Raw genomic sequence first — 72,089 nt, 5'->3', positions numbered from 1 at the left:
CTCTTAACTAAACTAAAAGACCTGCCTGTAGTAAATGACATTTGAAACAAAAAGCAAACATGAGGAACTGCACCTGTGTATTGTTAAAAATAAACCCAATAAGGCACATTAGGTGGAAAATATATTAAATCTATGGTAAAGGGCCTGTCCAACTTGGGCAACCTAAGCCGCGAGTTTAGAAGAGTGTCTTCGACCTTCAAACTAGCAGAATGGTCGACACATGGTCGTAGGAGGTCCTATGAGGTCACTGGAATTCTCCTTCATGCTCGAGTGAAGTTTTTCAGCATGTTGAAAAACTTTCCACAGGTAAAATCTGGTCGGCATCTTTTTAACTTGTAGTGCAGTGGAGTGGGGTCGCTATTTACTTACAGGCAGTTGAGGGCAGCTGTAGGCAATCTCCTTCGCTGACCAGGCATTTTGATTGGCTCATTGGAGTTTTCAGGACCTAGGAAGCCCGATCGGTAGGTAAAATGCCCGCTAAACTTTATTAGACTTCTTAAAAGTGTCTCCACCTCATTCTCCCCCTCCCCCTCTTTCCCCTCCCCCTCTCTCTCCCCCTCCCTCTCCCTCTCTCTCTCTCCCCACCTCTCTCTCTCTCTCCCCCCTCTCTCACCCCCCTCTCTCACTCTCTCCCTCCCCATAGCTCTCTCTCTCTCCCCCTCTCTCTCTCACCACTCTCTATCCCCCCCTCTCTCTCTCCCCCCCTCTCCATCCCTCTCTCTCTCTCCCCCTCTCTCTCTCCCCCCCCCCTCCCTCTCTCCCCCCTCTCTCTCTCTATCCTCTCTCTCTCTCCCTCCCCGTCTCTCTCCCTCTCCCCTCTCTATCTCTCTCTCCACCCTCTCTCTCCCCTCTCTCTCTCTCTCTCTCTCTCCCCTCTCTCTCTCTCCCCTCTATCACATCTCTCTCTCTCCCCACCTCTCTCTCTCCCCCCCCCCCCCCCCGCGCTCTCTAAAGGACTTACCGTTACTGTGCAGCAATTCAAACAGCACTCCTACACGTTCCCTGGCCTACACCTTCGCTGTGTGTGTGTGTGTGTGTGTGTGTGTGCGTGTGTGTGTGCGTGTGTGTGTGTGTGTGTGTGCGTGTGTGTGTGCGTGTGTGTGTGCGTGTGTGCGTGTGTGCGTGTGTGTGTGTGTGTGTGCGTGTGTGTGTGCGTGTGTGTGTGTGTGTGTGTGTGTGTGTGTGTGCGTGTGTGCGCGTGTGCGCGTGTGTGTGTGTGCGTGTGTGCGTGTGCGTGTGCGTGTGTGCGTGCGCGCGTGTGTGTGTGTCTTTCCAGCCGAGTGCCGTGAAGGTGCAAGCTTGAAGACACTCTTTTGAACCCGCGGATTAGGTCGCCCAAGTGGGATAGGCCCTTAAGTTGCTTCTGTTCTATGCACATTTCATCACTATAAACTATATGGCATGACCTTACTCCAGAATGAGTGGAAAAAAAAGTACAGTCTGCGTAATTAATGTGTGTATTCGCAAAATTTTAAGTTATTTTTCTTTCATGGCATTTAATAGTATTCAGTGGATATAAGATTAAAAGCATTAAATATTTAAATATTTAATTTTACTTATCAGGAATGCTCTGCCAGAGAATAATCCTGGTTCAATAAAAGCTTAAAGGTTGATTTTTATAATTTCCTGGAGGAATGGTATGCGGCAAGTTGTATAAGTAAAAATCAAAACGTTGTAAGTGATGAAAATCAGAAGTAGAGGAAAAAATATTGTAAGAAGAGCAATTGCAAAAAGAATAAACGTTAATACCTGTACTTCATGTACTCCCACGCTCCAAAGACATAGAGGTTTGTAGGTTAATTGGCTTCGGTAAAAATTGTAAATTGCCTTTAATGCATCAAATAGTGTTCATGTGCGGGATGGGTGATCAGCGCGGACTCGGTGGGCCAAAGGGCCTGTTTCCACAGTGCATCTCTAAACTAAACTTAAACCAAAGTTACAAACGTTCATCTGGACTGTTATAAATCCTCCATAAAGACTGACCCTTTCCAACATTTTTTTATTCCCTTTATCATTAGGAGTTGCCATTGGCTTCACATTTAAGAAAGGGAACAGATTGTTCCATTGCATCTTACCTTTGCCAACCAAACAATGAAAGGCAATGTGGTTGCAAAGAAAGCAGAGATTTCCATGTAGATGGCTTCTCTTACATTCCTTTCAAAACATCCTGAAGCACTTTGCAAACAAAGAAATACTTTAGAAATCTGATCATTACCATGTTATAGCAAATGCAGCCAATTTCCACTGAATCAAATTATGTCCCATTTGTCAATAAGTTCTCTCAATTGAGATTTTGTTGCATTTACACATGATTATAAGGCTGCAGATATCAGGCAAGTTCCTTCTTTAAAAACAAAATTGTCTTCAATGATTTGTTTTGGAAAGAAAAATTATAACGTGACTTTTTAAAATTATTTCCTTTATTTTAATATTTTTTAAATCTTTGAATGTCAGATTTTTTTTTTTAAACTCCAAGGGTGGCACAGCGGTAGAGTTGCTGCCTTGCAGCGCCAGAGGCCCAGGTTTGATCCTGACTGCGGGTGCTGTCTGTACAGATTTTGTAGGTTCTCCCTGCGACCGCCTTTGTTTTCTCCAAGTGATCCGGTTTCCTTCCACATTCCAAAGATGTGTAGATTTGTAGTTTCATTGGCTTAGATAAGGTGTAAACTTGTCAATAGTATGTGTGGGTTAGTCTACAGGGTGATCGCTGGTGAACGCGGACTCGGTGAGCCGAAGGGCTTGCACGCTCCAACACGGTTGCGCAGCGCTCACCAGGATCACTGCGTGCTCCCTCATACCCTGATGATACTTTATTGGGTGGTGAATCTGTGGCATCCATTACCACAGACCGCCGTTGAGACCAAGTCAATGGATATGTTTAAGGCAAAGAATGGCAGATTCTCGATTAGTAAGACTGTCAGGGGTTATGGGGATGGAGAAGGCAGGAGAATGAGGTTGAGAAGGAGAGATAGATCAGCCATGATTGAATGGCAGAGTAGACTTGATGGGCTGAATGGCCTAATTCTGCTCCTATCATTTATGAATCCTCCGGTTCTTCTTACTGGGCCCAAGTGTTTAATTAGAGTTGCCACCTTACCAGAGTTTGCCTGCTCTACACATCTCACACTGAATTTCCCACACACACTCTCAACAAGATATTATCCAGCAGGTCCCTGAGCCCACAGTCTACAACACACATTGAATGAAATTTTAAATAAAACATTTCAGGGTCAAAGTTTAATGGAGATGTGCGGGACAAGTTATTTACACAGAGGGTAGTAGTGTCCTATATCACGCTGCCAGGGGTAGTGGTGGAGGCAGATGTGAAAGTGGCGTTTAAGAGGCCTTAAGTTGAACTCGTAGAGATGCATGAAATAGATAGATATGGATAGCATGCAGCCACAGACATTGTGGGCCAAAAGGCTGTACTTTTATAGATTCTATGTTCTACATGAATGAGCAACAGCATTACAGAAAAAAAACCATGCATCATCAGATCAAATTTCAACCCTTTCTCAACAAATATGCACATTCTATTGATATAGAAATGATTTTGAGGACAGGCGTTGTGATTTGTCAGCCAAATACAAATTAACCTGAATTTTACATTGCGCTGTGTGAAGGTTTATGTTCAGAATTCAAAACCCATCTCCATCAACACTCCAGTAGGGCCAGGATAATACTTTAGATTAAATTGTTTTAGAGTGTATTTCTTCCAAAAGGAAATTAAAATCCGTTAAAAGACTTTTCTATCTTGGCAGAAGGATTGTATTGGGATTAGTTACTGTACAGAAGTACATAAAACCTCAGCACAAAATGATCTTTAATCTACTTTAAATGTGTTGGCTTCAGATTCTGTTTAATTATTGATGTGTTATTAGGACAAATGATTTCAAGCTCTTACACCCTGGAAGTTTTTTAAATGTATGTTAAGATTCAGAAAAATCAAAAGTGCCCAGCTTTTAATCAAATTCTATGGTGGAAGAATTGCTTCTGGGTATTATTTTAGTCTAGTTTAGTTTCTGAGATACAGCATGGTCCTTTGGCCCACCGAGTCTGCACCGCCCAACGATCCCCAGACACTAACACTATCCTACACACACCAGGGACAATTTACAATTATACCAAGACAATTAACCTACAAACGTTTTTGGAGTGTGTGGAGGAAAACCCACGCAGGTCACGGGGAGAACGTGGAAACTCCGTAGAGCCAAGCACCCGTAGTCAGGATTGAACCCGGGGCTCTGATGTTGTAAGGCAGCAACTCTACCGCTGCACCACCATACCGCCCTATTGTAGGGATTGTAAATGATTTCATAAAAAATAGATTTGCTATTTCTGACAAATAGTGAACAAGAATATCTACCCATTGTTGAAAAGGTAAAAGTGTGTTTAGAAAATATTTTATTTTCACATTCATTGACACAGCATTCTTCATTTACTGTGTATACATATAAATATAATATATAACCATCCATATATATATTATAAACATATAATATATATATATATAAAATCTATAAATATTAATATAAATGAACAATAATAGTGCAGCTTCGACCACCCCGGGCCGCGGAGTTGAACCGGCCCGTTCGCGGAGCTCAGATTCAGCCTGACATTACTTACCATCGCCTGGCGGGGTCACAACATCTGAAGCCTGGATCGCCTCGGCGCAGAGGGAGAATAAGAAGGGAAGAGACAAAGACTTTAAACTTTTGCCTTCCATCACAGTGAGGAGGTGTCTGGTGAACTCACTGTGGTGGATGTTAATTTGTGTTTATTGTGTGTTTTTTTAATCATTTTTACTATATGTAGGACTGCAAGGCAACAAAATTTCGTTCAGACCGCAAGGTCTGAATGACAATAAAGGCTACTTTGACTTTGATTTCGACTTTGATAATGCCCCCCAAATCAATTTATTTGGAGCCTATTTGGAGGTTGCAGTGTTTAATAGCCTGATGGTTGTAGAGAACCATGTTTGTAAGGATCTGCTTCTGAACCTGGACGATACAGTTTTAAGCCTCCTACACTTTCTTCTCAATGGTCAGGGTGGTGTGGATCAGCATTACAAGTGTTCGGCAAACACCCTTGCAATCAGTCTGAAGAAGGGACCCGACCCGAAACGTGACCTATCCATGTTATCCGTGTTCTCCAGGGATGCTGAATGGCCCGCTGAGTCACTCCAGCATTTTGTATCCATCCTCAGTAAACCAGCAAGTGCAGCTCCTTGTTTCTACACAGATTCTTTACCAGTATTGTCAATTAAAGAGATTAGATATAACATTCAGAATTATTATGTAGCTGATATTGGGTTTATTCTTGATCTTTATTGCTGGAAAATTGAGGTTATTCTTGATCCTTTATTGCTAGAAAATTGCCGGCAATTGGTTTAAGCAAACAATAAATTGGTTGAGTGTACATTGTGGCAAACTGCATACGTCTAGCAGCGCCAAGAATATGAGTTTCACGAAAAAACGAACTGAAGGAAAATTCAATGTTGCAAAAGAAAATGTGCCAACTAGTGATTAATTTGCAACATTGGCTCCGAATGTACAATCCATTGTTTTTGTGGGAAATTTCCAAATAATGTGCTGCAGAAATACATCAGGAAAATGGAGGCATTTACATTCCTGCAGTTAATCTCCCATACGTTGTCATTTTTCTTGAGGAATGAGCCACCCACTATAAAAATGCAAAAAGGCTACGTTTGAGCAATCTAATCGCAAAAGCATATGTAAGTGCCTAACCTGACTCCTGAAAATAGCAGGATGCCTACTCCTTGTTTTAGGCCACATAGGTGTGTTCAGTCATAGAGTCATAGAGTGATGCACTGCAGAAACTGACCCTTCGGCCCAACATGCCCACACTGGCCAACACATCCCATCTACACTACTCCCACCTGCCTCCATATCCCTCCAACCCTGTCTTATCCATGTACCTGTCTAACTGTTTCTTAAAAGTTGTAATAGTCCCTGCCTCAACTACCTCTTTTGGCTGCTTGTTCCATACATCCACCACCCTTTGTGTGAAAAAGTTACCCCTCAGATTCCTATAAGAATCTTTTCCCCTTCGTCTTAAACATATGTCCTCTGGTCCTCGATTCACCCCAATCTATTCCTCTGATTTTATACACATCTACAAGATCACCCCTCATCCTCCTGCACTCCAAGGAATAGAGGAATAGAGATTGGGTATTGTACCTGACTCCAACTCACGTAGTTTTAATGTTAAAGTTTGATGTCACAGTTCTCTAAATCTTGTGTGTGTGGAAAATGAGAAGAATAAAGCAACATTTGTAGACTGCATATTTAAATAACCATTTTTTTGGAGATATAGTGTGGAAACAGGCCCTTCGGCCCAACAAGTCTATGTCAATCATTGATCACCTGTACACTGGTTCTATGTTATCCCACTTTCACATCCTACACACTGTACAATTGGCAGAAGCCAATTAACCTACAAACCTGTACTTCTTTAGAAAGTGGGAGGAAAGCAGAGCATCTAGAGAAAACCCATGCAGTCATGGGGAGAATGTATAAACTCCACACAGGCGGCACACATGGTCAGGATCGAACCCGGGTCTCGATTGCGGCGATGACGCAGCGTGATGACGTATGACGCGCGGTTTTTATTCAAGTGTCGCAACATTTTATTTTGTCGCCACTGGATTTTGAAATTTTCAAAATCTTTTGGCGACACTGATATGACGCCGGCAGTCGCATAAAAAAATTGCCAAGTGGGACAGGTCCTTTCTTATTGATTCTGTACCACTGCATAATTTTTCCACCATTATTCTGCTTTGCACTTGTTGTTGTATTTGTTGTATTTATCAATACCGTGTGTATGCTGTTTGTTCTGTGAGCTTTATGTGAACAAGGAATTTCATTGCACCCTGGTGTATGCAGTGTGACAAAAAACTAATTTGAATCTGAAAAGGAGTCAAATGGATTTTGTGTTCTGCAGACATCTGGGTTGTATGATGATGACTTCTGAAATGATGATTTAGTTGAACGTTTAAATTCTGTGAGGATATTGCTATAAATTTTCATTCCTCTCAAACATACTGAGTTCCCATTGGTAGTGGAATGTTCACAGTTTAAAACATATTACTGATTCCAGAATGGTATTTATTCCTGAAGATAAGTTGCTCGCTGCATAGAAGGGATGTCTAAGACTTGTGAATTATTTTAATATGAACCAGAGGACATAGGTTTATCGAGAACCTGAGGACATACGTTTAAGGGGGAAAGATTTAATAGGGATCTGAGGGGTAACTTTTTCGCACAAAGGGTGGTGAGTGTATGGAACGAGCTGCCAAAGGAGGTAGTTGAGGCAGGGACTGTCGCAATGCTTAAGAAACAATTAGACAGGTACATGAATAGGATAGGTTTAGAGGAATATGGGCCAAATGCAGCCAGGTTCGACTAGTGTGGGTGGGACATGTTGGTCAGCCTGGGCAAGTTGGGCTGAAGAGCCTGTTTCCACGCGATATGACTCTATGAAGGAGTTGAGGCCTGGCAGATATTTTGGAAGAATATCTGTGACACCAATCTTTGAAGAATAGTTGCACATTTCCCTTCACATTTCGAACGTGAGTGAATTGGAATACACTGCCCCAGTGACCTCCGTGATGTTTGTGAATTGAATAGAATCACCTACTGGTATATCGAGGTGGTGCTGAAATTCAACGATCCAATGACCTTCACTGTTACAAGTTATACGTCAGGAAACAAAAACAAAATGGAGACAATTGTTCACCAAGTCAAATTACATTGACTGTTAAGACGGCAGAACATAAGAACTGATAGACCCTCGGGAACAATTAGAGTTCTGTACTCATTTTCTTAGTTTAGTTTAGAGATACAGTGCGGAAACAGGCCCTTCGGCCCACCGGGTCCGCGTCGACCGCATTAACACTATCCTACGCACACCAGGGACAATTTTTTTTTAAACATTTACCAAGCCAATTAACCTACAAACCTGTACGTTTTTGGAGTGTGGGAGGAAACCGAAGATCTCAGAGTAAACCCACGCAGGTCACGGGGAGAATGTACAAACTCCGTACAGAGATCACCCATAGTCGGGATCGAACCAGGGTCTCCAGCGCTGCATTCGCTGTAAGGCAGCAACTCTACCACTGTGCCACCGTGCCTCCCGGTGTCAGCAAATTCTTATGGCACAACAATAACTTTGACTTCATGGAACATAGAACAGTGCAGCACAAGAACTTGCCTTTCGGCCCACAATGTCTGTGCCAGATATGATTCTCCGTCTAGCTCTCATCTACCTGTACATAATCCACATCCCTCTATTCCCTGCAGATCCGTATATCCATCCTCAAGTCTCTTAAATGCCACTGTCCTATCTGCCTCAACTATCAACTGCTCCAGGCACTCGTAAGTTCATATGTTCCTAAGGCATAGAGCAGAATTAGGCCATTCTGCCCATCGAGTCTACTCTGCTAATCAATCATGGCTGATCTATCTTTGCTTCTCAACCACATTCTCCTGCTTTCTCCCAATAACCTTTGACACCCTTACTAATCAAGAACCTGTCAATCTCCGCCTTAAAAATAAATGGCATCCACAGCCAACTGTGGCAATGAGTTGCATAGGTTCACCACCCTCTGATTAAAGAAATTCCTCCTCATCTCCTTTATAAGGGTGCGTTCTTTTATACTGAGGCTGTGCCCTCTGGTCCTAGACTCTCCCCCACTAGTGGAAGCATCCACTCTATCCAGGCCTGTCACTACTTCACTCACCAGCCTCTATGCAAACACGTTATCTCACACAGCTCCTTTAAACATTGCCCCTCCCATCTTAAAGCTATGCCCCCTAGCATTTGATTTTTTAATCCTTGAAAAAAAAATTCTGTCTACCCTATCTATGCCTCTCAATTTTATATACAAATCTTTCATCTTTCATTTTCCCCTCTAAAAAGTAACATTACACTCCAAGGATTCAAAGTGCACAATAGTATTTATCTTGAAGATAGACACAAAAAGCTGGTATTTATCCTTATGTGATTATATGACCTTGCATCGACAGTATCTAACACCTGTTATTTCCACGCTGTATCACTCTATGACTATGTCAAAAATCTTGTTCATGTCACTGGAAAGGTGCAGAGCTAAGCTTTCAGGGTGAGATCAGTCAATTTCTTATATTCCTTTTTTTGTGAAAGATTACAAAGGTAACCACTTCTTGTAGAGCCAGGCAAAAAGCCCTCTTTCGAAAGGATTGAAGGTGGATTTATACACACACTTTCAGAGTGAAGGCAGCATTTTCAGTGTGTAAAGTTGTAAATTAAACTAGTACTCTGGCTGAAAGCTGCCCCTTTTGATGCGAGTATGAAAAAGCCAAATGTCAATTTTCGGAGAAAGCCCACGCAGGTCACGGGGAGAACGTACAAACTCTGTAAAGATAGCACCCGTAGTCAGGATCGAACCCGGGTCTCCAGTGCAGCATTCGCTGTAAGGCAGCAACACTACCGCTGCGCCACCGTGCCGCCCTTTGTCAAAAGAAAATCAAATGTGGTTATCAACTAACCCAACTTCCATTATTTGAAGTAACTCAGCGGGTCAGGCTACATCTCTGGAGAAAAGGAATAGGTAATTTTTCGGGTCGAGACCTTTCTTCAGACTGAAGGGCACAAAATGTCACCTATTCCTTTTCTCCAAAAATGCTGCCTGTCCTATTGAGTTAGTTCAGTTTTTTGTGTCTATCTTCGGAGTAAACCAGCATCTGCAGTTCCTTCATATAGCTTTCCATTATTTTGTTCCCAGTTAAACACAGTAGAAACAACTCTGCTAAAAATTGCTTGTATAATTTTGTATGGGGATATTCTTTCCCACCCGAGTACCACACATTCTCACTTGGATATTTCTGAGCTCTGTGTGCAACCATATTCCGTTATCTGTTACAAAATTCATAATTCAATGTAGATGGCCACGTATATTCCAGGAAATAAATGTAATGAAGGAGCACAAATTTGCATCTTGATTGATACATGGTAGCATCTATTATCTGGGTAAATTTGCTGGAGTTAGTGGGTACATAGAAACATAGAAACATAGAAATTAGGTGCAGGAGTAGGCCATTCGGCCCTTCGAGCCTGCACCGCCATTCAATATGATCATGGCTGATCATCCAACTCAGTATCCCGTACCTGCCTTCTCTCCATACCCTCTGATCCCCTTAGCCACAAGGGCCACATCTAACTCCCTCTTAAATATAGCCAATGAACTGGCCTCGACTACCCTCTGTGGCAGGGAGTTCCAGAGATTCACCACTCTCTGTGTGAAAAAAAGTTCTTCTCATCTCGGTTTTAAAGGATTTCCCCCTTATCCTTAAGCTGTGACCCCTTGTCCTGGACTTCCCCAACATCGGGAGCAATCTTCCTGCATCTAGCCTGTCCAACCCCTTAAGAATTTTATAAGTTTCTATAAGATCCCCTCTCAATCTCCTAAATTCTAGAGAGTATAAACCAAGTCTATCCAGTCTTTCTTCATAAGACAGTCCTGACATCCCAGGAATCAGTCTGGTGAACCTTCTCTGCACTCCCTCTAGGGCAATAATGTCCTTCCTCAGATTTGGAGACCAAAACTGTACGCAATACTCCAGGTGTGGTCTCACCAAGACCCTGTACAACTGCAGTAGAACCTCCCTGCTCCTATACTCAAATCCTTTTGCTATGAAAGCTAACATACCATTCGCTTTCTTCACTGCCTGCTGCACCTGCATGCCTACTTTCAATGACTGGTGTACCATGACACCCAGGTCTCGCTGCATCTCCCCTTTTCCTAGTCGGCCACCATTTAGATAATAGTCTGCTTTCCTGTTTTTGCCACCAAAATGGATAACCTCACATTTATCCACATTATACTGCATCTGCCAAACATTTGCCCACTCACCCAGCCTATCCAAGTCACCTTGCAGTCTCCTAGCATCCTCCTCACAGCTAACACTGCCCCCAGCTTAGTGTCATTTGCAAACTTGGAGATATTGCCTTCAATTCCCTCATCCAGATCATTAATATATATTATAAATAGCTGGGGTCCCAGCACTGAGCCTTGCGGTACCCCACTAGTCACTGCCTGCCATTGTGAAAAGGACCCGTTTACTCCTACTCTTTGCTTCCTGTCTGCCAGCCAGTTCTCTATCTACATCAATACTGAACCCCCAATGCCGTGTGCTTTAAGTTTGTATACTAATCTCTTATGTGGGACCTTGTCGAACGCCTTCTGGAAGTCCAGATACACCACATCCACTGGTTCTCCCCTATCCACGCTACTAGTTACATCCTCGAAAAATTCTATAAGATTCGTCAGACATGATTTACCTTTTGTAAATCCATGCTGACTTTGTCCAATGATTTCACCACTTTCCAAATGTGCTGCTATCCCATCTTTAATAACTGACTCTAGCAGTTTCCCCACTACCGATGTTAGACTAACTGGTCTGTAATTCCCCGTTTTCTCTCTCCCTCCCTTCTTAAAAAGTGGGGTTACGTTTGCTACCCGCCAATCCTCAGGAACTACTCCAGAATCTAAAGAGTTTTGAAAGATTATTACTAATGCATCCACTATTTCTGGAGCTACTTCCTTAAGTACTCTGGGATGCAGCCTATCTGGCCCTGGGGATTTATCGGCCTTTAATCCATTCAATTTACCCAACACCACTTCCCGGCTAACCTGGATTTCACTCAATTCCTCCAACTCCTTTGACCCGCGGTCCCCTGCTATTTCCGGCAGATTATTTATGTCTTCCTTAGTGAAGACGGAACCAAAGTAGTTATTCAATTGGTCCGCCATATCCTTGTTCCCCATGATCAACTCACCTGTTTCTGACTGCAAGGGACCTACATTTGTTTTAACTAATCTCTTTCTACATCTACTAGCCATGAAATTCGGCCATTTAGCATTCATTTTTAAAACTAAATTGTGCATTGCGGGGGAGAGAGGAGAGGGGGGAGCGGAGTGGGGAGGGAAAGGGCGAGGGGAGAGGGGGAGAGAGGGGGAGGGGAGAGTGAAGAGGGGAGAGGGGGGATGGGGAGGGGGAGGGAGAGTGGGAGGGAGAGGGGGGAGGGATGAGTGGAGAGGGGAGAGGGGAGAGGGGAGAGGGAGAGTGGAGAAGGTGAGAGGGTCAAGAGATGGTAACAGGTCACAGGTCACATCCACTGCTGGCAGGTCGACAATGAGAAACTCCATAAATGCCTGTGTGTCTCTAGCAATGCCCTTGTTGAAAATTTGCTGGCCTCTTCAGCAGAACATTGGTGCAGAACGAACACTGTACAGCCAGTAGCTGCTGATGTGACTGCAGTAATTGATTTTTAAGCATCGTACACAGTTGCATGAAAGACCATTAATCCAACCTATTCAAAGACTGTTGCTTTCCTTCTCAACTATCCAAGTAATCCAGCGCTGAATTTGAAAACATGAAACCCCCTCCTCCTGTCATGTTATGCTAGTAGTGTGGCTTAGTTTAATTTGGAGATACAACACGGAAAGAAGGCCCACTGAGTCCATGCCGACCAGCGATCCCCGCACACTAACACTATCCTATGCACACAAGGGACAATTTAAAAAAATATTTACCAAGCCAATTAGCCTACCAACTTGTACTTCTTTAGAGTGTAGATGGAAGTCGGAGCTCCCGGAGAAAACCCACGCGGGTCACGGGGAGAACGTTCAAACTCCATACGGACAGCACCCGTGGTCTGGATCGAACCCAGGTCTCTGGCGCTGTAAAGGGGCTGTCCCACTGCGGCGACCTAATTGGCGAGTTTAGAAGAGTTTAGGAGAGTTTGAAAATATGTCATGTCAAAGACCTCCTCCGACTATGTTGAAGACTAGCTTCGACTAGCTTTGGGAAAATTGGACACCGAATAGTGGAGAGTGCAGACGACCTCCTTTGATCTCCGACCTCCCTTCGACCTTCGACTATCTATGACTACCTTCGACTACCTTCGATTACCTTCGCCTACCCTCGATTACCTACGACTAACATGCCGACCTACTACGACCTACTTCGACTAAACCTACGAGTAAAAAAAGTATTGATTATTTCCATGGCGACCTTTTTTTACTCGCGGGCATTTTTCAACATGTTGAAAAATACGCCGTGATCTAGCTGAGGCCTGGAGTACGCGGGGACTACTCTCGAACATGAAGGAGAGTTACAAAGACCACCTAGGACCTCGTGTCGACCATGCTGCGAGTATGAGTCAAGGGCAAACTCGTCTGAACTCATGGATTAGGTCACCGCAGTGGGACAGCCCCTTAAGGCAGCAACTCTACCACTGTGCCACCGTGCCACCCCTAGTTTCAGCTGACTAGATAAGCTTTAGTTATAGAAAGCCTCCCGGTATCGGGTGCCAGTCATAATCAATCGCCCTTGTGAATGTTTAGCTTTAAGCGAAGCAGGATAGTTTTAACTGGTGCTAACTACTCAATGCATTGGACTCTGCTGAAGTATTTTTTCAATGATCTGTGCAATACTTTTGGTTAAAACTTACGTGCAGATAACACAGCAGTGGCTTGTTGCCTGCCTTATCCTAAATGTGTCTAAACTAAACATACTTTGCAACCCCCAATTCAGTTTCCGGGATCTCTCAACTTTACTTCCAAACATCAGTTGTTTCACTTACAAGTGATGATGGCACCAATTTCCGTTCAAATTATTTAATTTTGCTTCTTCTTCCATCTGTTAAAATGTTGATGCCATACCATCTACGGTCCCTGGTGCTGAGATTTTTAAATTTAGTTTCGAGATACAGCACGGAAACAGGCCCTTCGGCCCACCAAATCCCCACCAACCAGCAACCCCTGGATAGTAACACTATCCTACACACACTAGTGACAATTTACATTTATACAAAGCCAATTAACCTACAAACATGTATGTCTTTGGAGTGTGGGAGGAAATCGAAGATCTCAGAGAAGACCCACACGGTCATGGGGAGAACATACAAACTCCGTACAGACAGCACCCAAAGTCGGGATCGAGCCCGGGTCTCTGGCGCTAAAAGCGCTGTAAGGCAGCAACTCCACCGCTGCGCCCCTTGATGGTTAAGTATGATGGATTAAACCATTTAAGATTAAATTGGTGGAACTTTAAGTGGACTTAAATATACCCAGGTCAATATAATTCATTGTATTCATTATTTCCTATCTGTGACATCTAGTTAGAATCCTATCACGAAGTAGAATTTTTTTCCATATTTTATATTCAGTCTCTTCCATCCTTTGAGCGTTGGAGAATAATAAAGTAGTACATTTGTACTGACAAGCACACTGTTTCAAACACAAAGGTCATTTATCAAACACAATCTTCTCTCACTGCACTGTTCAAATTGGTTGTACTTGCCTATTTTTGAATCATTCTCTCCCTGATATGATTATTACATTAGTTAAAGCTGAGAATTCTAAGTTAATTACCATGTTCTGCACCAAAATATTACTGATGACTATCAGTCAATGTGTTTTTTACGATTGACTGATTTCTCCGCAGTACTACTGGTTTACGATTTCAGTCATATTGCTTGATTTTTTTAATATTAGTAATAAATAATTTAAAAATTGCATTTCTGAACAATATCTTCATACTGAAGGAAAAACATATTGTTTGTATGTAAAATAACTGAACGGAGATTCAACTAAATTACATTTAGTTGAATATCTATTGCATGCACCAGGGCTTAAACTAAAATAATCTCATTGCACATAAATTATACATTTATAGTATTGTTTTATATGGCTAGATTCTTTTGTGTTGGACACTTTTTCATCAGCTCTGGAGCTACCAGAATATCCAGGTGTTTCCAGTAGTGGGAAACTCTAGGACTAGAGGGCACAGCCTCAGAATAAAAGGATGCACCTACAGGGCGGTGATGAGGAGGAATTTCTTTAGCCAGAGGGTGGTGAATCTGTGGAATTCATTGCCACAGACGGCAGTGGAGGCCAAGTCATTGGGTATTTTTAAAGCGGTGATTGAGAGGTTATCGAGTAGGAAGGGCGGTAAAAGTTACGGGGAGATGTCAGGTGAATGTGGAGGAGAGGGAAAAATAGATCAGCCTTGGTCGAATGGCAGAGCAGACTCCATGGGCTGAATGGCTTCATTCTGCTCTAATGTCTTGTGGGCCTTATGGGTTTATGGTGCACAAAAGGGCAATTTTTGTACAAAATGAGGCTGGATCTTATAGTCCAGTAAAGTACCAAGAAGCCTCCATGGTGGAGTGATAATCGGTGTGTTGGGATGGAATCCGTGATCCAGGGTCGTGAGAAAACCTGATGAACAGCTTCTTGTGTGGATCTTTTGGGACATGGCAGTAGGAGTCTCATAAAACTCCAACGAATAGAGTCCGAATGCCTGGAATCATCATGAGGAATGTTCACACATGGCCAGCCACTTGGTCCATTGTAAAAACATTATAATAATTACCACAGACCCTGTGATCAAATTGGATTACAACATATGTATGTAAGCCAAATAAATTGCAGTCAATATTCCTGAGCACACAGTTGCTGAAAAAACAACCCGAAAAGGATCTGGTCTGATAAATAACAAAATTTAAATGTTATACTCCCACAGGGTAGGTCATAAGGTCATAAGTAATAGGTGCAGAATTAGGCCATTCGGCCCATCAAGTCTACTCTGCCATTCAATTATGGCTGATCTATCTCTCTCTCCTAACCCCATTCTCCTGCCTTCTCCCCATAACCCCTGGCACCCGGACTAATCAAGAATCTATCTATAAATATCGATTGACGGCCTCCACAGCCTTCTGTTGCCAAGAATTCCACAGATCACCACCCTCTGACTAAATAAATTCCTCCTCATCTCCTTCCTAAAGGAATGTCCTTTAATTCTGAGGCTATGACCTCTGGTCTTAGACCCTCCCACTAGTGGAAACATCCTCTCCACATCCACTCTATCCAGGCCTTTCACTATTTGGTAAGTTTCAATGAGATCCCCCCCCCCCCCTTCCCCTCATCCTTCTAAACTCCAGAGACTACAGGCCCAGTGCCGTCAAATCCTCATTCCAGTAGGAAGACACTTGGGTCACTATGGACTGAAGGTCCTGTTTTTGTGCTGCACAATTGTACGGCTCAATGCAGGGCAACAAATGTTGCCTGAAATGTAGGGTGTAACAAGGAGAATCAGCAAGAACTCCTTGATGCACAGATTAAAGCATTGTAGAAAATGATTAAGGCCACTATTTCAAATGGATTCAAAGAACAACTCAACACGTTTCTAAAGAAAGACAAAGAAAGTTGACTGAAGTGGATGTGATCCATCAACATGAGACAAGCTGTTAGGCTTAGTGCTCTCACAGATGCTAAGACTAATATTTCTTGCAGGTACACAAAATTGCTGGGGGAACTCAGCGGGTGCAGCAGCATCTATGGAGCGAAGGAAATAGGCGACGTTTCGGGCCGAAACCCTTCTTCAGACTGATAGGGGGTGGGGAAAGAAAGAAGGACAAAGGGAGGAGGAGGAGGAGCCCGAGGGCGGGCGGATGGGAGGAGACAGCTAGAGGGTGAAGGAAGGGGAGGGGGGGAGGGGACAGCACGGGCTAGCCAAATTGGGAGAATTCAATGTTGATGCCAAGGGGACGCAAGGACCCCAGACGGAATATGAGGTGCTGTTCCTCCAATTTCCGCTGGTGCTCACTCTGGCAATGGAGGAGACCCAGGACAGAGAGGTCGGATTGGGAATGGGAGGGGGAGTTGAAGTGCTGAGCCACCGGGAGATCAGGTAGGTTATTGCGGACTGAGCGGAGGTGTTCGGCGAAACGGTCGCCCAACCTACGCTTGGTCTCACCGATGTAAATCAGCTGACATCTAGAGCAGCGGATGCAGTAGATGAGGTTGGAGGAGATACAGGTGAACCTTTGTCGCACCTGGAACGACTGCTTGGGACCTTGAATGGAGTCGAGGGGGGAGGTGAAGGGACAGGTGTTGCATTTCTTGCGGTTGCAACGGAAAGTGCCCGGGGAGGGGGTGGTGCGGGAGGGAAGTGAAGAATTGACGAGGGAGTTGCGGAGGGAGCGGTCTTTGCGGAAGGCAGACATGGGGGGAGATGGGAAGATGTGGCGAGTGGTGGGGTCACGTTGGAGGTGGCGGAAATGGCGGAGGATTATGTGTTGTTCAGTCGTTCCAGGTGCGACAAAGGTTCACCTGTATCTCCTCCAACCTCATCTACTGCATCCGCTGCTCTAGATGTCAGCTGATTTACATCGGTGAGACCAAGCGTAGGTTGGGCGACCGTTTCGCCGAACACCTCCGCTCAGTCCGCAATAACCTACCTGATCTCCCGGTGGCTCAGCACTTCAACTCCCCCTCCCATTCCCAATCCGACCTCTCTGTCCTGGGTCTCCTCCATTGCCAGAGTGAGCACCAGCGGAAATTGGAGGAACAGCACCTCATATTCCGTCTGGGGTCCTTGCGTCCCCTTGGCATCAACATTGAATTCTCCCAATTTGGCTAGCCCGTGCTGTCCCCTCCCCCCCTCCCCTTCCTTCACCCTCTAGCTGTCTCCTCCCATCCGCCCGCCCTCGGGCTCCTCCTCCTCCTCCCTTTGTCCTTCTTTCTTTCCCCACCCCCTATCAGTCTGAAGAAGGGTTTCGGCCCGAAACGTCGCCTATTTCCTTCGCTCCATAGATGCTGCTGCACCCGCTGAGTTCCCCCAGCAATTTTGTGTACCTTCGATATTCCAGCATCTGCAGTTCCCTTTTGAACAATATTTCTTGCAGTCAGGTAAGCATTTGGAATAATACATAAAAGCACTATAAATGCTGGAAATATGAAGTAAAATCATTTAAATGCTGGGGGCATTTGGCACACCAGGATCTGTAGATTAAAAACCAGAATTAGTGTTCCAGTTTGATGATGTTGCATCAGACCAGAAGATCAATGACTGGTTTGAAGAATTCACTTAGTGTCGAACTCCCCAGACCTAATCTGCTGCATATTTTTCTAACATTTTCTATTTTCTCATGCATCTGGAACAAATTCTTATGTTTTTGGATAAAGTGCAAGGCCAAACCGTTGAAATCAATAACATTTTTCACTTTCATGTGGTTTCTTCACAGTTTTGATTAGTGAGCTTCAATTAAAACATATAGAGCAGTGCGTTCAGCCGAACACACTTGGGGAACTACACTCGCCCCCCTGCAGGACCAGGAGGTACAGATCCAGAGCCAGCAACATAAGACCACCAGGGGCGCCGGGAGAAGGCCAGCCCTGTTCAGTCCGTTCAGTCCGTCCGGATCGCTCCCATCGCGGCCTGCGGACTTACCATCAAGGGCTCGCAGTCTCGGGAGAGGCCGAGTCGGGAGCTCCAATGCCGCAGAAGGTTCAACCAGCCCCGACGCGAAGTTCGATCGCCCGGCGCGGGGGAAGCTGATAACCCCCGATGCAGACGCTGAACGCCTCGACGCGGAGGGCCCGAACGCTGCCGGCTACGGGAGTCAAGACCGTCCCGTCAACGGAGGGCTCGAGGCCCCTGACCGAGGAAGAACAAAAGGAAGGCCTTGAACTTTATTTCGCCTTCCATCACAGTGAGGAATGTGTAGGAGTCACTGTGGTGGATGTTCATGTTAAAATTTGTTTTTGAGTGTTGCTTTTAATTGTACGACTGACCTGGCCAGTGAAATTCCTCGTATGTTGCAAAACATACTTGGCGAATAAAATCTGATTCTGATTATGGGGAACCCCTACCATCCCAGCACCGGACTGTTCCAGCTGCTATGGTCAGGAAAACACCTCCACTGTCTTGCTGTGAAAACAGAGAGGATGAGACAGAATTTCTTCCCACAGGACATCAGGACTGTAAACTCTTATCTCACCAGGGACTAATTTACTGTACTAATTTACTGTTGTGTTGTGTCTTTTGAAAAAATTATTTTCTAACATGTAAATACTGATTCTGTTCTATCCTGTTCTGTAGTTTTTGCACAATCCGCAGGCATTGCCACTTTCATTTCACTGCACATCTTGTATGTGTATTGACAAATAAAGTTGGCTTGACTTGACTTCTACATCTATGATAGACACAAAATGCTGGAGTAACTCAGCGGGTCGGGCAGCCTCTCTGGAGAAAAGGAAGAGGCGACGTTTCGGGTCGAGACCCTTCTCCAGACCAGAAAGCAACCCGACCCGATACATCACCCATTCCTTCTCTCCAGAGATGCTGCCTGCCCCACTGAGTTACTCCAGCTTTTTGTGCCTATCTTTGGTGTAAACTGGTCCTGCAGTTCCTTCCTATTTATCTTCTACATCTTTTTGATATCTTGGGCAGAGTAAAATTTACACTAGCTTTAGAGACAAAAACAAAATATATCAATGTATTTTGGTAACAACATTGAGGAGGCATAAGGAACAGCAGATACTGGAATCTGTGGTGAAGATTGAGAATGCAGAATGCAGAATCTACTGAGATTTACTTATTTGGCACCTACCTTCAACGGTATTTAGAATATAATTAGGCTAAATAAGGATGGTGTCCAGAAAATTAAAAATAGTAGATTTATAACTAGAATGGTAATCTCGTTAACCTCAAACAGTCGTATATAGGTTATTGATTAGATAAATTAGATTGTTAACTGCTTTATCCTAGATAAATTGATGTCTTTGTGCACAAGATTACTCCAACAAAAAGTGTTCTTTTTGTTCCCATTGTGACATATTCAATATATTGTTAAATCCCTTGTCTGGTTAATTAATTGTCTTGTTAAAATTCCGCTAAGGGTAGAATAAATTTGAGGTGTGTTTTTGGAGCACCATCATGCTAAAAATAGAATATATAAATAAGTAAATAAATCGATTCACTTTAATGATGGAGATGTATACTGACATATTTTCTGGCTGCTCCTTTCAAATGATGATGTCATGCCAAAAAATAATAAAATTCTGATCTTTCTCAGTTATCCAGAAAACATTTTAGTGATTTTTAGACGTGCGTTTGTTTGCGGTTGATAAGAGCCTCTTGAAAAATTCATAATTGTAATTATATTGGCACACAATTTAAGCTCCATACAGAACCTATTGCATTTCTATATTTCGTTGTCATGTGGATTGTAAAAATTGTTTTATGTTAAGACGCGTGCAGTTCAGGGCCTCCAGCAATGAAGCCATTGCTAGCAAAATAGAATAAAGACTTTCTGATGGGCTTTCTGCTTCACTGGCCTTGGCAGGCTGCCACAAAACAATGTCAGCTCCATATAATGGAATGCTGTTCAAACATCGAACACGGGAGCCCTTCAGTAAACTCTCCCCACATTGTCCTTTGCTTTCATTAGGGTGAACAAAAAAACATTGCCAGAAGCAATACAGTGCATTTATTTAAGAAAGAACCCCTCCCCCCCCCTTACGAAATGAACCTGAGAAGAATGGGTTTGAAAAACATTATCACGTCTAGAATCCCTTTCACTCTTTTTTCCCCAAAAATACGGTTCATTCAGGACATTTCTCAGGAACTATGACAACGAAAGTCTCACGGTTCACAAGGTACAATGCAGATCATTTTTTTTTACAAATGAGAGTCTGGAACGAGGTGAAGATCAAGTGCTCCATTAGCGCTAGGCCTTGCACTACGGGATGTGGATGAGATTGACGTTTTCTTTATTATTCTGTTTCACTTTCCATGGGGCAAGATGCAGGAAGATCCAGGAGTAACATAGGGAACTGTCCTACCCACATTCTATTTCTCCACAGCTTCGTCTTGGGGCAAGACAATGAGAATTGTGATCTCCTTAAACCAGCATATCAAACTCCACTCTGTGTGAAAGCTGGTATGCACAGTGACTCACGGCCTCCCCCTACAATACTGAATGGTGAACTAAGATGTGGCATAGATGGTTAATCACACATGCTGCTTAGCTATGCCTTTTCCATCCTTTTTACGCTCATCTCCCATTCCTGAGTCCGCCATTTCCTTTTTACCACCCTCTTTCCCTCTTCCATCTATATCCCTCCCTCCAACTCTGCATTTCACACTTCTTCTCTCCTCCTCTTCTCTCCTTTTGTCTCCTTTTCACCTCCAGCCTTTGTCATCCATTCTACCCACCTCCCAATCAAAACCCATCCTCACCTGTATCCACTTATCACATGCCAGTCTTTGTCCGGCCCCTCCTCTATTTGTCAGCTTTCTCCCCCCCCCCCCCCCCCCTCCCTCTAGTACCATCAGTCCGAAGAAGGGGACCCAACACAAAACGACGACTGTCTATTTTCTCCACAGGTGTTGCCTGACCCGCTGAGTTCCTCCAGTACTTTGTGTTTTGACCAAGCTTTCCAATATCTGCAGTTCCTTGGGTTGCCTATGCTTTGATGTTTGTTTGAAAGTTCTACAAGAAGGAATTCCACTAAATATATTTGACAGCCTGCTTCGGGGGAACCCTCTTTCTTTTCATTGGATATTGAGAACCTTACATGCAGACTGTTGTTTGATTAATATGTTCAAATCTGTTTTTCTATGAAAAAGGTACGAGGTTACCCTTACACCCAGAGTTCTGATGCCATGCCCATTGGTTTCCAACACTGAGAGCAGACGGAACCTCTGTATGTGATGATGTTATAAGTTTGTACATAAAGTACTGATGATACAGATCTACGGAATGAAGGTAGCATCATTCACATTTGCCACCCTCCCCGCTCTTTCATTTGAGATCCCAACAAAAAAATCTCTGTGAATGTGAACCATTTTGGGCCTCATAATAAAATGAAAGATACCTTGTGCAAGGGGTGAGGTGGACTAGTGAAGCGTGAGTCAGATTAATCAGATGTTTAGCGCAATCAAGAAGACCACCACTCCCATGTTTCCAATTTCTACTTTATTGACTCTTAGTTTAGTTTTAGTTTTGAGATACAGCGCAGAAACAGGCCCTTCGGCCCAACGAGTCCAGGCCGACATGCCATTCCCTGCCTACGAACACTAACCTACAAACACAAGGGACAATTTTACAATTTTACCAAGCCAATTACCCTGCAAACCTGTACGTCTTTGGAGTGTACGAGGAAATCAGAGCTCCCGAAGAAAATCCGCGCAGGTCACGGGGAGAACGTACAAACTCCATATGAACAGTACCAGTGGTCGGAATCGAACCCGGGTCTCTGGCGCTGTAAGGCAGCAACTCTTCTGCTGCGCCACCATGCCGCCCATATATCATATCTCTAAATCATATTGCCACCAATTATTGGTAGGAGGGTGTGGGGTGGTCAGCCTGTGGTGGTGCCATTGTATGAGATCTTTGTCCGATTTAAGATAATTGTTTCGTATTAAGCATGGATAAGTGAGAGACATCTGATTTGTCATGGTGCTCATGAAATTAAACAAAGTTCACCTTTATTCAGGGTGCTCACTGGCACTTGATAAGAAAATTGTATTTGCTCCAAGCTTAAAATTGTGCAGTATTGTAGATTGTGCTAATATATGTGGAAAAGCAGCTGTCTTTCATTGGAGAGACATTTATTCAGTGTTCCTTTATGTGCATAATTTATTCATGGCTGTGTGCTAACACTTTGTTCCTCTGTTCAATCTGCAAAATTCCCCTACTTAATACTCTAAAACACTGCATCTTAATAACTTCCCCCAATTCTAAACGTATTTGCACACCCTTGACCGATTGGTTCTAAACGATGTTTAGAACTCGTGGAAATACATTTGGAAATACACTGAGGTACCAAAATGAATTCTATTACTGATCATTAACTGCAAGGCTGCTTAGAATACTGATTAAATGTGCTTATCTATTTGCAACATGTAAAAGTAGAATCTAAATTACAATCATTGCATTTTCTTCTAATTTCATTCGACGGGGACTGTTCCTAACCATAAATTTTATATCTCATCCCTTTTTAGTAGAATTTTTTAAATGGAGTCCAAAATCTGTTGGATATCAAGATATTTGACATTACCTGTGAAAATAAATGATTAATATAAAATTAGGCCAAACAACATTTTCTTTCTTGGTTAGACACAAAATGCTGGAGTATCTCAGCGGGACAGGCAGCATCTCTGGGGAGAAGGAATCGGTGGCGTTTTGCGTCGAGACCCTTCTTCAGACTGAGAGTCAGGGGAGAGGGAGACAGAGGCATGGAAGGGTTAGGTGTGAAAACAAGAAATCTTGGTAATGTTTTATGCCACATTTGTGTCATTGTGTCATTTAAGTTGAATGCCATTGATAAATGAAGTAAATTTCCCATCTGGTCAGGTTCCTGCCTGTGTATAACTTCATGATTTTCAATTAAATTGATAATTTGAGAGGATCTCCCAACTTTGGAATTCATCCCATACTCAGTTAGGGATGAATATGTACAAGTGTCAAGAATTGATTGAACAGATATGGGTCACATTTGATGCATGCAAGAATATCAACAGCCTATTGTAGTCAACCCCACCCCATCAACATTCATTACCATTGAAGCAATTAGAAGCAAGTGTCAGCATGTGATCACCACTGGTGCGTGATATTCTTACATCCTTTTATTGTAGCAACCAAAATCGTGATTTCCATCCCAGGTTTGATCATCACTACGAGTGCTGTTTGTTCGGACTTTGTTCGTTCTCCCTGTGACCACGTGGGTTTTCCCCGGGTGCTCCACATTCCAAAGGCGTACAGGTTTGTAGGTTAATTGGCTTTGGTAAAATTATAAATTGTCCCTAGTGTGCAGGATTGTGCTAGTGGAACCATGGACTCGATGGGCCAAAGGGCCTGTTTCCACGCTGTATATCACTAACCTAATCTAATCTAATCCCCAGGAAACTGAACTGAATTGCATCCATTTTTTTGGACTGCGTCTAGTCGAGTTTACCTTAAATTAGGCTCCACTCACCTGGGAGTGTGTGATGGAACGTTGCAGTGGTACCACTCAGTATCTGACCCTTTTTTTTTTTTTAATGTTTATTTATATGTGCTTTTATTCAAGCAAAAAAACAAACATACATAGTATCACAATCAAAGACTGCCTATACCGGCAATTTACAAACCAATAGTCATCAAAATACAATATCATCAACTTCATCAACAATACAGCTGACCCCCCCCCCATGGCGACCAGCGTTCACCGAAGGCTTCCAGAGTCCCCGTTAGTTCCCGTGCCTGCGTGTCCCGCTCCAGGGACACGCGGGCACGGACGTAAGTCCGGAAAAGGGGCAGGCAACGTCGACTACCCGCTGCCTGGACCCGCGAATGGCCAACTTGGCCAGGCGCAGAAGCAAACCCACAGGGAGGACCCGCCCCTCCCATCCCCTCCCAACCCCCCCCCCCCCCCCTCCCCCTCCATACCGGGTGACCAAATATCAGGAGCATGCGGCTGAAATGCAGCCAAAACTTGAGGAGTAGCTCCTTCAGATAGTTGAATAGGGACTGCAATCTCTCATACTGCGTGTACACATGGAACACGGTCCCATCCTCGTCACAGAAGTGACAGGCGGCTGGCGGGTCCGTGAACCAACTTAAATGTCTGATACAGGCCACAGCTTTGTGCAACACTCGCCACCCCAGGTCCCCGATGTAAAGGGGGATGACTCCCTTATAGAGAAACCTCCAATGTATCTGACACTTTCTTTTTTACAAATACTTCTATTCATAAATCAAAAACAAACATACAGAGTATTAACATGATCAAAGGGTGCCTATTTTGACAATTTACAAACAAACAGTCATCAAATTAATATATCACCAACTTTATCAATAATACACTCAAACCTCCACTGTATCTGACCATGGGAGCACACGATGGGCCAATAGAGAGGAACCTTCAATCCGTGGCTGGCCCAGGCTATGCCTTTGTGTTAGATTTCCTTTTGGTAATTCCCGCATTTCATTTTCATTCCACAATGCAGAGCTAATGGCAGTGTCATCAGATCGCAAGGATTTTCCTGAATATCCGATAAGTTGTGTTGATGCATTACAGCGATCTCATAGCTCACGGACTAGTCTGCACACTCACATGGATATGATATGGACAGATGGACTTGGACAGATACTCCACTTACCTGTGTAGTGAAATGGGATTTTAAAATTAAGGTCATAAGTGATAGGAGTAGAATTAGGCCATTCGGCCCATCAAGTCTACTCCGCCATTCAACCATGGCTGATCTATCTCTCATCTCCTAACCCCACTCTCCCGCCTTCACCCCATAAATTCTGACACCTGTACACATCAAGAATCTATCTACTGTATCTCTGCCTTACAAATATATCCTCTGACTTGTCTCCACAGCCTTCTGTGGCAAAGAATTCCACAGATTCACTATCCTCTGACTAAAGAAATTTCACATCATCTCCTTCCTAAAAGAACGTCCTTTAATTCTGAGGCTATGACCTCCAATCCTAGACTCTCCCACTAGTGGAAACATTCTTATTTCTCCTTCAGTATTAAGTACCACCGAATCACTTAAATGGTCAAGAATGGTGGAAGGGAAACAGATAGCAGAGCAAGCATTACCCTCACTTTTGATGCTTGGAATCTAATCATTTCCACCCAACAAGCCCCACATTGGCAAACCTTCCTTTTTCAGGAAATATGAAATACATTTTCACTCTCTACAAGTGGATGGCCTTCATTCAATATGAACGTAATCAAAGCAACACCATTTTTTTCAGAACAATATTTAATTCAGCAAATATTTTCACTGGCTTATTTTCTTTTGAATGTTAAATAAATATTAGGTTATAATGGAAAATATGGCCTTCTGTAGTATACCAGAAGGCGAAGTTGAAATATTTTATTTGATGGAAAGCACGGAAATGCTATTGTTTTACTGAGTGTTAAAATGTATCATTTATGTGAAATACCATTTGCTAAACCCTGTTAATCCTGGCCAAAGTAGACCAGCCATGACATTAAAATTGAGTAAAGGCTTCTGTGCTGCTTGGCCATTTTGGTCAAGTTAAATGTGCTTTTGCGGAACTGGGACAAGCTGCTGAATGGTGCCAGTTTGTCTGTGGCCTAGATAAGAGCTGCAGGGAAAAAATGGGACATCTGCAGATTCTTACAATAAGGTGTAAATTGCATGGAACTGATTGGGTGAATGCTAATCAGATATACATAGTGTAAATAATGTTGTAAAGGCTTATTTGGACAGTTGTTGATTAGTTAAGATGTTGAGCTTTGTCTGGGTTGTCTGAATCCCTGGGCACATGTTGCTATGTTTGCTTCTTTCTAGAAGCTCCTTTCGAATACATTGTATTAGTTACTGTGTTATTGGGTTAGGGAACTGTCTATCATGTATGGTATTAATCGATATTTGTTATTGGACTGTATAGAGGCCACCCCCATGTGGTTCGGCCCCTCAAGGTTCGGGGACCTATAAAAGGTAGCTCCCACGAGGTCCGATGTCGATCTTCTGGAAGAACGCATGAGACTGTGTGACCTTTTGGAGTGTCTCCGCTTGCATGAGGCTAGAAAGGCTTAGCCAAGCAGATACAAGGATCGAACCCGCAGTTTGTTAGGTATTGTATAGGGGAATTTGTGTTGTGTTATCTAAAATAAAGTTTAGTTGCTCAAGTGCTTGATTCGGTATTTTATTGACTGAAACTAGATTGGGGGGAGCTTAGAATGAGCTATTTACAACTCCTCGGATGTAATTCAGAGCGACACAGCAGAGCAGCAGTAGAGTTGCAGCACCAGACACCGGATTCGTTCCTACTGCAGGTGCTGTCTGTACAGAGTTTGTACAGTATGTTCTCCCTATGAATGCGTGGGTTTTCTCCGGATGCTTCGATTTCCTCCCACATCCCAAAGACGTGCAGGTTTGTAGGTTACTTAGCTTCTGCAAATTGTCCCCTAGGGTGTAAGTTAGAACTAGCGTACAAAGTGATCACTGGTTGGCGCGGACCTGGTGGCCTCATGGACCTGTTTCCACGCTGCATCTCTAAAACTAAAAACTAAAACTAAAGCTCAGCATTATAAGAATTCCCAAATGGATGGATCTCCCCACAATTAATGTAATTATCCTTGGAAGGAATTAGAAATTACTTAAAATTGAAGACTCCCCTTACTTGAATAAAACAATTGAGGAAAGAGGTGCGATGGCGTAGCGGTAGAGTTGCTGCTTTAGAGCGCTTACAGCGCCAAAGACGCAGGTTCGATCCCAACTCTACAGAGTTTGTACGGTCACCCCATGACCTGCGTGGGTTTTTTCCGAGATCTTCGGTTTCCTCCCACGCTCCAAAGGCATACAGGTTTGAAGGTCAATTGGCTTGGTATAAATGTAAATTGTCCCTCGTGTGTGTAGGATCAAGTTAATGTGTAGAACTCATAATGTGGGCAGTCGGGCCTGTTTCCGCGCTGTGTCTCTAATATTGAATAAACTAAAATTTAAAGATTTACTTACGGAACAAATAATATTTTGAAGAAACTTTAAAAGACACATGGACAGATATATGAATCAGAATGCTTAGTATGGGCCAAATGCAGGCAAATGGAACTGGCTTAGATGGGGATCTAGGTCGGCATGGATGAGTTGGGCTGAAGGGCCTGTTTCCATATTCTATGAATGTAGCTCGAAGAAACTACTTCAAAGTTGATCTAGGGAACTTTAACATTTGTCCAAAAACAAAGAAGTAAAATGTGGAAACTGTAGGGGCTGGTGCTGGATTGGTGCATCGCTCCCATGTGCCTGCTTAGATGAAAATTTACAGAGATGGTGAAGAAAGCTGCTAAAAGTTCTAAGAAATGTAACTGTTATGTGTTTTGTGACTTACAACCGCAATGGAAATACACTTGTTCGAACCTCACTTGTACAATATTTATTCTCCTATGCACTGGCATAAAACATCCACAAAGATACTTAAAAAGAAACTGTTCCAAAATTCAAATATTATTCCAACTTTGTAGCAGTAAGTGAAAAATCTATGCATTATGCAGGACACAACTCTCCCAATGAGTGGTTCAAGATTATCTTGAATTCTTCATTCATCTCCTTAATAGATTCTTATGGTGTTCTAGTTATATGTCTACCTTTTAATTTTAGTTATACAGGTGCACAACCTTTTATCCAGAGTTCCGGAAACCGAAAAGCTCCGAAAACCGGACATTTTTTCCAGGATGTCGTCTGCACACCAAAGCTCGCGTTTGGCGCCAAACTTGACCCGAAACGACCCACGGTCAACCCAGGTCTGTACTACTGTAGCGGCTGCCTCCTCCCCGGAGACCGGGGAGACACTTAAACATCTGTAAATCATTGCTTAAATGTTAGTCAGTTAGTTTGGAGGGCTTTTATGTGAAGGGGGGGGGGGGGGGGTGAAGGGGGAAACTTTAATTCTTAGTCCCCTACCTGGTCGGAGAGGCGGGGAGCGGGCAATGCCTTACCGGGTCGCCGTGCAGTAAGCTCCGGAGCGCTGTGGCCGCCGACTCCCAACATCGATGAGCTGGGGCTGCGGGCGTCCGGCCGCGGGCGGCGCCGGTTGTAGCTCCGACCCCGGCAACTCTACCCCTGGCTGCGCGGTGCTCCAAATCCAGCGCGGCCCGCGGCTGGACGCCCGCAGCCCCAGCTCCGCGATGTTGTGTGTCGGCGGCCACAGCGCTCCGGATGTGAAGGGGAAGTCCTGTTTAACGAATCTGCTCGAATTCTTTGAGGAAGTAACAACCCGGGTGGATAAAGGGGAACCGGTGGATGTGGTATACTTGGACTTCCAAAAGGCTTTTGACAAGGTGCCACATAAGAGACTATTGCTAAAAATAAAAAATTATGGGATTGGGGGTAATATATTAGCATGGGTAGAGGATTGGCTAACAAATAGGAAGCAGAGAGTGGGGATAAATGGTTCATACTCGGGATGGCAACCGGTAACTAGCGGGGTTCCGCAAGGGTCGGTGCTGGGACCCCAGTTGTTCACAATTTATATAAATGATTTGGAGGAGGGAACCAAGTGTAATATATCAAAATTTGCGGACGATACAAAAATGGGAGGAAAAGTAGGGGATGAGGAGGATAGGAAGAGTCTGCAAAAGGATATAGATAAGCTAGGTGAGTGGGCAACAACTTGGCAGATGAAATTTAATACTAATAAATGTGAAGTCATTCACTTTGGGAAAAAAAATGATAGGGCAAGTTATTTTCTAAATGAGGAGGAGCTGCGTTGTAATGCAACGCAAAGGGATCTAGGGGTATTAGTACATGAATCACTAAAAGTTAGTATGCAGGTGCAGCAAGCAATCAGGAAGGCCAATGGAGTTTTGGCCTTTATTGCTAGGGGGATTGAGTATAAAAACACGGAGGTCTTGCTGCAGCTGTACACAGTATTAGTGAGACCACATTTGGAATACTGTGTACAGTTCTGGGGTCCATACTTAAGAAAGGATGTACTAGCCCTGGAGGCAGTGCAGCGAAGGTTTACAAGATTAATTCCTGCAATGAGGGGATTGACATATGAGGAAAGGTTAAGTAGGCTGGAACTCTACTCTTTGGAGTTTAGAAGAATGAGAGGCGATCTCATTGAAACATATAAGATCGTGAGGGGCCTTGATCGGGTGGATGCACCGAGGATGTTCCCAATGATCGGGGAAACTAGAACTAGAGGACATAGTTGCCTTACCGCACGGCGACCCGGTAAGGCATTGCCCGCTCCCCGCTGGTATCCCAGCACTGCGACGCCGCCGACTCCCAACATCGCGGAGCTGGGGCTGCGGGCTTCCGGCCGCGGGCGGCGCTGGATTAGGAGCGCCGCGCAGCCAGGGGTAGAATTCGCCGGGGTCGGCGCTACAACCGGCGCCGCCCGCAGCCCCCAGCTCCGCGATGTTGGGAGTCAGCGGCCACAGCGCTCCGGAGCTTACTGCACGGCGACCCGGTAAGGCATTGCCCGCTCCCCGCCTCTCCGACCAGGTAGGGGACTAAGAATTAAAGTTTCCCCCTTGACATAAAATCCCTCCAAAATAACTGACTAACATTTAAGCAATGATTTACAATGATTCTCCGGGGAGGAGGCAGCCGCTCCAGACTTTTCAAGCCGCCCGCGCTACCTACCTAATCTACGCTAAAAATCTTCCATTCGAAAATCCGAAAAATTCCGAAATCCGAGAAGTGTCTGGTCCCAAGGCTTTCGGATAAAAGGTTGTGCACCTGTAATTGCAAAGAAAATCTTTAAAACTAAATCTATGCTGAACTGTTCTTGACTTCTTGTTGCACACAGGTTTGCTATTTAATGGCCTATTGCAGTTGCACGATGCATAGATTTTTTATATACAATGGGACTTAGTTGCAGAGTATTATCATTCGCTATGCACAGTGAAGCCTCCAGTTGATGGCATGCCTACCATGATGGATATGAGACAAATGGCAGTAGCATCAATGTGCAATACAATCTGTATGGTGAATGCTATTTTGTTCCACAGCCTTGGCTTCCCTTCCATTAATTAACCTGTAAACATATCTCATGTTTCGCTCGGGCAGTTTACAATCCAGCGGAATTAATATTGATTTCTCTCACTTCAAGTAACCCTTGCTTTCCCTCTCTCTCCATTCCTCTCCCACCCTAGCTCTCCAACTAGTTTCACTGTCCTGATTAAATTTTACTGATTGTATACCTCGTTGTCACCTTCCCCTCAGATGACAATGAACCATTCTGCATTTTCCTTAACCATCATTCCCTTTTTTCATACCTTACCCTTCTTTATCCCTATCTCTCCCTCTCCCCAGACCCTCAGTCTGAAGAAGAGTCTTGTCCCAAAACATCACCCATTCCTTCTCTCCAGAGATGCTGCCTGTCCCGCTGAGTTACTCCAGCATTCTGTTTCGAACTTCGGTGTAAACCAGCATCTTGCGTTCCTTCCTACACACAACATCTCCATCAAAGACATTCTAACCTATGTGTGAGCCCATCAGCTTGATCTATTTCTGTGTATCTCGCTAAGTTTCCTCAGGGGAATTTTATTATTGAAGGTTTTGTTGCTAAACTGGCCAATCTAACCCAAATGAAAAATCATGTTAGCATCATTTTCACAGATGACTCAAACTGCTTACAAAAACACCTTTATCCTCGAAAACCAGGTAGCATTGTGGAATTATTTCCAAACTGTACTTCTGAGTGGCTAACAATGACATCCATTATTTCAGAACTGCCAGATCCAAAAATTGACATTGAAAATCTATTTTCTTTAAGAAAAGCTAGAAAAGTGACAGAAATGTTGTAATTTCAGGATATTAAAATATATGACAGTCACCACGTCAATTAGTCAGGAACTTTGCTGCAAGATGTTGACACAATAGTAAAAATTGCCATAGACTGGAAATAATAAAAGCACCAAAGATACAATATTGTACAGCAAAGTTATTATATGCATCATGTGTAGAAGTAGGTTTATCGTGATTAAGAATCAGACTTCTTCAGAAAGTTTTATAACACAGAGGAGCCTATGACAGCCCAAAAATGAAAGACTTGCAATTATATTATGTCTTTCTTACAGTATCTTGTAAAGCTCCTTAAGTACTTTATTGCCAATACTCCAGATGAGTGCTCTAAATGAGTTCTCTTAAAGCTCTGTACAGTCTCAGCAAGACTCCATTACTTTCAGAAATTCTGACCACGTTGAAAATATTCCATTTATTTTATTTACTTGCGGTATGCGCATGTTTACTTCTTTGATGGCATACACCATTATACCATGATCCCTCTGGTTTTTCCACCTAAAAAAAAAGATCTGTGTTTCTATTCTTCTTATCAATGTATTCACCCTCACATTTTCCCGTATTATACTCTATCTGCTTTCCCACTCAATCAATCACCTATATCTCTAAAAGACACAAAATGCTGCAGTAATTCAGTGGGTCAGGCAGCATCCCTGGAGAACATGGGTAGGTGACTTTTCGGGTCTGGGCCCTTCTTCAGACCTACGGTATACCCCTGTGCAGACTCATTGCAATCTCCTCAAAACGACCTTTCATTTCAAGTGCTGTAGCATCAACAAATTCAGATAATTTGCAGCATTTTTCATTTGTGATTAATATAAATTATAATTAGCTCTGAACTGACATTGTTCTCTGCAGCACCTAGAGAGCAATTTGAAAATGACCAATTTATTCTTCTGCTTTTTTTGTTCTGCCTTTTCACCTGTTTTCTAAACTTATTAATTATTTACTGTACATTCTTCCCCTTCCTCATGTTGCAACTTTTAAATTCCTCTTAGAAATTCTGATAAACATCATCCACTGTTTCTCTTTCATCGATCCTGCTCAATAAATCCTCAACATTTGGTCAAATTTACCAATTACTAGACGGTGGGACCCATTGGGACCCAAAGGGACTGGTTTCCAAAGGGTTAGTATGGACATTGTGGGCCGAATGGATTCTTGGGCTGGAAACTCAGTCACTCAGGCCTGGTGGGCTGGCAGCTCAGTCACTCAGGCCTGGTGGGCTGGCAGCTCAGAAACTGCTGGAAATTCAGCCCAAAACAGGTGAGAGACTCTGTGAGAGAGAGAAGGGGGAGAGGGTGGAGCATCAATTTTAGACATTTTTCATCTTTTTCTGTAGATCACACCAATGAAGGAGGAAAGTCTATCTTGGCTTGGATCTCACAGGGAGCCAATGAAGGGAGGGATAAAAATACCGGACTCCATCCTTCAAGTCTTGACTCATTCATCAATGGGAATTGTTTTCCTCTATCTGTTTTGTCTAAATAATTCATAGTAATAAATATTTCCTTCAGAATACTTCTCAGCCTCCACTGTTCCAGGGAGAGCAGGCTAATCTTCAAAGGTTTATCCACATAACTGAAGCCACTGATCTCTGGAACCATTCTGTCTCATCTGCATCCTCTCTGAAACTTTGTTTTTTGTTTGATATTTGAGGATAGGATCAACCAGTATTTGAATAGGCATGAACTGATATGAATAGTCATCATGGCTTTGTGCATTTGAAATCATGTCTCACGAATCTGATAGTATTTTTTGAAGAGGTCACCAAAATAATTAACATTGGCAGGGTAGTAGACATTGTCTATTAGGACTTTATTCCTAGGCCTTTCACCAAGTCCCGCTGGGTAGAATTGTCTGGAAGATTTTCTCTTATCTTCACCCACACTCATTCTTCTAGCTTTAGATTTTTCATTAATAATTTCATTCTTTATTAACAGATCAAGCCTCCACCTGTTCCATTTCATCAATCTTCTTCAAATGTTAAACACCTTGGAATAATCCAGTCCCAATCTTGGTCATCGGTATGACATCTTATACTTTACTATTTTGTCCTGAATGGTTAAGAATGTAGGAGTAATGCCTTCACTTTAGCTTTTTACCATTTTTCAAGAATTACCATTAATCGCTCTGTTCCTTCTATCATTACCCAAACTGCTACCTTGCTGAGAGGCCTTATCCTCTCCCTTTAATCCAATTAAACCCTCACCCCAACCTGATCCATGCCATGCCACTATTTCTTGTTTTAATTTAAAGACCTGTGCATGATCCTAGTTATTTCAATCGCCAGGGCTTCGTTCAGGCTCAGGTAATAAGTGTAGATCTTGGCACTGAGTCATAATTGCCCGGGTTTCTGCTGTGCATCCAATGTGACAATACAACTCTGTTAGTGGAAGACAGCTCAGTGCTGCAACATATGACAAAATGGTACCAAATTTATAGGGATAATTCTAAATTGTAAATATCAATAAAACATCCTACAGTCAAGTTGCTTCTCAGCTTATATAAGTTACCGGCAATGCACGTAAGAAAGTTATGCAAAAAATCTTTTTTTTCAATTTTGAGATCACAAATATTATTAACAATACAAATTATATTATCAGCAAAGTATAACATTATGTTTATACAAAGTAATACAAAGTAAGTTTTCAGCTAACTATAGTGATTTAACATAAAAAACTATTACGTTTGTATTGAATGTACAATGTGCACATTGCAAGAAGAAGTATTGAAAGAAAACAATTTGCAGAATCAAAAAATCATATTTAAATTGAGCTTTGATTAAAGTATAGAAGATGAGGTGCTTCCCTGAGAAATTATTGTCATTGTTTATGTCATCTGATGTTGAATTATGCACCAAGTTTTTTGGTTGCTATGGTGATGTTTTCTAGAACCATTGAAGCTGCAATTATCAGTGTGATTGGGAATAGTTTAAAGGCATGCCTATAGCATAATTTAACAGCTCACAGATTGTTTCTCTTGTACTTGAAATTACATTGTGAGAAGGAGATGTGGACAAAATCCACATAGGAAAATTATAGTACAGGTAGCTGGAATTGCAAGGTAATCAATTGGATACTTGGTTATGTTTTACAGAGGAAGGTCCAATGGAAATATTTTACATCCAAAATACTATTTAAAGCTCACACTCATGTTGATTGCATAGTTGATAAATGTACTCCAGAATTACATAGACCAGCCAAGCTGTTATCTCATTGTACTAAGCTGATTTGATGCCAACTTTTTGGTGGTGTTGTCATGCAACTGCCATGCATGTTTTAGATGGTATCAGCTACAGACACCATGCACATGCAGTGGAGAGAATGACTTTATTGGATGGTGATTGTCCCGAGTGTGTAGGATAGTGCTAGTGTACGGGGATTGCTGGTCGGTGCAGACTCAGTGGGCCAAAGGGCCTGTTTCCACGCTGTATCTCTAAACTAAACTAAGCTAAACTAAACTGAACTAAATGAAGTTCCATAACTACTTTTAAGGAATTTCTCATGAATCCATTAAATATTTGTGCACTATCCACAGACATATCTAGCTAAAATGCTGTTGGAGCATATGAAAGATTTTACACTCTCTCATCAAAACAGTCTATAATGCAGACTGTGTAGGAAGGAACTGCAGATGCTGATTTAAACCGAAGATAGACACAAAAAGCTGGAGCAGCTCAGGCAGCGCAGCGTCTCTGGAAAAAAGAAATAGGTGACATTTCGGGTCGAGACCCCTCTTCAGACTGGCATGTCTCCCTTGCAAATTGTTAGCAACATAATAATTGGGATATATTTGTTTCTTACAATTATAAGATTGGCAATACGAACACTGATGAAACAAATGGATGTGTGTACCATTTGGTTATTGTGCAATGTGATTCAGCAGAAGTGACCCTGGCGTGCTTTGTTGTCTATTTAATGTTGTATTTCAATAATAATTCAAATGGAAAGAAAAGAGCCAGTGACAATGTTGACCTGAAGGAGCGGTCTTGGCTTGCTCTGATTGTACTTGTTCTTTGTCAGTAGTGCTGCCTAATATATCTGCAAACAACAAGCATTAATAGTAAGATTAAACGAGAACTTACCAGTTTGAAGTTTGATCTGTATTTATGAGGAGTTATGATGAGGGATTACGTGAAGAACCCGTCCAGCACGCATGCGCGACATACTTCAAAGCAGCGGTGTGGAATCACAGAAAGACACAGTAATTGAAATAAATATAGTAAAGAAAAGGAGAGCTTAGATACCAGTTTGATCTCTATTATTGAGGGTGGGAGCGGAGGGCACGTAATCCCTCATCGTAACTCCTCATAAAATACAGATCAAACTTCAAACTGGTAAGTTCTCGTTTAATCTTACTATTTCACTTCGGAGTCACGTGAGTGATTACGTGAAGATTTTAAAGCTCTGTGATTTCAAACCGTGTAACAGTTCATACTTCACTCGCTGCCGAAGTCATTCGAGGGAGGAAGTATGTTGTCGTAATCAACCATGAATCTGTTTGTAAAACAATAATGGTGTTATTAACAATAACAAGACCAAAATGCTCCCCCGGGCTTAAATTATATATTTTTTGCAGATTCGAATACTTTTTCTGCAAACAATACAGGTTCTGCCAGCGGCTTGTTATAAAAGTTTGGAAAGTATACTCCCTAGACCACCCCGCTGTAGCCAGGATGTGGTCCATAGGCACGTCCATCCTGTTAGTCACTGATGTGGATGCTGCCCTGGTAGAGTAAGATTTATACACGTTAGTATGTACTCCAGCAACTCCCAGTAACTGCTTGAGCCACTTGAGATAGTTTGCCTCGTCACCCAACCATAAGGTTTCTTGTGGCTGACCCATAAAGCTTTTTCTCTCCCTCGAGGATTACTTATTGTGTGGATGTAGTTCAATAAGTGGGTCATGAGACATAACCGTGGTTCAGGTGGGTATGCCCGGAATTCCATGACTAGACCTGATGTTCCTGGTCTGCTCTGTTTGACCAGCCCCTAATGGTAAATGTAACACGGTCTAGTAAGCCATATTGTCCAATCGTAGTAGATGGAGGAACTGGACTCTTTGTGCTGAGACAAGGCCATCAGCATGACCGTCTTCATGGTAGGCTGTTCCAGGGTGAGGGACCTGGCTGGTGACCATCCCCTAAGGTACGTCAGGTCCACACTGACATCCCAGATTTGGGTGTACCTAGGTCTGGGGGATTTAGAGTTGAATATGCCTCTCCTGAATTTGATCACCAGTGGGTGGTACCCTATGGCCTGTTGTCCTGGTGCCCGAGTTAAGTAGGCTGACAGAGCACTTCTGGCTGTGTTGATGGCGCAGTAGCTGAGTCCTTCATTGTGGTGAAGACCTGCCAGGAACTCCAGTACAGGTTTTGTTGTAGTTGAATATGTAGTTCCTGTATTTGAATAGTACCTTCCCACTTCTTGATGTTCGCCAAGTATGTTCCCTAGTGGATATGCGATGGGATGCTATCATCGTGTCGATAGTGCTATTTGACAATCCAGGCCCAGCAGTGGTCTTCCCAATTCTGCAACCCAGGCCCAGTAATGGTCTTTTCAAATCTGCAACCCAGTAGTTTAATTTATCGTGGCATCGGTGGCTTATGCTTGAAACTGGGTGAGTTGATAAGTCTGGGCTATTGGGAAATCATTAGGGTTTTGATGACCATGTCGAGGATCACTGGGAACCATGACTGTGGGTTTGCGTAGTACCTGACTGATGAGGCCGTAGTACCTGACTGATGAGGTAGGAAAAAAGGGGGGAGAACATAGAGATTAGTTTCCTCCCCCCCACCTAGTTCAGCGGGAATGTATTCATTGCCGCTGCCTCAAAGTTTGGTTTCATGCGACATACATCGGTACGTGGTGATTCAATTGAAATACAGGAAAATCGATATCTGGTGTTCCATATTGCTTTGTAATTTCAGCAAATACTTTGGTTTAACATGTCTGTTTACAGTATTTAGCTCACCTGGTAGGTAAGTTTGCTGATGGTCGAATATGTTTGACGACATACGGTTGCCAATTGTTAAATAAATTGTTACATGATATCGTATTATTCTACCTAAGTGGTTGGTGTATGCCACCACTGTGATGTTGTTAATTTATAAACGAACATGCAAAATGGTGCACTACTGAATAATATGCTTTTACCAATAGAGCGTACTCAATATTTCCAACTAGGTTTTACGCCCAGTGTCTATAGTGATGACGACTCCAGATTATTCCATTTGCCACCATGTTCTGGGTGTGGGTATTTAGTTTAAACATTAGCACCTTAGCTCTAATGGAAAGGTTCAAGTTAAGTAGCTGGTAATGCTGCTACTAACTCCCAATTACTCTAGCCACTTGTTGAATGGTTGGTTGATTGATACCATTAATTGTTACAGGTTGTGTCACATGCTGACTCTCCTTATAGCAATGTTATAGATGAGTGGGTATTGAATACCAGAGAGTCAATAGTTGTGGATGGTGTCAACGTAGATCTATCTGGATTGTATGACAGGCTCAGGCTAAATAAGTTTTAGTAGCTAATGCTGCTGATTAGCTATTCCCATGGATTTGTCTGTCGTTAATATCATAGAGACATTCCATGACGATATGTTCCTTAATAGTGTCAGGGCTGGTTTGAATATCTGGGAACAGTTTTGGCTCATATTAGCCATTGTCAATAATTTATATTGCCATAGTTACCCCATCCAGGTAAATTGGTATCTCCGAAATTTTATGAATGGGTAATAATAATAATAATAAATTTTATTTATGGGCGCCTTTCAAGAGTCTCAAGGACACCTTACAAAAATTTAGCAGGTAGAGGAAAAACATGTAAGGGGAATGAAATAAATAGTAGACATGACTAGTACACAAAGTAAAGACAGAATTCAATTCAAAACACAATATGAGGCAAATTAATGCACAGATGAAAAGGGAGGGGGACGTGGGGCTAAGGATAGGCAGAGGTGAAGAGATGGGTCTTGAGGCGGGACTGGAAGATGGTGAGGGACACGGAATTGCGGATCAGTTGGGGGAGGGAGTTCCAGAGCCTGGGAGCTGCCCTGGAGAAGGCTCTGTCCCCAAAACTGCGGAGGTTGGACTTGTGGATGGAGAGGAGACCGGCTGATGTCGATCTGAGGGACCGTGAGGGTTGGTAGGGAGAGAGGAGGTCAGTGAGATATGGGGGGGGCCAGATGGTGGAGGGCTTTGTAGGTGAGGATCAGGATTTTGTAGGTGATCCGGTGGGAGATGGGATGCATAGTATGCATCTTTTAAGTTGATGTCTACCATAAAGTTTCCTAGGAAATCCATGGTTAGCAGTTACAAATTTCCATAAGTGTGTAACCTGGTGAAAATACTCAAGTGGTAAAGTCAATGATGGTGCGACATTCACCATCTTTGGGTTTTTTGGTACCAAGGTTCATATTAAGCTTCTTATGACCCCTTGTATATCAATGATGGTGCGACATTCACCATCTTGGGTTTGTTGGTACCAAAGGTTCATATTAGGCTTCTTTATGACCCCTAGTATATCTTCTCCAGTTAGCTAGTCCCTCATGTTCTTTTTTAGTGGGAGGGTAGACCCCTTTGGGGTGTATGCTGAACTGGTAATATATATATGGTCCCTAGATAAGGGACGTATCAGATATTAAACTAAGAACAGATACCACACTTGGTCTTAGCCAAAAGGCCGAGAAGTGATGGGTTTCTTAATTCAATTTTTATCCTTGAATACTTTTGGTATATAACTACCAAGTGTGATAGTTCTTCATGTTCCCAACCCATGTGTGATTTCCCCCACCTGTTAGTACAAACCCTTCACCTTTTATGTGATGGTAGGAACCATACTTATCTGTCTTCACTGTTGTTTAGTGGTGTGTTCATTTCTTCGGTTTCTGGTTCCTTGTCTGTAGGGATGGTGTTGTTGGGGGGTGGCGCATTTTCCATGGGGCCCACTCTGGACCCTGGCCTGAAAGGGCTTACGGGGGTTGGCATGCGGGCCCCGAGCTTTCACCAGTACTATTAAGTAGACGCCTACTGGTGGACGCGTGGAGGTACTGCTGTCTGTTTTTTGTGTGGTGCTCATTCCAGGCCCTGCCCTCTTGATGCCGAATATTTTGGATACTTTGTCCAGTTTCTTAGGCTTGGTTTGGTAACTTAGCCAGATAGCAAGATCTGTGGTTGTGAGGTCGGCGTTCTCACAGTCCTGTGAATTTTTTAGGTTGAGGGCAGGTTTTATAACTTCCTTCGAGAAGTTGCGGAGCATACTGTGAACAGTAGGGTCAGGTGTTTTGCCATACTACCCTGCCCCTCTGGAATGAGCATGCGAAAATGATAGCCGACGTCAGGGGTATCAAATGCAATTTAAGATATTTGGGTTTTAAAAAGCTATGCTCAATGTACCCCCCAATAACGGTGGGCACTTTGAGTAAATGCAATTTAGGGGAGGCATGATGAAATCCAACGCCTCATGACTACCTGTCTTGGAGAGGTTTTTTGAAAAGAACAGGTAGTAAGCTGGCCGTCAGTTGAGACTGAAAAGCCATCTCGCTAGTGGTGGAGCCACATAGCGGCCACACCCAGCAGCTCTTCCTGATCCTGTACCTCAAGCATACTCCCGATGTTGTCAGCCAGTGACCCCTCTTCTTGACCAGCCCAGCCCTGGTCGCCATCGATCCCTCGACAAGGGAGATGGCCAGTGCTGTAGTGCACTGGAGCGGGAGTGTTATGCTCCCTTGGCGAACTTGCCCCTGCTCCTGAGGCAAGTCTCGCTGGAGTTTTTGGCTCCATGACCTTACTCTAGGCTTGGAGAACAGACACTTACTTGCTCTCGGGCGGTAGTTTGAAGTGCCGATTCCATCTTCCGTGTCTGTCTCCAGCCCGAGGTTTGGTTGCTGGCTTTGCTGCTAGAGGCTGCCTGCCGTTTTCGGGCGGCATTTCTGCGGTTCTCGGGCGGCGAGTCTCCTTGTCGGGAGTATGCAGGGGTTACCGGCCGGTTTTTGAATTTCCCTCCAGTCCGCTGCTGTTGGTCAGACAGCTGTTAGCGGACTGGGCATCGGCTCAGTACCCTGACTGTGGACCGCAGCGTGTGTGGTCCCGGTGCCGCCTCTCCCCCCCCTCCACTGACGGAACATTCCTTCCTTGGAGTCGAACGGGGGCCGCTTCCCTCTGTGCTGCTTTGCGGTCTCCAGTTCCCCTGGAGCAACAAAGAGGAGCAAAGTAGTGAATTCGAACCTGTGGGTAAGTACTTACCTAACGGCCCGTTCCTTCAGGCTTGTAGCGGGAGCGCCTGTACTCCCGTTCGTCGCTGTTGCATCTGCGTGAACGCTGGACGGGTTCTTCACGTAGTCACTCACATGACTCCGAAGTAAAATTGTGACTTCCAATCATGCAAGAGTGAAAATGGAAGTGACATGGTTTCTGCTTTATATATATACGTGTGTGTGTGTGTGTGTGTGTGTGTGTGTGTGTGTGTGTGTGTGTGTGTGTATAATATATATATATATATATATTACATATATCAATGGAATTTATATATTATATATAACATATATTTGTTGTTCTAATTTAATACTAATGTAATTTAAAGTTAATTAATTTTGTTTTAAATAATAATAGTAATAATAATAATAAATAATAATAAATACTTTATTAATCCCCTTTTCAGGGGAAATTCAGATGTCCAAATGAAAGATTTTGCACTCTCTCATCAAAACTATAATGTCTAGTCTATAATGCGGAGTGTGTAGGAAGGAACTGCAGATGCTGATTTAAACCAAAGATAAACACAAAAAGTTAGAGCAGCTCAGCGGGACAGGCAGCGTCTCTGGAAAAAAGAAATAGGTGACATTTCGGGTCGAGACCCTTCTTGGTATAATGATTGAAAATTGGGTTAATATATAAATATTTATGAATGAAAATAGGATTTATATATATATACTAGACTAAGTGGGACCCATTGGGTCCCTGTCACACAGGAGGCTTGGTCCCCCAATGCCATATTCCACCACTCACCCATAGCCCTCAACTGCACAGGCGCAGCTCATTTCCCCTCCACCCTAGCATTTTCTCCCCCTCCTCTTTACCCTCCCTCTTATTTCCCCTCTCCTTCTCCCCTCCCCATAGCTCCCTCACCTCTCTCTCCCTTTCCTTTCCCCTACCCTCAGTCACTCCCTCCCTCCATAACTCCTGTGGCCTTGCACCCTGCTTGAAATGGTATGAAACAGCACTTGAATTTGATTGTCTTGCACCCTGCTTGAAGTGGTATGAAACTGCACTTGAATTTGGTGGCCTTGCACCCTGCTTGAAATGGCATGAAACTGCACTTGCATTTGGTGGCCTTGCACCCTGCTTGAAGTAGCATGAAACTGCACTTGAATTTGGTGGCCTTGCAGCCTGCTTGAAGTGGTATGAAACTGCATTTGAATTTTGTGTCCTTGCACCCTGCTTGAAGTGGTATGAAACTGCACTTGAATTTGTTGGCCTTGCACCCTGCTTGAAGTGGTATGAAACTGCACTTGAATTCGGTGGCCTTGCACCCTGCTTGAAGTGGTATGAAACTGCACATGAATTTGGTGGCCTTGCACCCTACTTGAAGTGGTCGGAAACTGCCCTTGAATTCGGTGACCTTGCACCCTGCTTGAAGTGGTAGGAAACTGCACCTGAATTTGGTGGCCTTGCACCCTGCTTGAAGTGGTATGAAACTGCACTTGAATTTGTTGGCCTTGCACCCTGCTTGAAATGGTAGGAAACTGCATTTTAATTTGGTGGCCTTGCACCCTGCTTGAAATGGAATTTCAAGGAATAGCCGCAAGCCTATGTTTAAGAAAGAACTGCAAATGCTGGAAAAATTGAAGGTACACAAAAATACTGGAGAAACTCAGCGGGTGAGGCAGCATCTATGGACCGAAGAAATAGGTGACGTTTCGGGTTGAGACCCTTCCTCATATCGAAATGTTCTGCACTATTTTATTACATTGGGAATTTATGATTTAAAGTATTTTCTACCAAGTAATACTGATGTGTGTCTGATAGAGAATTTGCAGATTGTATAAATCTAGCAGACAGATTGCTAATAATTAGTTTCATTTCAGCAGTATGCAAATCTATCTGGAATTGAATACACCCTTTCAAGCTGCCCATTTTACTGACTGACAGCTTGAGTGCTTTTAGGGGATGCCAGACTTATAAGGCAACATGCACTGGCATAAAATGTGTGTTAATTAATAACACACTGAAGCTTGTCAGGGAAGATGGAATCAATTGAACAGAACTAATGTCATAGGACTCCACAAGAACAACTTGTATGTGACAAGATTTTGATTATACAATGCATATCCAACACATAAAATCATTTCACTATGCGTAAAGGTCTCGAAGCTGAGGTTCCAAATGGAGTTTCAGTTTCCTAATGAACATGTCTTATCTCCGTATAGATAATCAACACTTATAAGTTCACATAAATTGCTGAACTAGTTACGAGTAGACAAGAGATAGTTGCGGAGGTCTTTAATCAGAATTGTGTGTGATTTCCAGGAACAGATCTTATGGGTTTGCTGCTTATATTTCTCAGCATGAGGCTGTTTAATGATTGTGAAATAAACTTACTGCATGATTACACTGATCCTGTACTTAGTTCATATTGCACTACAGAGCAGCAGCGGTACAGAAGGTGGATACTGAACTCAGGATAGGACGTGTGGGATCAAGCAATCAGCTGTATCCTTTACATAGATAGTAGACTGCATACACAAGAAATTGCAGGTGCTGGAATTTTGAGCAAAACACAAAGTGCTGGAGGAACTCAGCGGGTCAGGCAGCATCTGGGCAGGGAATGGACACACACCCTTTTAGGTTGGGACTCTTCTTCAGACCCGCCATTATGCGTAATGTTTCTTCCAGCGGCTCCCATACAAATGATTGCTGAGCATTCTGCCATCTTCCCAGCTTTAATTGATGCAAAACTTTTAGTTAGGATCGAGAAATGAGTTGCTTTAGTTTTTGTCCTGCACTTGTAGTAATGTGACTTGTGTAGTCAAAGATAGACACAAAGTGCTGGAGTAACTCAGCGGATCAGGCAGCATCTCTGGAGAAAAAGGATGGGTGACATTTCGGGTCGGAAACCTTCCTCAGACTCAGTCTGAAGAAGGGTCCCAACCCGAAATACCACCATTTGTTTTCTCCAGACCCTGACCTAACCCGCTGAGTTACTCCAGCACGTTGTGTCTATCTTTGATACAAACCAGCATCTGCAGCTTTTAATTTCGGCATAAGTCATTGACACCACCAGAAATGGTGACCATCAGGCAAAATGACGTTGGTCCCCTACGATGCTTTGATTATCTGGAAGTCAACAGGAATTGTTCTCGTTTCGATATCAGACCCGCCTTCCAGTTCACATTAATCTGGAAGGCTGCCGGCTGATCAGTAAATGTCTTGGAGTACTGATGTTCTTTGGCTCATATTTCAGCATCTGCATCCTCCCATCAGCTTCTACAGGTATATGCTTTAATGTGTGAAGTCTGCAGGTCAGTACAATTGGAAGCACAAGGAACTGTCGGGGGGGGGGGGGCAGAAAATAAACCTGGGATAATGAAGGGGCAGGACCAAGCATGGCCAGCAATAGGTGAACACAGGCGAGGGGGTTGTTTGATACGCACATTGTTGGACAAAGGCCAGATATGAAGTGACAGGTATGATCTCGAGAAGATAAAAAGTCGCAAATTGGTAAGCACAGGGATAGAAAACTTGTAGATTGTGCAATGGGCATTAAATCAAGGTCCAGGATTCCCTCTCAGATGCTCTTAAAATATCTCATAGCACTATGTAAAGAAGAGCAGTGTGTGCTGTTTCTGCCCTCCTGGCTAATATCAACTGATGTTATTAAAACAGAGTACTATCTGTATTATAATGTACAATATGTGTATTCCTCACATTAAAGGTAAGTAATGCAGAGAAAACCATGCAAAAACACTGCTGGAATATGCACTAATTTATTCAGCTATTTAATTACACTGCACTTGCGTATGTGCATCATGTAAATACATAATTTGCAAATGAGCAGTTGCATTATAGCATTACATTTCAATATGGTGAGGTGCTTTAGGCATCCTGAGGTTGTGAATCACACTAAATAAATGCTAGTCGAATGTTTTCATTTCTTGTCATGCCTCGGATAATAAAAAATATAGCCTGAGATTTTGATCAGCACAAAATGTGCGCTATGACTGGTTTGGATGTGGCTTTAGGCAATGAAATTGTTCCATTTGTATGATGTTTGCATGATGTTCGCATGATGTTTAAAATGTGCCCACTCTCACCAGCCCTGCCCTGTACTAGTTTCACTTTCGTCCTGTTGAGTTTCACTGTCTGTGTAACTCGTTGTCACCAAGCCCACGGCCAACAATGGACCATTGTGGGCTCCACCTTTCCTTGATCACCGTTACCTTACCGTTCATTTGTTACATTTCTCTCTATATCAGTGTCTATTTCTCTTGTTTCCCTTTCCCCTGACTCCCAGTCTGAAGAAGGGAAATGATGGCTTGCTAGTCAATTTGTTCACTCAGTGAGATATGGAACGTTGCAGAATCAATTATAGAGTGCTGTTTACTGACATTCCATCACTCAACAACTTTCATTGCAGAAGTGATTAGCAATGTTACTGAAGCTTAATAGATTTATGTTGAAAGGAAATGTGATTTTCACAAAATGAATCTGATATCAGTTGCCTATTTTCAGAACAGACATTGATAAAGTAGGAACTACAATTATTTTTTTTTATCAGCTTCAGATCAAGTTGGTAAAACAAATCAGCTAAGATTTTCTTGTAAGACTGAATCATTGTTTCTTGGAACCTTGCTTACACAAGAATTAGAAACTGTTAGAAACCAGTTGTTGGTTTACACCAAAGATCGACACAAAATGCTGGTGTAACTCAGTGGGACAGGCAGCATCTCTGGAGAGAAGGAATGGGTAACGTTTCGGGTCAAGAAGAATGGTCTGAAGAAGGGTCTCGACCCGAAACGTCACCCATTACTGCCCAAGAGAAAATTGATAATATTGATTGGTATCGACTAAAAGAGGTTGAAGAGGCTTGTTATGGAAACTCAGGATGTGTGAGCATAAGAGAAAATCCCTTGCATCCCCTCTGTCTCCGTCTTTCCCCCACTCTAGTCGTCGTACTATTTTAACTGTCGTCGTGTTGAGATTCACTGTCTGTATAACTCATTATCACCTAGCCCTCAACCAACAATGGGCCATTGTGGGCTTCACCTTTCCTGGATCTCCATTATTTGTTGCATATCTTTCATTCATTTGTTTTGTGTACCTTCTATGTCTTTCATTTCCCTTTCCCCTGATTCTCAGTCTGAAGAAGGGTCTTGACCCAAAACATCACCTATTCCTTTTCTCCAGAGATACTGCCTGACCCGCTGAGTTACTCCAGCTTTTTGTCTCTATCTTTGGCCTGAAACATAGAAGCAGATCGGCGAGGATATGAGCACTCCCCATAATACTGGAATAAATTTGACAGAATTCGCACATATGCAGTTGCAACACTTCATAATTTTTTTAATTCTACAAATAGAACTTTGGTCGTTTATAGATAATTGTCTTGCTTAAGATTTATTAAACATTTCGTAGAGCGTTTGTTTTAATTGATGAATCTGAATTTTAAAATGAATAAGCAAATATATAAAGGATATTAGATGTTATACTTGATTTATTTTATGAATCATAATAATTGTAACCAGGCAATTTTAAATCTTCATTATGAAATAGGAAGGATATGATTATATTGTAATTTGTGCTGTAACTATTTACTGTTCATCATTTGGCATTTTAATTAAAATGTCTTGGTCAGAGGACCATTCTATATATAGAAAAAGCACAATGTTGCAGGTATATTTGTGTTGTATAGGAATTCAGTATCTTATGTGTGCCATTGATACTTTTGAGTATTGGCAGCATTCCTTCCTCCTGTAGGTCGCACTGTAACAGTTATTTTCATTCTATAAATGTCACACTATGGTGATACAGAATAGCTGTGATTTTACAATTATGTCAGTTTATGAGTATAATCCGATCACACGATTCTTGCTAATAGTTTCAAATCTTTTTGATTGTAATTTTAACCATCCCTTTTATCTGTTAATAACTTCTTCAATCAAAAGAAAATTGAAAAACAGAATATTGCATTTCCATAATTACATGAATTGGTTTAAATTTTCGATTCTCTTGCAATGATGTTTGTTAAACTTGTAGCGGAAGGATAAGGGGATTAAGATGGGGATAAGGGGACGAAAGATGGCACAATGGGCTAAGTGTTCGGCTGGCGACCGGAAGGTAGCCGGTTCGAATCCCGCTTGGAGTGCATACTGTTGTTGTGTCCTTGGGCAAGACACTTCACCCACCTTTGCCTGTGTGTGAATGTGTGTGAATGTGTGTGAGTGATTGGTGGTGGTCGGAGGGGCCGTAGGCACAGATTGGCAGCCTCGCTTCCGTCAGTCTGCCCCAGGGCAGCTGTGGCTACAGAAGTAGCTTACCACCACCGAGTGTGACTGAGGAGTGAATGAATAATGCGATGTAAAGCGCCTTGAGTATTAGAAAGGCGCTATATAAATCCCATCCATTATTATTATTATTATTAAAGGAGAAGGATTTTTAAGGGGAAAAGTGGTGCAATGCATTGTGATAGTTGGATGCAAACAAACTCTTTCAGCTGCCTCTCCACCCTGACGGATAATGGTTTGTTTAGATTGGATCCTATCCCCCCCCCTCAATATAGTAGCGCAGTGGTAGAGTTACTGCCTTTCGACGCCACAGACCCAGGTTCGATCCTGACAACAGGTGCTGTCTGTACGGAGTTTGAACGTCCTCTTCGCCATCATTGGCTTCAGTAAATTTGGAAATTGTCCCTGGTGTGTAGGATAGTGCTAGTGTGCGGGGTGATTGCTGATCAGCGTGGTCTCGGGGGCCAAAGGGCATATTTCCACGCTGTATCTCTAAATTTAAAATATGGCAAGCTGCAGGATTTACATAGAGGGAATGATCACAGAGTGCATCTAGGATGTGCCTAGTATAAAAACACCACCATTCAACTCTCATAACCCCAAGCTTTGAAAACTTGGTCCGTCAAATGCTCTATGTAACAACTTTAGACTTTAGAGATACAACGTAGACATAGGCCCTTTAGCCCACCGAGTCCGTGCTGACCAGCGATGACCCTGTACACTAGCACAGTCCTACAAATTAGAGACAATTTACAATTTTTTCTACCAAAGCCAATTAACCTACAAATCTGTACTTCTTTGGTTTGTGGGAGGAAACCGGAGCACCTGGAGGAAACCCATGTGGTCAGAGGCAGAACATGCAAACTCCATACAGACAGCACCTGAAGACAGGGTTGAACCCGGGTCTCTGGCCCTGTAAGGCAGCAACTATACCGCTGCACTACCATGCCACCCTTGATGTGACAGAGCAGCATTGTTAATAGTAAGATTAAACGAGAACTTACCAGTTTGAAGTTTGATCTGTATTTTATGAGGAGTTACGATGAGGGATTACGTGAAGAACCCGCTCAGTGCGCAGGTGCGGCATACTTCCAAGCAGCGGTGTGGAATCACAGATAGACACAGTTATTTGAAGTAAACATAGTAAAGATAAGGAGACATCAATTTATTAGTTTGATCCATATAATGAGGGTGGGAGCGGAGGGCACATAATCCCTCATCGTAACTCCTCATAAAATACAGATCAAACTTCAAACTGGTAAATTCTCGTTTAATCTTACTATTTTACTTCGGAGTCACGTGAGTGACTACGTGAAGATTTCAAAGCTCTGTGATTTCAAACCGTGTAACAGTTTCATTTCACTCACTGCCGAAGTTCTTGAGGGAGGAAGTGTTATCGTAATCAACCAATGAGTCTATTTGTAGAAAAACACAATGGTATTTTTTAAACAATAACAACAAAGAATTAAGTTGCTCCCCTGGGCTTAAATTAAATATTTGCAGTTTGTAAATCTTTACTGCAAATAAACCAGGTTTTGCCAACGGCTTATTATAAAATTTCTGAAAGGTCTTTTCCCCCCCCACCATCCTGCTGTAGCCAGGATGTGGTCTATAGGCATGTCCATTCTTTAGCCGTCTACATGGATGCTGTCCTGGTGGAATAAAATTTGTACATGTTAGTGTTTATCCCAGCAGTTTCTAGCACCTGCTTGAGCCATCTCGCAATGGTTTGGCTCATCACCCGACCATAAGGTTTTTGTGACTGACCCACAAGGCTTTTCATCTCCCTCGTATATTTTGGTTGTGTCTATGTAGGATAGTAGGTGAGCCATGGCACATAACCGTGGTTCTGGTGGGTAAGCCACGACTGGATTAGGTGTTCCTGGTCTGCTCTGTTTGATCAGTCGCTGGATAACGACAGATCTGGTCTGGAGCTGTGATCATGTTGTCCAGTCGCAATAGGTGTAGTGACTGGACCCTCTGAGCGGATACAAGTGCCATCAACATGAGCGTCTTTAGTGTAGCTTGCTCGAGGCCGGGGGATCTGGCTGGTGGCCATTCCCTGAGATATGTCAGGACCACACTGATATCCCAAATATGGGTATACCTGGGCTTAGGGCTTGATATTGTAAATGCCCTTCATCAGTTTTACCACCAGTGGATGGGATCCCATCGCCTGTTGTCCTGGCGCTGGTTTGAGATAAGCAGAAAGAGTACTCTGCGCTGTGTTGATGGCACTGTAGCTGATCCCTACATCGTGGTGTAGATAGGCCAGGAACTCCAGTATGTTGGTGGCTGTAGCTGTTGCGTATGTCGTCCCTGTTTCCTGGCAGTACTTCTCCCTTTTTTGATGCTGGTTAAGTACTGCCTCTGGTGGATGTTCGAAGGGATGCCGACATGGTGATGGTTTGTTTGGACAATCCCAGTTCCAGGTAAGGTCTGTTCAAACTTGCAACCCAGGCGTTTAATTTTCTCATGGCATGGGTGTTTAGCTTACCTGGTAGGTAAGTAGCTGATAGCCAAATATGTCTTTCGACACACCATTGCCAAATCATGTTGACCAATTTGTCGCATGACAATGATTTTATGCCACCCATATGGTTAATATAAGCCATCACCGTAGTATTTATCAATTTGTAACCGTACATGCAAGTGCTGCATATTAGATACATATGCTTTTAAACCATAAAAGGCGCCCAACATCTCTGGATAGTTAATGCCCAGTGTAAGTAGTAATGATGACTCTAGGTTAGTCCATCTACCACCTGTGCTGGATATGGAGTTAGTCGCTCCCCAGCCTTGAGCACTGGCATCTGTTTTAGTAACTAAAGTAGGGTTAGTGATAAAGATAGGGCTGAAACTATGCCAAACGTTTTCTGCCCACCATTGTAGCTCTGATATTGCTTCAGTGGGTAAGTTCATGACACGATCATAGTGACCTGTATGTCGTTTTATTGCCTGTACCTTTGCTCTCTGTAAATTTTTTGATAGTGCAAAGGTCCAAATTGTGTAGCCGGAAATGCTGCTACCATTTTCCCAATTACTCTTGCTACTTGTCGAATATCCTTTGGAATTCAGTTGTTTGGCAGTAACATATGTCTCCATTTTGAAATGTATATACTTAACAAATTTGTTTAGTGATGTTAAGTCAATGATGATGCGACAGCCACCATCTTTTTTGGTTTTAGTGAATATATTCGATACAAATTCCAAAGGTTCATGTTTGGTCTTTTCGATGACCCCCTTTGTGATAAGTCTCACCAGTTCAGCTTGTCCCTCACGTTTCTCTTTGACGGAGGGAGAAATACCCTTTGGGGCCATTGTTGAACTGGCGGCGTTTTTTCTGACATGAATTGTATTTTATATCCACTATGCTTCAAACCGGTGCAATCTACCTCCTGTTAGTATTAAGCCTCCACCTCCCAAAAGTTGATAGGGACCAGACCCACCTACCTCCATGGTTACGGGTATTTCCTCTGATTCCCTTTGGTCGGACGAGGCTTGCGAGGTGTCTGATGTGGCGTGTTTGTTGGGGGTTGGCGCATTTTCCATGGAGTCCGCTCTGGGCCCTGGTCTAAAAAAGACTTACGGTGAAAGTAAGCGGACCCCGAGTTTTCACCAGTGTTGAATGGCGGCTGTTTACTGGTGGATGTGGCGGGGTGCTGCCACTTGGTGGTGTGTGTTTTCAGTTTGCTCGTTTTATACCCTGCCTTCCCGAAGAGCAGCCTTTCTGGCTTATCGGCTGGTGTTTTACACAGCCCAGCAAATCGAGGACTGATGGCAGGTTTGATGATTTCTTTCCGCAGATTATTAATTTCAAACTGCGTGTTACACAACAACGCGAGTGTATCCTGTTGATTGGTGGTCATCTCGGTGTTGTTTATAGAACAAGCAAACGAAGTGATGCCTGCTGTCAATAGTCGGAGTATCCGCTGCAGCTTTAGCTCGTGGTGCCGGTTGGTTGCCCCAATGTGTCCCCAGATTTGGCTGTTCACCGCTGGTACTTTTAGAGGTTCACAGTTCTCCGGCGCCGTATAGGTATCTAAAGCTTCACTAATCACCTGCTCCTGCAGAGCTCTGTTGCCGATACTTGCCGCTAGTTTGGCCTCTAGCGGTTCCCCTGCACGGGGTTTTGACACATAGCGGCCCACTGCACCAAGCAGCTGTTCCTGCTCCTGCACCCCCTGCATACTCCCGAAATCTTCAGCCATAACCCCTTGTTCTGGACCAGCCCAGTCCTGGTCCCCAAAGCTATCCTCTGGAAAGGAGGATGCAATGGACAGTGCAGGAGGCACTGTAGAGGGAGTGCCTGACCTCCCTCTGCAAGAGCTCCCCTCCCGGGGTGCACCTTGCTGGAGCACCTGCTCCAAGAGCCGCTCCATGCGGCTCAGGCGGCTGTCCCTCCCCCTCCTGGGTGGAGAGACGTCCCCGTCCGACGAGTCGGATGCCACCGGCCGGTTGCTCTTCCGTTTGGCTTTGCCTCCAGTCCGCTGTTCAGACGTTAGCGGAGCTGGACTCGGCTCGGTGTCGGGGATAGCAGAGCGCCCGGATAGCGCTCCTACCGCCTGTTGCTGCCCCCCCCTTCTCCTCTTGCGGAGTTGGACGGGGGCAGATTTCTTTGAAAGTCTTGTTTTTTCTTTTCGCGAGAGCGCACTTTCTGCGCATCTCGCTGGAGCTGCTCCAATAGCTGTTGGATGCAGCTCAGGCGGCTGTCTCTCCTCCATTTAGGTGGAGACATGTCCCCGTCCGACGAATCGGTCGCCACCGGCCGGATGCCTGTTCGGATGGCTAGACATCCAGCCCGCAGTTCAGGCACTAGCGGGACTGGGCTCGGCGCGGTGATGGGGATAGCGGAGCGCCCGGTAATTGTTCCTACCGCCTTCTTCTGGAGCTTTTGCCTTGTAGATGCGAGAGCGCGCCTCAAGCAGCGCGTCTCGCAGGCACCTGCTCCGAGAGCCGCTCCAGCGGCTCAGGCGGCTCTCTCTCCCCCCGTGCGGGTGGAGAGACGTCCCGTCCCAAATCGGGAACACCTGCCGGATGCCTCTTCGGGTGGCTATGCGTCCAGCCCGCTGCTCAGGTACTAGCGGGCTGGCCTCGGCACGGTGTCGGGGAATAGCGGAACATCGGGTCGCTCCTACCGCCTGTTGCTGCCCCCCTCCCCGACGGGAAAACGTTCCTCCTTGAACGGGGGACAGTTTTGTTCCAGAGCCTTTTTCTCTGCCTGTAAAAAACACAAGCAGAAAAAAGGCTCACCTGTAAAAGAAAACCCGACCTCAGGGTACTCACCTGACGGTCCGTTTCATTCTGTAGCGGGAGAGCCTAAATCCCGTTGCAGCCGCTGTTGCACTGCTGGCGTAATTCCGCGCCTGCGCACTGAGCGGGTTCTTCACGTAGTCACTCACGTGACTCCAAAGTAAAATTAATGTCTCTTTGTTAGTCCCTGCATGATTTGCTCCTCGATTTTTTTTGTGTGTGTTCAACAAATTGCACGCACAACCTCCAGTTTATACCAGCAATGAAAACATGCAATGTTTGACCTGTGACCACTATTGTCAGGAACACATCAACTGTGAATAAAGTATACAAATATCCAGCCCAGTTACCTGATGGTGTGATTTCACCCAGATGTAATCATTAGTGTGACCTAATTCTGGCAAAATCACTTTTGTGCATGATTTGCACATAGAAAATGCAATTGTGTACCAATGGATTCAATTACTGGACTTGTATTCTGACCAACCATTTGAAATTCAGTGGAAGTTAATGAGACATTTATTATGAAATCAGTGTTTCATTGATTTCTTAAACGTTGTCAACTTTGGTGTCTTGTGATTTTTCATACATTCTAAGTTTTTGTAAATTTAATTTTGCTGCTTGTACTTGAAATGTTTTAAATATTTAATTATCTCATGGTTTGCTGCCTATGCCATGAAGGTGGTGCCCCAAGTCTTAATAATCTGCTGCTTTCCCCCCAGATTGCTCAGTTCATCAGGCCAGGTTTTTCAATGTGTTGTTCCTTACACCTCCTCAGCTGAATCACAAAACCTCATGTCTAAATATCAGCAGAACATTTCAGCTTTGAAGGCAGAGTGGGCATCAGATAGCTGCCACTACAACAGAAATAGGCACAAAATGCTGAAGTAACTCGGCAAGACAGGCAGCATCTCTGAAGAGAAGGAATGGGTGGCGTTTTGGGTGGTGACCCTTCGTCAGACCCATCTTGAGTCTGAAGAAGGGTCTCAACCCAATACATCACCTATTCCTTCTTCTCTCCAATTGTGCTGCATGTTTCGCTGAGTTACTCCAGCATTTTGTGTCTATCTTTGGTGTAAACCAGCATCTGCAGTTCCTTTCTACATACTTTGACAGAAATAGCCTCCCCAAAACAACCCCAAGCAGCCAAAGTTATTTTAAACAGAAACATGTCACCATTTTTCATATTCACCATTCTCCTTTCCATTCCCCTGTCCTGACCCTCCACCATTACCAGAGTGAGGCCACATGCAAACTGGAGGGACAGCACTTCATATTCTGCTTGGGTAGCTTCTAACCCAACGTATGACATTGAATTCTCCAATTTCAAATAAAACACGTTCCCTCTCTCTTCCCTGCGTTTCCCATCCCTACCCCAGTATAAAATCTCATTTCTCCCATCCTCCTAGTCACCCTGCTCCTTTCCCCTCCGTCATACACCCCTCAGTCATCCCCGAGCCCCTCAATTAGTTTTATTCCTCCTCCTAGCCCTCCCTTTCCACCTATATCCATCGTTCAGACTTTCATGTGTAGGAAGGAACTTCAGATGCTGGATAACACCGATGACAGACACAAAATTGCAGGAGTAACTCAGCGGGTCAGGCGGCATCTCTGGATAGAAGGGATGGGTGGCATTTTGGGTTGAGATCCTTCTTCAGACTGAGAGTCAGGGGAAAGGGAGACACAGAGATATGGAAGGGTAAGGTATGAAAATGTGCGATCCCGAACCAAAATGTCACCCATTCCTTCTATCCAGAGATGCTGCCTGTCCCGCTGAATTACTCCAACATTTTGTGTCTATCCTCTGGCTTTCATCCCATTGCATTAATCCTTTCCTCATAAATATCCACCAAACTGTTTGAAACCCTTAACTTTCCCTATTCTTCATCTTCTAATCCATCACCACTCAACGTTATTCAACAACGGTTCCTGGTTTAATTCCTACCCAATGATAATCTTACAATGTGGTTTATTTCAGTAGCTGCTACGCATGCGATCTTAAAATTAATTCCAATGTGTATCCCCTCCGTTTTTCCTGTTGCACGTTAGATCTGTGGATAGATGAGAAACACCAGGACCTTGTTTTTGGAAGTGTTGAAACATTGAAATGGTACAGTTGATTACCACAGGTAGACACCAAATGCTGGATTAAATCAGTGGGTCAGGCAGTATCTCTGGAGAAAAGAAATAATAGGTGATGTTTCAGGTCGATACCTTTCATCAAAACTTCATCAAAAGGTCACCTATTCCTTTTCTCCAGCCTGACCCACTGAGATACTCCAGCATTTTGTGTCTACCTTCGGTGAAAACCAGCATTTGCAGTTCCTTCTTATACTGATTACCACTGCAGTTGGAACACGACCAAGTTGAGTAAAATCTCCGATAAATCAGGCAAACGGAAAATAAACGATGCATCAACAAATATGCAGTTTACCCTAGAAAATGTCTGCACCACCTTATGCCATTACAGCTCTTACAATATATCTGCAGAACAGTTTTCTGTTAACAAAGGGCACTCCAAATAGACAGAGAGATGCTTGGAACATATTAAACGATGACAGAGCATGCATCTGTTACTATGACAACACTCAAATGCAGCATACCAAAATAGTTCCCCAAAATGATATTTAATTCTTCAGAAATTGAAAATTTACAATAAAATCCGTGCAAGCATCTTCCCAATATGGCTTCTCATCTTTGTATGGATTTTTGAATATTAGTCATTTAAACCATTTAAAAGTAATTTATTATAATACAACATATCTTCATGTAAAAGCAAATTACAGCAGATGCTGGATATCTGAAATCCTTTTACAATGATATGTACAAACAGCCTGTAAATCTAACGCACATGAGGATGTGTGAAGAATTATTCAAAATGGAGTCACGTGCCACTGTATAATTTTCTGAAGGAACAATAAATACAGTAGGTGTGTCAGTATTGTAAATCTCTGCAGAATCCCATTGATTCATTACAAATTGCTCAGGCAAAATGAGACTAGGATTAATTGTGAACAGTTTGACTCAAATCAGTTCTTCGGCTTTCAAAATCTTGGAGGCAGATTTGCATTTTGCACAAAGCCGTTTATTAGTTTGAACTTGAGATTGCTGTAGACTGTGAACTTAACACCATTAGAACTAGCCCAAATTCTGGTACAGCAATCATCCATCATCTCAACTGGCGACTCCAAGTGAAACAAGATGGTGTGATTGTGGCTAAAATCACAGTAAAATCAAAGTCTGTTGAAGGGTCTCGTCTTGTACTCGCTAGAATTTAGAAGATGGAGGGGGGGATCTTATAGAAAATTACAAAATTCTTAAGCAGTTGGACAGTCTAGATGCAGGAAGATTGTTCCCGATGTTGGGGAAGTCCAGGACAAGGGGGTCACAGTTTAAGGATAAGGGGGAAATCCTTTAGGACCGAGATGAGAAAAACATTTTTCACAGAGAGTGGTAAATCTCTGGAACTCTCTGCCACAGAAGGTAGTTGAGGCCAGTTCATTGGCTATATTTAAGAGGGAGTTAGATGTGGCCCTTGTGGCTAAAGGGATCAGGGGGTATGGAGAGAAGGCAGGTACAGGATACTAAGTTGGATGATCAGCCATGATCGTATTGCAGACTCGAAGGGCCGAATGGCCTACTCCTGCACTTATTTTCTATGTTTCTATGGTTTCGACCCGAAACATCACCTGTTCCTTCTATCCAGAGATGCTGCCTGTCCCGCTGAGTTACTCCTGAATTTTGTGTCTATCTTCGGTATAAACCAGCTGCTGCAGTTCCATCCTACGCATCACAGTGGACTGTTTGAACACAGAGTGTGCTTTATTTTGCATAGATTCATTTATTCAATTGATCAGACGATGTTGGCGAGAAAGGCACTGTGCTGTCAGAATACTGTAAAAAGGCAGGAATAATTTCACACAATTTAAATTGCTTTGCCTAAGTGGTTGTCGATGAAGACTGGTTGGTCTGGCCTGATTTTATTTTTTGAAAACCATCTTACCTCTGCAATAGCAAAATGAGTTCAAAATCATTTGTTATCCATTCACAGATAAATCAGAGTGGAATAATTAGCCAGGGTTGTGGGTAATTAAAATATAATCAATAATTTAAAGCCCGAATAGAGAGAGGAAAATATTGGAGTTTTATTAAAGAAGTGAGATTTATGTTTGTTCTACCCCTGTCAGAAGACCATAAAATCCAGAAACACTAAGAGGCTACAGTGAGCACTTTGCTACAGTAATCAGTGAGGACTACATATCATCTTGTTGTGCAGAGCAATTTATTATATCGGCAACTATATCATAAACCTCAATTTATTACGAAAGCGTAGCCTAAGAATAGACTGCTAAGGGGAATAATTTTAATATTCAAAATAGAGCACCCGAAGGTCTGAAATTTTAATGAAGCTTTTTCACGCAAATCATTTTTTTCCCCTTTCATTTTGCAGGAGTTGGCTTATCCCCTTACCCACTCTGGATGCTATTAATCTTTCACATCAGCCAACAGCATAAAATAATATATAGACACACGGAACTGCTGCTGCTGATTTACAAAGGAGGTTCCCGACCCAAAACGTCACCTACTCATGTTCTCTGTAGATGCTGTCTGGCCCACTGAATTACTCCATTGCTCTGCGTTTTTTTCTGTCTTTGTAAATAATATATATGGTTGGGATTGATACTGATTTATATTAAATAATTTCAGGGACAAGACACTCCCTGTAATTTACCTGTTTGTACAGGTAATAGTTTAGAGTACTGTCGGGAATAGAATTTTATAGCTAATCGAGTGATCCCTATAAGTCATTCCTTAACTAATTTCATCTTGGGAATGAGTAAGTTACTGCTTTTGACTTCAGCACTCCGAAAGCAAAAGAATTATGCATCATGCAAAAATGACAAGTCAGATGATCATCTGGTCCATTGAATCAATCCTTGGCTCCACAATGCAACTGAAAGCTGTGACCTCCTCTCCCTCCCACTCATGAAAGACATATAATTACCATGAGATCGGCAAAAGAAAGGAGAATAAAATACCAATTAGGCAGTGCAGTCATTCCTAATTGCCGGAAAAAATAATAGCAGATAATCAGCAGGAATGTTCTTATAAACATTCTCCAAACAGTGACAGTCAAGGCTCATACATAATTAGCAGATAATATAAGGAGAGGTCTGATATATTGTAATGCAGTTTAGTTGTGAGTTTGGACTGTCAGTTTAAGGTTTCTGGTAAAAATGTCAAATACAGGTAATCACAGCTAATATTAAACTTACACAACGAGAAACCATCACAGAATGTGAATTAAGGGTGGCACGGTGGTGCAGCAGTAGAGTTGCGGCCTTACAGCGCCAGAGACCCGGGTTCAATCTATGACTATGGTGCTCTCTGTATGGAGTTTGTATGTTCTCCCCGTGACCTGCGTGAATTTTCTCCAGGATCCTTCATTTCCTCCCACACTCCAAAGACATACAGGTTTGTAGGTTAATTGGCTTGGTATAAATGTAAATTGTGCTTAGTGTATGTAGGATAGTGTTGGTGTGCGGGGATCGCTAGTCAATGCAGACTTGATGGGCCGAAGGGCCTGTTTGTAAACTACACTAAACTAAACGACTCAAAGTAGGGTCAGGCAATATCTGTGGAGGAAATGGACAGGCAATGTTTCGGATCGAGGCCCTTCTTTGGACTGATGGTCATAGGAGGGAGGAAGCTGGGGGAAGGACCAATCCTGGCAAGTCATAGATGGATACAGGTGAGGGGGGTTGATTGGCAAATGGGTGGAGTAGGCACAAGACCACAGAGACAAAACGGTGCACGATAAGGATAAGAAGAGGAGTGAAACAGGGGGAGAAATAGATGGAAGGGGATGGAGGGGGGGGGGGGGGGGTAGGGGTGGATAAAAGGGGGTTGAGCACACAGGGATGGAAGATGGTGTACAAAGGAGGGGATAAGAGTAGAGTGACTGAGTGGGTGATAGATGGTGAGAGAAATGGGTGTCCACCAAGATGTTGGGGGTGGGGAGGTATGAGGAGGTGTCTGGGAGCTGGTGCCTGGCCTCAGCATGGTAGAGGTCAACCCGTCAGACTACAACAGCCCCTCCCTTGTAGCAGATTTAACGACAATGTTGGGATCGTTGCTAAGCGATCGGAGGGCCGTGAGATTGAAGTATCTGATGGGGAGTAAAGGCTAAGACAGTTGATGTGGTGCTGACATTTTTAAATAAATAGATCCAGAGAGGATAGAAGGCTGGTGCTGGGGTCCAAGCGGAGAGGGAACGTTGGAGACAGGAGAAAGGGTCCCCACTGGGAAGTAAGGACTCCTTCCCATAGAAAAAGTCCAGTCTGAAGATGGGTCTCAGCCCGAAGCGTCACTAATCAATGTTCTCCAGAAAAGCAGCCTGACCTGCTGGATAGCTCAGACACTTTGTGCCCTTTTAGGTTCAGATGTACCTGGAATAGCAGGAAGGTAAACAGACCCGGCGGCATCGTGCAAGTTTCACTCAACCTAATTCAAATAAATCCCGTGCAAAGATGCCTATGCCCAGGGCCGGCGTTAAGCCGATTTGACCGATTGCTCCCAATTGGGCCCCGCGCCTAATGGGGGCCCCGCACTAATGTTCAGTATTTCGTACGGAAATACGAATTCTCTTTGTTAAATAAAGATTTTTTTTAATTCGCCATCCGGATTTTTTTTTAAACGAACATGCATAACAACCGCTGCACGGCCATCATACACAAACGATTTGTTAACTAGTGCTGTTAGCACTTCTTAACGGTAAGTAGTTAACACCTTGTTATGCGAAGTCATGAATCTGCATCTATCCACATTCCTCAGTAAATGTTATAGTGTTTTGAACAAGTATTAATGACGCCGTGTTCAAAAGGGAACTGCAGATGCTGGAATATCGAAGGTACACAAAATTGCTGGGGAAACTCAGCGGGTGCAGCAGCATCTATGGAGCGAAGGAAATAGGCGACGTTTCGGGCCGAAACCCTTCTTCAGACTCATTTAATGACGCCGTGTTCCTTTGAATAAAATTCACGCGGCGTCATTAATACTTGTTTAAAACACAATTACATTACTGAGGAATGTAAATCGATGACACGTTGAGAATTTCATTTAACTCACCATCATGAGTGAGGGCCCCGGACCACGAGAATGGGCTTCTTCCTGGTGTGCAGGTTAGTCATTCATCTACCGACCCACGTTGTGTCTCTCTGCCTTTTGCTCACTCCCTCCCTCCCTCTTTCTCTCGCGCTCTCTCTCCCGATCCCCGTCTCGTCTCTCTCTAGCTCTTCTACTCCCTCTCTATCACCCTGTCCCCTCAGCATTCCCGGAATCATTGATGTTTAGCGGTAGACAAAAATGCTGGAGAAACTCAGCTGGTGAGGCATTCGCCTGGCCCGCTGAGTTCCTCCAGCACTCTGTGTTTTTTGTTTGGCTCTGAAGTTGAAGGTGGCTCAGCGGGACGGGCAGCGGCTCTGGGGAGAGGGTTGTGTTTCTGGTCGAGACCCTTCTTCAGACAATCACAAGTACTCTAACCGACGCGAGTTCAGTTCGGTCTGAAGAAGGGTCTTCTCTCCAGAGTCGCTGCGCTGCCTGTCTGCTGAGTTACTCCAGCTTTATGTCTATCTTCAATTTCAGAGAAATACAATTTCTCACGGGGGGCTTATAACGTCTCTAAACCCCTCTGGGACCCTCTGAACACCTCTAAACCCCCTCTAGCCCCCCTATTTCCCTCTATTCCCCTCTAAACAATTGTAAACACACCTGAACCGATCTGAAGCCCTCTAAACATCTCTAAACCGTTTAAACCCCCTAAGGCCGGCCATGCACGCACACACACAGACGCATACACACAAACACACACACTCAGTCACACAGACACAGAGACACAATCGCATACACTCATAAACACACACACACACACACACACATTCAATCTTTCAAAGTGCCGCTCATTTTATTAGATGTGTGACACTTTCATATAGTTTTTCAAAATTTTAGTATATCAAGCATTTAATGTTTTTTTTGGTTAAAGACGAGCATACTACACGAAATATAAACATACATAAATTTTTACTTTTCTAGAGTAGGGGCCCCGCCATCAATTTTCTAATTGGGCCCCGCAATTCCTAGCATCGGCCCTGCCTATGCCGAGAGAATTATGATTGATCAGAGGTAGGATATTGGTGAAATAAGAGCATTGGAAAGGTTGTCTTTTCAATGACTGGATCTATCTTTTACATAGAGAACAGAATATGTTCATGCACAGAACCCTTCCCTTTGATAATGTGCCTATCATTATTTTACTGCAAGAGCCAAACCCTAAAGGGCCTGTCCCACTTAGGCGATTTTTTGGTGACTACAGGTGACTATGCTGTCGCCAGGGTCGCAGGGTGACGCCTGTATGGTCGTGAGTTGTCTCCTCAAGTAGTCTAAAGAGTCGTAACATTTTTCTTGTCGCCACTGGATTTCGAAATGTTCAAAACCTTTTGGTGACTGTGGGCTTGACATAGCTTGTCTTTCCCTGTCTTCTCCTGTCGTAGGTGCTGTGGTAGGTTGTCACCGAGTGATGACCGGTAAATTGCATTGGCGACAACCTACGTCAACCGGCGACTGAATTGTCTTCAGTTGCCGCAGACACGGTCGTAGCTTGACGTAGCTTGTCGCGGGTGGACGTAGGTTGACTTCGTTTGTCGTAGGTTGTCGCCTGTGAGGTCGTAGGTTGTCGTGGGTGTGGTTATAGGTGGACATCCTAATGGGTCGCTGGTTGTCGGTAGCTTGCCGTACCTTGACGTCAACTTGGTGGTAAGTTGTCAGAGTCATTGTTGTGGGGGGGGGGGGGGGCCCAGTCGCCGGATTTTCGGCGACCTGCTACGACTGTGACTATCACCAGCAGTGGGACAGCCCCTTATGGCCCCTCCATAGGGTGGCACTTTCAGCTGCCAGAGAGCGGCACGGTAGCGCAGCGATAGAGTTGCCTGCCGTACGTTCTACCCATGACCAGCGTGGGTTTTGTCCAAATCTCCGGTTTCCTCGCACATTACAAAGACGTACGGGTTTGTTGGTTTTTTGGCTTGGTATAATTGTAAATTGTCCCTAGTGTGTGTAGGATAGTGTTAATGTGCGGGGATCGCTGGTCGGTGCAGCTTCGGTGGGCCGAAGGGCCTGTATCCACGCTGTAGCTCTAAACTAAACTAAACTAAAGCAGCTAAGTGTTCGACTCTCTTATTTAACACAGTTCCACAGAATAGTTACGAAAGATCCAATCCATGCTTCAGGAAGAGTGGAGGGGCAAGAATCTCAAGCACGTGCCTGCTTTATGCACATACCATCATTTGCAAGTCAGAAACATTTTAATCTTACTGACAGTCTTTCACTCCATGCCACATGCAATGGGATTCAGAGATTAATCTTCCTTTGATCTGGCAACATTGCAAATCGGAACGTCCTTGTCACTCTTTGTTTCCACCTATAATGCACACAATTTGAAACATTGCTTTTCATCTTTAGCAAAGTATTTAACCTGCACTAGGACATCTGCAGTTTGAGATCAATGTGGTAAGTGTACTTTTTCAATATTTGAAACTTTGTGGGTGCCAGCATCGTGACAAATCATTGTGTACTGTCTCAGTGAAGTCTACGTTTACACTACAATCGTTGCACTTTTGGACCTGTACTATAGGATGATTTTGCTCAATTGTATATAAAACAAAGAATTTAACTGTACCTAGATACATGTGACAATAAAATATCTCCGCCACCATCATATTAGTCATAGAGTCATACAGCGTGGAAACAGGCCCTACAGCCCAACTTGCCCACACCGACCAACATGTGCTATCGTCACTAGTCCAACCAACCTGCATTTGGCCCACATCCCTCCAAACCCCTATCCAAGTACCTGTCTAATTGTTTCATAAAATATTCAATAGTCCCTGTCTCATCTACCTCCTTTGGCAGCTCATTCCATATACCCACCACCACCCTTTGTGTGAAAATTTTGCCAATATTACCAACTGATTTCCTGTAACATGCTCTCGATAAATGGGATATCATTTTATTTTACAAAAGTGTTAAACCATGTACTTGCTGAGCACATTATTGCATTAATTGAGAGCGTTTATACCTATCTGTAAAGGCAAAAAGATCAGGTCTTTGCAAAGTAAAGAATGAGTAGATTCATCATTAGTTTAATCACTATAAAAGCTGAAAGTCTGAGATTTTGCGTTTCCGCAATTAATTCATACTGGTTACGAATATTCTGGCTCCTGAATCAAGATTTCTCCCCTTCAATATCTTTGCAAAATACAAAGAAAGTTGCATGTGATTGATGTATCGATAGTGTGGAACTAAGATCACCAGACATGAAGAAATTTCACGTTGTCTCACTGATGGCATTTATTCAGTAAACCGAATGATTTCTCCCATCTTACTTATTAAGAATCTTAATTTTAAAATGTAATATTCCAAGTTTAAATCCCTGGCTAATACTGATGAGTTGATGGTAATCATAATCTCCCTCCCCCACCCTAGTCGTTGTACTAGTCTCACGGGCGTCCTGTTGAGTTTCACTGTCTGTATACCTCGTTATCACCTAGCGCACTGCCAACAATGAATCTTTGTAGGCTCCTATTAGCTGTGATCATTGTTACTTTATGCATATCTTTCATTAATTTGTTCTATATCTCTCTATAATCACCACCTATATCTCTTGTTTCCCTTTCCCCTGATTCTCAGTCTGAAGAAGGGTCTCGACCCAAAACGTCACCTATTCCTTTTCTCCAGAGATGCTGCCGCTGAGCTCCTCCAGCACTCTGTGTCTTCTGCACCAAAGAGAATGTCAGATTCAGATTAGTTTATTGCCATGTACCCAGGGTGCACTGAAATTTCTTGTCCGCAGGAAGTGCACATTGTAAATAGTATACATTGAATAATGATAAGTGCAACAATAATGGCGGCCAGATTGCGCCCAACCCGGGTGACTATATGCGTGCTAGCCACAGACACAGATCTACAATCTCCTATTACAATCGCTCCACACTTTTATACACAGCAAGTGGCTCAATTGTAATCATGTATTGTCTTTCTGCTGACTGGATAGCACGTAACAAAAGTTTCTCACTGTACCTTGGTGCACGTGACAATAAACTAAACGGGACTAAATGGTGATGTGCTCAACAGCTAAACAGTGCAAGATTATATGTCAACATCCAGGTAGTGCAAAAGAATATTAAAGTACAATTATGGGACGATGGGATGATGTAGATCTGGATGTTTGAGGTTTTTTCCACTGGACTCTTCCAGGGCCAGCTTGGTGTCACTCCGATTCATAACACAGCAGTAGCATATATTGGAGGAACAGCACCTCATATTTCGTTTGGGCAGTTTACAACCCACAGTATGAACGTTGATTTCCCTAATTTCAAGTAACTCCTGCATTCCCTCCCTTCTACTCCCCCCCCCCCCTTCCCCCTACCCCACCCTGGTCATCCTACTAGTTCCACTGTCCGCATCCTTGTACCCATCTCGTTAGCACATCTTCCCCAGCCAACAATAGGCCATTATGTACCCCACCTTTCCTGACGTCATCGGTTGCGGACCCTCATCTGTCTGGTCCTTTCTCGCCTCCAGGCCCCCCTTCCCCCCCCCCCCCCCATTCCCCCCACCCCCACCCCCATGTCCCCCCACTTCAATCTTCCAGTCTGAAGAAGGGTTCCGACCTGAAACATCACCTATTCATTTTCTCCAGAGATGCTGCCTGACCTGCTGAGTTACTCCAGCATTTTGTGTCTTTCTTCGGGATAAACCAGCATCTGCAGTTCCTTCCTACACAGCAACAGCACCACAGCACACGTCTGTCAAGTGCAGGAAGGAACTGCAGATGCTGGTTTAAACCAGAGATAGACACAAAAAGCTGGTGTAACTCTGTGGGACAGGCAGCATCTCTGGAGAGAAGGAATGGGTGACGTTTCGGGCCGAGACCCCTGCAGCTCTGCACCGTAACCTCGTCTGACCTCCCTCATTCTCCAACTCAGGACACCCTGTCATGTTCCTGATGATGATGATGAGATCTGAGCAAAGCTGCAGGGACCTGGATTGTGAATGTTGATGTGCAAGCACTATTGATGAGGGCGTTATGTTATTGCACGCAGCACATCTCATTCATCGTAACATTTTAAAATTAATTTAACCACTTTCCTATCGGGGGGAGGAATAACTTTTTCTTTGATTTACCAATGATTAATTGCAATCTGACAAGCAACTGTGCGTTTCCTCCCTGAGGTCATTAAAATGATTTTTTTCTGGCTTTCCACTAGATTTCATCCAAATTGGATATGATTAACTCTTTCCCATGTGAAAAGTGGAAAGCACATGTCATGTGGCTACACTGATGTTGCATACCACATGTTACCCTTCATCCGATTACATACCTAGTGTGGGAAGTTACGTAAGTCTATTGAATGTATCATCATTTGCTTCAATTGCACCCCAGAGGGAAGGCATTTTGAAAGATGCAATTTCCTGTAGTTCCTCTATCGGGATGATCATACCTAATCATACTTGTCATGGCCTGATTTTTATTTGCCTTCCCCAGATGGTGCCTACTCCAGGTAGTGTCACATGGAAACTGGCCACAGTCCGATGGACATCTTCTTCTTACCATCTGTGGAGCTATCTGTGAAATTATTTCCCACAGAAGGCTGGGGAGGCCAAGTCAATGGATATTTTTAAGGCAGGGAGATAGATTCTTGATTAGGATGGGTATCAGAGGTTATGGGGGGACGGCAGGAGAATGGGGTTAGGAGGAAGAGATAGATCAGCCATGATTGAATGGCGGAGTAGAGTTGATGGGCCGAATGGCCTAATTCTGCTCCTATCACTTATGACCTTATGACCAACAACTACCCCAATGAAACTGTCTCCGACACCAGAATTGTCCACCCCACAAGTCCCAATCATTTCTATTTGACCCACTGCCCAGAATTAGTCCCCTCACAGTCATCCCATGACCATATGGGAGAGTCTAGTAGACACATAGAAATGATTGGGACTTGTGGGGTGGACAATTCTAGAGGGACAGGGGACAGTTCCATTGGGTTAGGTGTTGGTTAGAATAAGATGTCAATTGGACTGTAGCCAGTGGGCATAGGCTCAGAATAAAAGGATGTATTTATAGGACTGAGGAGGGATTTCTTTAGCCAGAGGGGGGTGAATCTGTGGAATTCATTGCGACAGAGGGCGGCAAAGGCCATGTCATTGGGTATTTTTAAAGCAGGGATTGATTAGTAAGGGTGTCAAAGATTACAGGGAGACAGCAGGAGTGGGAAAAAGAAATCAGCCAAGAAAATGTTCTCTATCATTTGTTCAGTATTGCTCCAGAAACGACACCTTCTAGTCTTGGTCTTGATTGTCTTTTGGTGAATGTAGGGTGCATTGCAATCTTAATTACATGGCACCCAATTACTTTGGCACCCAATGCTGAAAGCAAGTATATTCATTTTGAGAGAGTTCCAACACAACCAATAAACGACCATGTCCTGGAGTGTCTGCATAAAGTGTGAGATCATACAGGATCAATATTATTATGTGTGGGAAGGAACTGCAGATGCTGGTTTACACCGACGATAGACACAAAATGCTGGAGTAACTCAGAGGGACAGGCAGCATCTCTGGGTGACATTTTGGGTCAAGACCCTTCTTCAGACTGAGCTATTTGGCCTCATTCTGAAGAAGGGTCTGCAATCTGAAATGCCACCCAGTCCTTCTCCCCAGAGATGCTGCCTGTCCCGCTGAATTACTCAAGTATTTTGTGTCTATCGATATTGTTATGTTTGGGAACAGTTCCATCCAAGCCCACGACAATGTGCAGAGGGTTGTGGATGTAGCCCAGACAATAATACAAACCAACCTCCCTTACATTGATGACAAGGCCACAAGCACCAGTCTTGGTGCTTAAGGACCAGTCTCACCCCAGTCATTCCTTCTTCTCCCCTCTACCATCAGGCAGTAGGTACAGAAGTTTGAAAACGCATACCTCCAGATTCAGGGACAGTTTCTTCCCAGCTGTTGTCAGGCAACAGAACCATCGTCGGACTAACTAGAGAGCGGTGCTGAACTTTAATGTGCATTGGAGACCTTCGACCTATCTTCAATCAGACTTTACTGGACTTTATCTTGCGCTAAACATTATTCCATTTATCCTGTATCTGTACACTGTGGACAGCCTGATTGTAATCATGTTTGGGCTTTTCACTGACTAAGTAGCACACAACAAAAATGTACCTCAGTCACACGTGCACATAATAAACTAAACTATTACATTGAATGCTTTTCCCATATCCCTGAGGTTGAGGGATAAGCAATAAATAAATGAACAGAGCATTTATTATTCAACTTTGAACAAAACATAAAGACGTCCTTGATCCAGAATTGCCTCAAGATCACGTTGAAGACGATTCCGTTTGATAACACTAAATTTCAACTTTATTCTGTTGGCTTCTCTCTATAGCTATGTGGAAACTTTTCTTATCAGAAATTCAAAGATAAAAATCATAGCTACATCCCATGTGTGTGTAACTGCGCAATATATAGGAATACCTGGGATCGTACTTTGACCAGTTGATCAATAAGATGTTCTGTACTTTAGAAGGTTTTTTTCTCTCGCACCAACAATGTTTGATCTGAGTATTATGTGCAAAGATGTTTTACGTGCAAAGTTTGTGGTGGTATTTCATAGTAATTAGGGGGGCACAGTTAATAGGGTGCCATGGTGGTGTAGTGGTATAGCTACTGCCTTACTTCGCCAGAGACCCGGTTCGATCCTGACTACGGATGCTTGTTTGTACGAAGTTTGTACATTCTCCCCGTGACCTGCGTGGGTTTTCGCCGAGATCTGTTTCTTCCCACACTCCAAAGATGTACAGGTTTGTAGGTTAATTGGCTTTTTATATATGTAAATTGTCCCTAGTGTTAGTAGGATTATGTTAGTGTATAGGGATCGCTGGTTGGTGCAGACTTGCTGGGCCGATAGGCCTCGTTTCCGTGCTGTATCTCTAAAGTAAACTAAGCTAAAATAATTCAACTCAGAAGTTTGTTATTCGTATCTATCAGCGCATATTGAATGTTATTTGTTGGTAGCCTCAATGAGAAACCACCGCATCCACCCACAAACAACTCCTCCACCATCTCCCTCCCTTTTCCCCCCTCTCTTCCCTGTGCCCAGCCTGGATTTACAGCTCCCCCCCCCCCCCCCCTCCGCCCCGTCCCCTTCCACCTATGATCCTTCCTCTGGCTTCACAACTTTCACCCCTTCTTTCCTTATCTCACATCTTTTGCCTCACCAGAGATCCTTATCTCATCCCTAGCCTTTGTCCAACCATCTGCCTTTGTCCAACCGCATTTTTCCCCAACCCACCCCCACTGCCCCAACCATAATCTGGCTGAAGAAGGGTCCTGAGCTGAAATGTCACCTGTCCGTGTTCTCCAGAGATGCTGCCTGACCAGCTGAGTTACTCTAGCATTTTGCGTTGTAATATATGCAATGTTTGCTGACATATTGAGATTTGCTATGCCTAGGTGTCTGAATAAATTTCAATCGATAATTCAACCTAATTCCTATTCCACACTTCTGTTTTCTTGTCTGCCATTTCACGAAGTTCTGGCCGCAGCTGTTCTCAAGAAGTCAAAAGGCAAAAGTGGGATCACTGCTGCTCACACCTCCTTCCAATGTTTTCTTTCCTTGGCATGCAAAGCCCATCACTTGAATGAGCCCAAAGTTTAAACAGTAGCAGACCTAATATTCTAGATCAGCGTTTCTCAACCGGGGTTCCCCTGAACACTTGGGTTCCGTGAGAGGTCACTAGGGGTTCTGAGAGAAATAGTGATAAATAGGCTAATCATATGTAAAAGCAATTTGGGTAATTTTTGTGTTTAATTTCATATTCGTAATTTTATTATACACGTATGGCATATTCTTGGAAAATTCTTGGGTATTATAATAAAGTCTTCAACCTGTTTCTATCATTTAAAAGTATAATAATCATAGGGAATATATTTAGCGACGTCTATACGGCGCCAGTGTGAAACGGCCTTTAGTGGTCGGTGGACAGCAACTGTAAGTGACGGATTTGTGTATCATCAAGTGACTCACTCGAGTACAGACGCACGCACGGTCTCCATCAGTCCTGTCTGTGCTTCATTCACTGACAGTCCCTCATTCACCCACGTTATTTAGTCATTTTTACCCATCATTTAGGGATGCTATATGAATTTTTAAAATTTAAGTATGTTTATGTTTATTTTTGTTATTAGTTTATTAAAAGATTATTTATGTATGTTTTTGTGAGGTTTTTCTCTCTCTCTCTCTCCCTCTCTCCCTCTCTCTCCTCCCTCCCTCTCTCCATCTCTCCCTCTCTCCCTCCCTCTCTCCCTCTCTCCCTCCCTCCCTATCACTCTCCTCCAAGGTTAGTTCTTCTGTTTGCCTTTATTTGTTTCAGTTTTGAACAAGCAGTTTGATTTCAGTTATTTTTTTGCATTGTCAATAAACTTGAGAAAAACATATGTTATTTATTGCTTAAAACAGTTATCAGAAAAATATATTATGTTTGCCTTATGAATTTTAAGTTTATGAAAGAGAAAGAATGAGATTAATAAAGATATATAATTATTTTTATGTAGGGGTTCCCTGGGACATGAAAATCATTTCAAGGGTTCCGCAAGGGTAACAAGGTTGAGAAACGTTGTTCTAGATTTTCCACTCCTCTCACCCACTGCGGCACAAAATATCGGCCACTGGTGGTGGCAAATACCAAGTAGTTTAATTATCCCAAACACTGCATATTTTGTCTGCAGAAGGTCCCGACCCAAAATGTAATCGGCGCAGTTGGTAGAATTGCTGTCTCACACCACCAGAGTCCCAGGTTTGATCCTGATCTCGGCTGCTGTTGGTGTGGAGTTTACACGTTCTCCCTGTGAATGTGTATTTCCTTTGGGTGCTTTGGTTTCCTCCCACATCCCAATGGTCAATTGGCCACTCAGAATTGTCCCTAGTGTTTAGACAGTGGTTGAGAAAGTGGGTTAAAAGATCTAGTGTTAACGGATGATCAATAATAATAATAATAATAAAAAACTTTATTACGGACTCAAGGTCCAGACAAGGGGCAACATTACATTAAAAATGCATTGCATATTAAATAACATAAATATATATAAAATCTTAGTATACAATAGTAAACAAACTGTGTAGGAAGGAGCTGAAGATGCTGGTTAAAACCGGAGATAGATACAAAATGCTGGAGTAACTCAGCGGGACAGGCAACATCTCTGGAGAGGACCGAAGAAGGGTCTCGACCCGTAACATCACCCATTCTTTCTCTCCAGAGATGCTGCCTGTCCCGCTGAGTGACTCCAGCATTTTGTGTTTATCTTTGATCAATAGATGCGATTCCTCCTAACAGGCATAGTAGACCAATTCCAAAGGATTTGGTCTCCATTTGTCGACTTCTTAGATGCATATGGTGCAATACAAACGTAGAAACGATCCGTTTCAGGACTGGGTGAATGGTGGTCAAGAATAACAAATAGCTATCTCTCCTTTATTCTTCTGCTTTCTACCTCTGCTTCTTTTCTCTTCATTTTCTTTCTTTTCTAATTTTCCTTTTCTCACTTTCTGATATCACACACTTCTCTATTTCTTTTCTATTCTTTTTCTCTCCTTTTAAAAATAAATAAAAATTAAAAATAAAAATCTTTGATCAATAGTAAACATGGCACTCGATGGGCTGATGGGCCTGTTTCCATTCAGTGTCTCTAAACTAAACTAAACTTCATCACTATGGCTGGTGCCATAGAGTTCCCACTAGTAAGACCTCTATCAATCCATGCCACAGGAGACCACACCTAGTCTATTCCTTAGAGTCTGAACTAGGCAGAGTCTGAAGAAAGGTCGTGACCCGAGACGTCACCCATTCCTTCTCTCCAGGGCGCTGCTTGTCCCGCTGAGTTCCTCCAGCATTTTGTGTCTATCCTAGGCTATTTAATATGTGCTGATAGGAAGCTTGAAACTTCCATGAAGTTTGAGTAGATAGATCCTTGGAGTACAGCTTAGTTTGCTAAATAATAATTGCACTGTCCTGACATATCCCCTGATTTCTGAGTGTAATATTCTTTTTAATCATGACTTCCTGAACCTGTTCAAAGTTACACCTGAAGCTAGGTAAATACATTAACCTCAGAAAATTAAATGCAAACAATGTACAATAAAACTGCTATAATCCAGTACCCACAGGACTTTGAGAATGTTGCCCTGGCAAGTTTCCCCAACCATTGGTATTTTTTCCTATTAATGCATCAATACATTATTAATTCAATTTTTTTCTAAAATATGTTAGCAGTAGCAAAATACTTTCCGGTGAACGAGGTGAGTTTAAAAGACGTGTTCTCCACTGCCGTTTCGTGCTGGCACCTGTTTGATTCTGGCTTTCTCTACCTTTCAGTCTGAAAATGGATTCTGACCCGAAACGTGACCCATTCCTTTTCTCCTGAGATGCTGCCTGACCCGCTGAGTTACTCCAGCATTTTGTGTCTAGCGTTGGTATAAACCAGCATCTGCAGTTGCTTCCTAAAGATGTTCTCCACAGATGTTGTTTGACTCGTAAACTTACTCCAGCACTTAGTAGCTTTTTTTGTAAACCAGCATCTGCATTTACTTGGATTTTAAATGAAACTAGACCAAGTGCAGACCCGTTGGGTCTGTTTCCCCAACGGCGTTTGCGGGTGGGGTGGGGGGGGGGGTTGGTGGGGGGCTGCGGAAACACACTCACATTAACCACACCCCAAACACACAGGTGGGGGGAAGGGGGTGAGAGGAGGGGAGAGGAGGAGGAGGAAAAGGGGCAGATTTGGGAGGGAAAGGAGAGCGGGGGTAGGGGGTGAGAGAGGGGGATGGGGAGAGAGATGTGTGGAAGGGGAGGGATGGGGAGGGAGGGGAGGAGGGAGGGAGGGGGAGAGGTGTGGGGTGAGAGGGTAGAAAGAGTGGGGAGGGAGAGTGGAGGGGGAAGGGGGAGAGAAGTGGAAGCGTGCGGTGGGAGGGGTAGGGGGGAGTGGTGGAAGAGGGACAGAGGGATAGGGGATGGGGGCGGGGGGAGATGGAAGGGGGTGGGGTAGAGAGTGAACAGGGTGGGGGAGAGAGGGATGGGTGGGAGAGGGAGAGGGGTGAGGAGAGGGAAACATAGAAACATAATATTCTATAAGATCACCCCTCAATCTTCTAAATTCTAGCGAGTACAAGCCGAGTCTATCCAGTCTTTCTTCATATGAAAGTCCTGACATCCCAGGAACCAGTCTGGTGAACCTTCTCTGTACTCCCTCTATGGCAAAAATGTCTTTGGGCATTGGGCATTGTGACATCACACGATGGGAACGAATCAAAAGGCAGAAAGGCAGCCGGACTGCAGGCACAGTTTTATAAGATAAAAAAAAAGAAGATAGATAGATAGATAGATAGATAGATAGATAGATAGATAGATAGATAGATAGATAGATAGATAGATAGATAGATAGATAGATAGATAGATAGATAGATAGATAGATAGATAGATAGATAGATAGATAGATAGATAGATAGATAGATAGATAGATAGATAGATAGATAGATAGATAGATAGATAGATAGATAGATGGATGATATGGGACACGGGGTCCCAGTGAATTGAGAAGTAATAAAGGACATAGTGTTTCAGTGAGTTCAAAGGCAGAATGGGAAAGGATCCAAGTGAGTTTAAAAGGTGCATTAAACAAGGCCCTGGTGAGTTCATAAGGTGATAAGTGATAGGAGTAGAATTAGGGCATTCAGCCCATCAAGTCAACTCTGCCATTCAATCATGGCTGATCTCTCTCTCCCTCCTAATCCCACCCTCCTGCATTCTCCCCATAACTTCTGACACCTGTACTAATCCAGAATCTATCTTTCTATGCCTTAAATACTGTATATCCACTGACTTTGCCTCCACAGCCTTCTGTGGCAAAGAATTCTACAGATTCACCACCCTCTGACAAAAGAAATTCCTCCTCATCTCCTTCCTAAAAGAACATCCTTTAATTCTGAGGCTATGACCTCTAGTCCTAGACACTCCCACTAGTGGAAACATCCTCTCCACATCCACTCAATCCAAGCCTTTCACTATTCTGTA

The 72,089-nt window shown here is 43.5% G+C and overlaps 1 pseudogene; it reads right to left on the bottom strand.

Annotated features, from left to right (window-relative positions):
• Positions 1–38,719: 38,719 nt before the first annotated feature.
• On the bottom strand, positions 38,720–38,834 carry LOC116983604 (annotated as a pseudogene).
• Positions 38,835–72,089: the final 33,255 nt, after the last annotated feature.

Source organism: Amblyraja radiata, chromosome 18, assembly GCF_010909765.2.
Source record: "Amblyraja radiata isolate CabotCenter1 chromosome 18, sAmbRad1.1.pri, whole genome shotgun sequence".
Classification (NCBI taxonomy): domain Eukaryota; kingdom Metazoa; phylum Chordata; class Chondrichthyes; order Rajiformes; family Rajidae; genus Amblyraja; species Amblyraja radiata.
Note: the sequence above shows the minus strand (reverse complement) of the source record. Positions and strands in the feature narration are given on the sequence as shown.